Source organism: Lonchura striata, chromosome 6, assembly GCF_046129695.1.
Source record: "Lonchura striata isolate bLonStr1 chromosome 6, bLonStr1.mat, whole genome shotgun sequence".
In the NCBI taxonomy this organism is placed as follows: Eukaryota; Metazoa; Chordata; class Aves; order Passeriformes; family Estrildidae; genus Lonchura; species Lonchura striata.
Window position 1 is genome coordinate 5,070,105 of NC_134608.1, and position 69,910 is coordinate 5,140,014.

The 69,910-nt window shown below is 50.2% G+C and overlaps 6 protein-coding genes across 6 annotated transcripts; all 6 read left to right on the top strand.

Moving 5' to 3' along the window:
- The first annotated feature begins 4,630 nt into the window (after positions 1–4,630).
- LOC144246452 (inositol 1,4,5-trisphosphate receptor-interacting protein-like 1) lies at positions 4,631–6,187 on the top strand. The gene has a single exon (XM_077783847.1). The coding sequence runs from the start codon at positions 4,631–4,633 to the stop codon at positions 6,185–6,187; it is 1,557 nt and encodes a 518-aa protein (XP_077639973.1).
- Positions 6,188–8,854: 2,667 nt separating this feature from the next.
- LOC144246453 (uncharacterized) lies at positions 8,855–13,344 on the top strand. Its single transcript, XM_077783848.1, has 4 exons — positions 8,855–8,879; positions 9,327–9,941; positions 10,008–10,181; positions 13,190–13,344. Exons 1-4 carry the CDS (start codon positions 8,855–8,857, stop codon positions 13,342–13,344), a joined length of 969 nt encoding a protein of 322 aa, XP_077639974.1.
- Positions 13,345–18,973: 5,629 nt separating this feature from the next.
- Positions 18,974–20,530, top strand: LOC144246454 (inositol 1,4,5-trisphosphate receptor-interacting protein-like 1). The gene has a single exon (XM_077783849.1). It carries the CDS (start codon positions 18,974–18,976, stop codon positions 20,528–20,530), a length of 1,557 nt encoding a protein of 518 aa, XP_077639975.1.
- Positions 20,531–27,127: 6,597 nt separating this feature from the next.
- On the top strand, positions 27,128–28,684 carry LOC110479637 (inositol 1,4,5-trisphosphate receptor-interacting protein-like 1). Its single transcript, XM_021547026.3, has one exon. It carries the CDS (start codon positions 27,128–27,130, stop codon positions 28,682–28,684), a length of 1,557 nt encoding a protein of 518 aa, XP_021402701.3.
- Positions 28,685–35,249: 6,565 nt separating this feature from the next.
- LOC144246455 (inositol 1,4,5-trisphosphate receptor-interacting protein-like 1) lies at positions 35,250–36,806 on the top strand. The gene has a single exon (XM_077783851.1). It carries the CDS (start codon positions 35,250–35,252, stop codon positions 36,804–36,806), a length of 1,557 nt encoding a protein of 518 aa, XP_077639977.1.
- Positions 36,807–43,395: 6,589 nt separating this feature from the next.
- LOC144246456 (inositol 1,4,5-trisphosphate receptor-interacting protein-like 1) lies at positions 43,396–44,952 on the top strand. The gene has a single exon (XM_077783852.1). It carries the CDS (start codon positions 43,396–43,398, stop codon positions 44,950–44,952), a length of 1,557 nt encoding a protein of 518 aa, XP_077639978.1.
- The last annotated feature ends 24,958 nt before the right edge of the window (positions 44,953–69,910 follow it).

Consider the following 69,910-nt stretch of genomic DNA (forward strand, 5'->3'; position numbering starts at 1 on the left):
TCACAGCACGGATCCTGAGCGCCCCAATCAGGAGAGAAGACAGAGACTTTAAAAGGCCTGGGGTGTGTGACACCCGGGTCTTTCCTTGGAGCTGGTATCCTTGGAAACGCTCCTAGGTATACAACTACTAAGTTGTTGAAACAGTCTCGGGACTAGCCAGAGGCTTTGGCTTCCAGTTGTTCTGTTTGTAATAAACAGGCTTACTTGTTTTTAATTAACTGGCCTGCTTTTTTTTGTTGTTACTTTGAAGTTTTCATTGTAAACCTGTCCATAACAGTGTTGTCTTGGCAGTCTCCCCAGCACAGCATCCAGTGATGACTACTGTGTGGAGGCCCAGAGAAGATGACTTCCATTGCAGGGTGGATTGTGGTCATGCACTCCCCCTACCCCTGGCCACACTACAATCTGAGAAATCCTCATTAGGCCTTAGCCTTGACAAACTCCATTTATATTAAGCTCCTTTTGAATGTATCAGAAACATTATTTTTTCCCAAGAACTAACAGTTGTCTAACTAATACATTTTTTTTTTAATGAACAGCCTTGGAAAATTATTTTTCTTTGCTGATTTATTTTTCTTTGCTGACTTTTTCTGACTAGGAACCCAAGTGGAATAATATTCTTGTTGACAAACCTTCAAACAAAGTTACAGAGAAAATACCTGAATGATGGAGCATTACTATGACTAAATCCCACTCTGTTGCAACTGTAAAGTGTCCAAAGTGAGACCTTTTGAGCTCTTGATTCTTTATTCAGAATATAAGGGACCAACGAGTGAGTCTCTAACATTGATAATTGTATTGCAGTGGAGCCAACCAGGAACTGTTGGTAATAGCCAAGGACTGCTGGTATTAAAATGCTGTGAGAAGGACCAATATTTGGCTGGAGAAGGGTGGTCAGGAGGAAATAGGGCAGTACTTTTCTGTGAGAAAGAGCCACAGCACAGTACAGCATAAGCACAAGAATAAGACCAAGAAGCGGGCGTGGACTATAGAGTAGGATTAAGACCCTCAAAAACCACCAAACCCCTCTGACCCATGTCCAGGAAGGCCTGAAAGAAAAGACTGTACATGATAATTAATTGACATAGAAAGTGGGAAACCTGTCTTTAGGGTAGAGAAACCTGTTGATAAAAAGGTAACCCCCACGCCTGGAAAGTGCCCTCAGGACCCTGGACATCTCATAGACCACACCAGCACAGCTGGATTGATGCTGAACTAAGGATTATTGCCAGGATTGGCACTGCAGCCAGGATTGACATTCCATTAACTGGATCAACACTGGAACCAGGACTGGTGTTCTTTTTTTCTCTTTCTTTTCTTGTCTTTTTCTTTCTCTTTCTTTAATTGATCTCTCCTTCTTTTTCTTCTCTTCCCTTTAACCCTACCCCTTTATCCAAAACCCACTGCCTTGTGCTCATGTCAGGGGACTAACATATTGATTTCCAAGCCCAGTGTGTAGTTAGGTAATAAAGTTTTCTGATTGTGGAGCCTGACTTTTGTTATTCATTTTGATCATAAGCATTTACAAATCTTCAGTGCTTCCTTCCCCTTAAGGATGGGTCGTCACACTACAGCGGCTACGAAGATGGCTTTCATCCCCCTTTCCTCTAATACTGTCACAGCCAGGGTGACCATTTTAGATGGACCCAGAAATTCTTGCTGGCAGCTGCAGCTGCTCAGGGACCGTGCAAGAGGCATCACTAATATTCTTCTTTGTGTTCACTGGGGTCTGCATGGAGGAGCTACCCATCCTTAGACACTCCCTGGGGAAAATCTGACACAGACCTGAGCATGCAGGACATGGAGAAGGCACTGCTCAATCAGCAGGGGGAATTGCTGCCACACCTTTCCTCTAGAGTAAAAGCACACTTGGACACTTTCTGCCATCCCTTTTCTGAGAGAATCTATTCCCTCTGTGAGCTTCACTCAGTCTATAAGGGATCACTGAGCCAGGATGATGACACTGGTGGATAATGCTATAAGGAATGAAAGGAAATCTCTTGATCAGTCACACAAAGTCATACTCATGGTGTACCTCAACTTCTTAGCTGCAAATGGAGACATCATAGAGAAGTGCTGAACAAGCCCAGAAAATTCTGGAAGTACACACTGAAAGTAGCTTTTTGACATGGGTGCTGTGGGAGCCAACTAGGAAAAGTGCCCTCCTAGACCTGTTGTTTTTCTATAGAGATGCTCTTGTGGGTGAAGTGGGGATTGTTGCTGTCTTGGCCACAGTAATCAAGAAGTGCTTGAGTAAAAAATCTTAGGTGTTATGGGAAAAACTGTCCGCACAGCTACTCCCAAGGGTTGTAGGAGAGCAAGCTCGGGAACTAATTAATAAGGGCCCCTGAGCATGTAGTTTGAAGGGCATTGATGTCAACAAATGCTAGTCCTTTTTGTTAGAAACACTTCTATAAGAGCACAAGTCTGATGAAGAAGGACTGAGGGAAGTGGAGTGTGGAGGCTGGTGGGCCAACAGGGAAAGAATCCACAGCACTCCCCTGGAGGGAAAACCTCTCAAGCCATACCCACTTAGGCTGAGGATAAAGGCTTCTCCCAGCATGCCTTGTTGTGACATGCAGATTTAATGAATTCCATTGGCCCTTCCCCCTCGCTCCACCCCTGTGCCTTCACCCCATTGGCCCTAGTGTTCTGTCCCACCCCTCAAGATCCCTGTGTAAATCCCTGCTTTCCCAGTCTGAGTGGCTCTTCGTCCCTGGAACATCTCAAGTAAGAAGCTCAATAAAGGCTCACCTTGGAACTCCACACAAAGACCTTGTCTCTTCTTCTGCATCGCCCGGATCATAAAAGAGCTGAAATCACCCAGTGTGAGCACAGACGGCGAGGTGTTTTTAGAGGCTTCTTCAGAAGGGTCATGGTACTCAGAACACTGCCCACTGCGATAGTGGGGGTGTTTAGCAGAGAGAAAAAGCATCTCAGAGGGACCTTACAGTTCCAAACAGCTCCCTGAAGGGAGGTTGTAGCCAGGCGGGGATTGATTTATTCTCCCAGGTGTGGCAGGGCATCTCATTCTGCTTAAGAGCTGATCTGTGGTTTGTTACCTGGACAGGTAATTCAAACAGGAATAAGAGTCATGCAGTGAATTCTTTTGGCACTATGGGGCTAACAGTGGGCTGGCATCTCCCAGATGCCAATAAACATCGTACTGTTAAAGTGAGATCTGGAAAGACAAGCTGGATTTCTGACTGACAGGCACCTCACTTTATAACGCTAGAAAGCCATACCAAACTTTCACAAAACAGAAACATTCTAAAAATTTCTCTGGAAATGTGTGGTGTTTCTCTTGTGGACAAGGACACATGTTTTGCAATTACTGCTGAGGACGTTAAGTGAAAGACATCCACATTATTATCATCATCACTGTGGTGTGTAAGATTTGACTCCTGTTTCTTTGACAAGCTTTAAGATAGATACTTTCATGTTGTACATTTTTTGTTATGCTTTAATCTACTTCTAGCTCCTTTTAGTTTTATACTGAGTAGCAAGTAACTCTGAGATCTTTCATCTATTATCTCTACTTTGTTTAATATATAATTCATTTTATAAATAGATTTGATCTTTAAAACTTGCGGGCCACAAAGATTTCTTAAACATGAACTGTTGACAAAATCTTTAGATAACAATGGGAATGTCTGAACATCCCACTTGTGCAGTGACACAAGGAAACAAGCAATAAGAACAATGAAAATGACCTCACGTTGCATCAGGTACAGATATTTATATTGGATCTTAGAAAAACTGCTTTCATCAAAAGTACTATCAAATATTGAAAGTGGTTGCCTAGGGAAATAGCTGATTTCCCGGTCTTGGAGGGATTGAAAATACATGGAATATTTCAGGACTCAATTTATTAAAGGAATAGGCAGTGTTAGGTTTGCAGTCACACTGTGTGATCTCCAGGGACCTTTTCAACCTCACTGACTCTGAGATTTGAGTGTAGCTCAACCCGTGAGGAGTCAAAGCTTACACTCAATGATCCTCAAGGGCACCTTCCAACAGGGATATCTATGAGATTCTCAATGAAGGGCAGATGCAACTAAATCCAAAAGAGAGAACAATGGGAGTTCTTTGGAACAGCTTCACTTGAGGGCAGCCTTAAGCAGTACACCAGGGCCACTCTGAGTTCCTGAGGGAGGAGTTGGCTGAGGGGACAAAGGGTGGCCTTGGCTGGGCTGTGATGCGCTCTGACGCCTGTGACATCACAGGGGACGTGTCACAGAGGGGGAAGCAATAAAAGGCCCCAGCAGGTTAACGCTGGCCCTGTATTGCTTGGGCGAGCGGTGAGTACACACGTGGCAGGGAGGCTGGGCTGGGGACAAGAGCTGGGGCAGAAACGCTGCAGTCGGGGCTGCCTTCTCCCCCTGTGTGCAGGGACAGCCCCTCATGGGAGAGCCTTGGGCAGGCCACAGGGCTGCTGCTGCTGCTGCTGCTGCTGCTGCTGCTGCAGCTCCAGGGGCACTGGCTTAGCCCTTGCTGCCTGCCAGCTGTCTGGGGCCCTGTCCTTCCTGCACCCAGAACCCTGAGCATCCTGTCCTCCCTCCTGCAACCAGTAGTTCCCTCCCTCCCTCCCTTCCCCACTCAAGGCCTTCTCTCCCTCCTCCTGCAGACCATGGATCCAGTCGTGTTCCTGTTCGCGCTCTTGCAAGGTCTCATCCAGTACCCGCCGCCCGTGGGTGACGGTTTGGATGAGGAAACACATTGGCGCATGGAAGCGCGTGCAAAGTACCTGGAACGGGAGAGGCTTCGGCTGGAGCAGGAGGTGGAGCAGCTCTCCCAGAAGAAGATGCAACACCTGCAGCTCTTAGCTGTTGCTGTGCTCCTGGCCCTGGTCTTGGTCCTGCGGATTATTGGGTGGAAAAGCAGCCTGAGGAGAGAGGAGAATGAAGAAGAAAACCATGGTGCAAATGAAGAGGAAGATGGCAATGTTGCTGGAAATGAAGATGACAATGATGGAAATGATGTTGTCAATGGGGCTGCACTTGCAGAAAACAACAATGATGTTGCAAATGTAGCCCAAGAAGAAGACGAGCCTTTTGACGACGGTGATGGACAAGCTATCATGGAGCGCATACAGTGGCCTGTACAGGACCTGCAGAAAGGCTGTGAGTGGACAACTGACCTGATGGACAATTACGCAATTTACTTTGGGCATGTCTTGTCTGACAGTTTCTACCCAGTCCTGCACCGAGCCATCGGGGTGGGCAGTGCCTTTGAAGGTTGGAGTCCCCGTGAGCAGGATGTGGTGTACCGTGTGCTCATACCCATGACTCCTCCTCGAGGCCACAGCTTCCACCTGGAGCTGGACGGTGCAGGGCAGAGGCACGTCAGGAACTTCCGTGTCCGCGTGCAGCTGGAGTGCACCTGCACGGGGCAGCAGCAGGGTGAGAACATGCTGTGCTTCCTGCACCACCCCGAGGAGGAGTTGAGGAGGAATCAGGATCCCAGCCTCCTAGACACCCTGTGCACCGACTCCTACCTGGACGTGCACAAAACTGCCCGCTGGTTCCGGCAACTGGTGAAAGCAATCTGGCCAGCTTTGCCTCAGTCGCACAACTGGCATTTAACGCTGCTGCCCTCCACACGCTCCTGCCAATTCAAGGTGACCAATGGTGAAGAAAGCTTCAGGATTGAGATGCTCTTCGGGGTGCGCAGATGTGACTCAGCCATCTTTGTGAGCAGCCAGCCTAGAGAGGCCTACACACTCAGCACAATCTGGCCTGAGTCCTACGCTGTGGCAGAGGTTGAGTACTTCAAGTACATTGCCAGGCAGGCCCCCCCTGACAGCTTGCACCTCAAATGCCTTCAGTTCTTCGCCCGCCTTGTGCTGGGCTACACCTTCTCCACCTACACCATGAAGACCATTGTCATGCACCTGCTCTCTTTCAAGCCCACATCATCGTGGCGCAGGGGACATCTCCGGGAGCGACTGACGGATATCAGGGACAGCCTGCATATATGCTTGCGAAGGAAATGCCTCGAACACTTCATTGTGGGTAACCGGGAGTTTCCTCAGGACATCAATTTACCCCCAGATGTACAAAGCCGTAGGAGATACAATCTCTTCCATCACATGGCGGAGCAGCCGACTGCCCACACCCAGGCCATGCAGGAATACCGGGTGCTGCACAAGACGTTCAAAAGAATCGCTCTCGGAGAAGATGACTGAAGGAAGGGCAGGAGCCATGGCCATGTGCACAGAGCTGTGCTTGTGCTGCTGGCAGCTGGCAGCAGACAAGCACCTCCTAGCAGAAATTTGGTGCTTTAATGAGAAGAGGAGGCGTGCAAAGGCTCTGGCGAAGGTCCAACGGCCTCTGCTGCCACCTCAGCAGGTGGACGGCAACAGGAGGGTTTATTCTACTTCCTGCTATCATCTCACTTTCCAAAAAAGGCACCCAGTTGTCATTGAGCCCTGCTCTGCGCGCAGGGCCAAAGTCTCCGAACCCCACCTGCAATATGCAGTTCTTCCCAGCCTTTGAGGTGGGCTAAAATGTCCAGCATGAAAGAAGTGGGGATCTGGGACAGAAAAAGAAAAAAAGAAAAAAGGCCTAGAGGAAAAACTGGCGCTGCTGGCCCAGGATGAGTCAATGGATGGAGCCTCTCCTTGTCCCCGGAAGAGACACCTTGATGTCAGCATTCAACCACGTGTGTTGGAGCTGACATGAAATTTTGTCTATAGAGGAATCAAGGTTTTTGTTTCATAGGTGTCATGGTTTGACACTGGCACAAGGCCAGTGCCCCCATGAAAATCTCTCCCTTGAATGCTGTTAAGTGAACTCGAGAACAGAGCAAAGCAGGCCCAAGCTTAATAAGAGGAAAAAAGCTTTATTAAGCTACTACTACAAAAGGAAGAAAAGAAAGAAAAAGGAAACAAAAAAGCACACAAAGATCAAAATGAAAACCTTGCAAAGCATTCCTCCTGTAAGAGGCCGTCTGAAGACCCTCACTCATTTGCCTGCCGATTGCCACAAGCAGGATTTCCCTTCCCCTTCTGCAGTTCCGGCTTGGAGAAGACAATAGTGCCGGTGCAGCCGCTGTACCATTACGTGCTGTTCCCAATGAGGCCCGGCAGGAACTTGGCAAGGGGTTGGCAAGGACTTGGCGAAGACCCAGCGTGGACCCAGCATCGAGCAGCCTACTGCAATTCCTGCTTCACTCTCCACCTTTAAGCCAAATGAACTGTTGGGGTGACTCTGGTGGTCTCTCACTGAAGACCCCTCATCTGCCTCACTACCACCGTGACAGACGGAGATCAAGAACCCTCTCCCCAAGGACTGAGACTGAGACTCCTACCACAAACAGTGGGCGAAGGGAGAGAATGACCTGACCTGTTCTTCTCCAGTAACTTCAATGGACTTATCCTTCATTGTGTTTGTTCAGCCTAGATGATTTTCTGTAAATACACTTGTTCCCCCCAGCAATTTCAATAGACTCTCATTGTTCTGCCTGTTCCCCCCCTTTTTCCCTCTGTGAACTATAACTAGACCCCTGGGTTAGGTAGGACTTTGGAGACTCTCCCCAGCACAACAAGACGGATCCACATTGTCCGGACCAGTGAGGACTCCGCCTGTGTTGGTAGCTATTCCCATCCCCCCTTCTCTCTCTCTCTCTATCCTTCTTATTTCTTTTCTGAACCCACTATCGCATTTATTGTTTTGGCCCTTAATAAAGGTGCATTTGTTGTGATTAAACTGCTGAGTGTCTTTTGCACTTTGGGATCGGCTAACGAACCATCATGACACCCCGCTATAAGCGGATCGTGACATTAAAATTGGCGTCACGGACAGGATTTCTGTCTAGGCAGAAGGGTGCAGGTTCTGTGTAGTCTGTGCAGGGGAAGGACGTTTCTTGCCAGCCGCACCTAGCCTGCCAGTACAAAAGACTGAGCATGGTCTGGAGAGCAAGGGGTAAGATTCAGATTTCCCACAGACTGCACATTGCCTAGGTGAAAAAGCATCCACACTGTCTTCAGAAATTGCAAAATGTGGAGTTGCGTTATTTGTATGTTTTATTATCCCTGTATTATGTATTGGTTTATTCCTTTGTACCCCCGTGTGCAACTTGGTTTATCCCCAGTTTTCCCGCCTTGTCCTCCCTTCCCGCCTTCCCAGTATCTATCCATCACCCTGAAAGAGGCATTTTACCCCCCCCGGGTGCCTTGTCTATCACTCGGTGCCCCTTCCCATCCATCCAGAAGCTTCTACTCAGGGCACCGGGTGATTGGGCAAGGACCTGAGACTCCCCCCATATCCTTCCCCCATTGGACCCCACCATATCCCCCCATCCCGGTGCCACCCCCTATCCCTATCCCCATTGGTCGTTGGATACCCCTCCCTTACAGTTTATAAGCCAGTGCAAGCACCTTGTGCTTGTTCCTGTTGGCTGGCATCGTTCTAGGATATTTGGCCCCGTTGGGCTACAATAAACTCGGACTTAGCCCCCAGCAGGATCCGCTCTTCATTTACCACCGCGAGGCTTGCTAGCGCTGCCTGGAACCCACAAAGGCACTCTCCAAACCCCAGCTGGGAGCGGCGGAGGGTGCCTCCATCACCCGCCCTCGCCCCACAAGAGCTAGCCGGGGCTGAGACAAAGGGAACCGGGGCGGGAGCGCGGCAGCAAAAGATCTCTTAGTGCAAAAGGCGGGACACTGTTGTTTTATGTGTGTGTTTGGACTGTCTGGGAAGGAAGAGACAACTTGAAGAAACTAAGCAGAGCCTCCCAGGCAGATTTTGTCTCTTCACCCACCCAGGGAAGTGAAGGGCGACACAGCGAAGTCTGTGTGCTTTGAGTAACTTAAGTTTGTACCTCCCTGCTGTTGTTTTGGTCCCTTCACAAAATGAGTGATAACCTTAACGATAAGGGTAAAGTTGAATTTTATGCTTTACTAGCTAAATACAATGCCAAACCTTCTCCAGGAGGAGAAGAATGGGCACAAAGTAATTGGTTTAATTTGGATAATGTGGTTGATAGAATATGTTCTTTACAACATGGTACAAAATTCAAACTGGGCAGAAATAAATCTATCTTATGCTCAGTTTTGGGAGCTTGTCTTACGGCAGCTGTAGAAACTCGCTTCCAGCGAAGAGGTGAGCAAGAAACAATAATAGACTCCCTTCAAAATTTGGTTAAAATTTTACAAAAACAATTACATGAAGAAAGGAATGAAAAACATTCATTGAGAAATGAGAACTATGCATTAAGAGCTGCCTTAAAAGAGGAACACGTTAACAAATCATCTAATGCTGATTCCTCTATAAATCCTGAGGGAAAGGAAACTCCTCACATTAACCAAATTTATCCTCACAAAGAACTTGAGGCAGTAAATAATTGTGGGGAACATTGCTGCTCTCACTTAAGACCCTTAATTAAAACAGAATATAACTATCTCAGTGATGATGATCTTGACCCCCACATCACAACCCAACACATACCATACACCGCCACTGAATTGGCTAAGCTTAAAAAAGAATATGGACGCCTTCCATACGAATCAGAAACAGAATATGTTTTCCGGGTGTCCCTCACTGGTGGCGATCAAATTAAACTAACTGAACAAGAAGCCAGTGGGTACTGGGGACATGGTGTCTTCTTAACAACAGGAGATAAACGTGACTCATGGTCCCTGACACAGCGCGCGGCTTTTTGGGCCGGGGGAACGAACCCCTTGGAAAGGGGAGATCCTATAGCTATAATCAGCACCCCCGACCAACTCCTAGAAAGTGTACACAAAGCCGCCTGTTTGCAAATGATTCATGAAAAGAAATTAATTCCTGGCTTTGAATCCCCAATGCAATTACCTGTGAAGCCTGAACTAATGACTCCTTTAATTCGTGGGCTTCCAGAAACCCTCAAACCTACTGCCATAGCCTTACAGAAAACTATCATGACATTAAGCCCTACAGAAAAACTAGACAGATTTCTTGGTAACCCCACTAATCGCACTGGATCTACTGATCCTAGCTTTACTCCATCCTGCTCTCCATTCCAAGCTGTAAATTCACAAGCCAGTTCACCTGGCAGTAATCATAAAATTTGGACATGGGGTGAAGTTGCAGAGGATTTGATCAATTATTGTAGAAAATATGGACCTGTAAAAACCCCGGAAGAGAAACCAGAAAAATCAGAGAAAACAAAAGGGATTCGGTCTATTGGGACTCCTTACAGTAAAAATCCAGAAAAGGGAAAACAGAACCCTAGCCCCCAGCATTGGTGGTCACTGGGAGTCCAAAAGGGGGTCCCCAGAGAAGTGATGGATGGTCTGCCCCTTGATAAATTACAGAAAATAATAACTAATTGGTGCTATCGAAAATCAAATCCATCAGTTCAACCCAGTACACCCACTCTTCCTCAGAACATGGGCAGCGAACCAACTCTCCCTCAGCCTCTCCTTCCTTTCCCGAACACGGGTAAGGAAACAACTTTCTCACTGTCCCTCCTGCAAAACAGGGGCAGTGGACAAAAACTAACCATATCACAGCTTTCCTCTCAGAACTCAGGCTGTGACCCAAAATTAACATTCTCCCAGTTTCTCTCTCAAAATCCAGGCAGTGAGTCATCTCTTTCTCAGCCTTTTCCTCAAAATCTGAGCAGAGATTCCTGTGGTTTCAGAGACGCTGAGAAAAGGTACGCTACCTGGGAGAAGGGATTGTTTGTGGTCAGCCTGGCTCTCATTGAAGTGGAAAGACTTGCACTACAACTACCAATTGTATTGAGAAGCCCTTTCAATGATATTAAGACAGTCACTACTGGGACCCTCCCTCCTGATGGGGTGGCCCAGAGGGCCTCGGTAAGAAAGTGGTATGCTCAGACTGAACATTACTGTCACTTTTGCTCAATAACAGACGGAGTTGTGAAAAATTTGGCAATACAAGAAACTGAGAGCTTGGATAGCAGCCAGGACACACCTGCCTCTGTAATCAAAATGGCCCCTCCTTTTTCCCCCAAACAATTGGCAAGTTCTTGGTTCACTGAACTAATTAATACTGAGGGAGAAAGCAGTGCTCGAGTTGGGGAGCTGATAGCTGTTTGGAGTGCTTTTCAACGTAAGGTACAGAACATCTCTCTTGTCTCTATCTACACTGACTCCTATGCTGTGCACCAAATGATCCTGATAATCCAGCACATTACCCTGGCCAAGCTGTTCTGGTGGATATCCCTTACTACAGGGCTGGTACCACTTGTGCTAAAACCCCCTTGGAATGAATGTGCATGGAAAGCCTCTGGTACTCTAGGGAAAGAGCATTGGATAAATACATGCTGGATAATTCCATCATTCTAACCTTTTCTGCTTCTCGCTGGCAGGAGTCTGTTGTGTTTACTTTTACAGAAGAACTCCGAGGGACATGAAGACCACCTAATCCATGATAAAACTGGTAATACTTTCCTGCATCCTACCACAACCCCAGAGCCAGAAATCAGCTGAGTGTTTGTGGCCTGAAATAATTGTGGTAGCATGCAGAAAAAGTGAAAAGATCTCTTTAAGCACAAAAAGGTTTGTACGCACCAAAGCGTACAGGATTGTTGGCACAATTTAACATTAACACAAACTGCAGAAGTAGTTTGTCTTTGGTCCAAAAATACTGAAGGACTTTCTTTTAAATTTATTCACCACCACCACCACCACTCAAACCCAACCACCAGTTATGCTTACCCTGAAAATTTCTAAAGTTGGACCATATATAATTAGGGAAACTGGCCAACAACAGATATTGTTCAATCCGGCATGGTCTCTTAAACAAGTTAAATTGCTAATGCAAAGCAATGTCTCTGAAATTCAGCCAGCTTGTTCACCTTTCTTGCAAACTTCTTTCCACGGTTGGACGACCTGGTTGCGACAGTGGAACCCTTCTAAAACACGGATGCCAAGAGACATAACTGGTGTTGTGGGAACAGGATTGGGAATTCTAAATAGTATTAAGATTTCCAATCCTGGTGGAATTTGGTGAACTTTACTTATGATCCCACCACAAACTTAGCCACAGCTTTTGTGTTAACCATTCGCAATGCCTCGGTGCATTCAATATTCCCCATTATTGCATTAGGATTAAATCATGATGGAGCCACTCTCTATCCTTCCGAGCATAGAGAATGGGCCCGACAAATTGATGGTAAATGGCAAACTGTTAATTTAGAATCCTGTATTGTCCGAGAACAACAAGGGTTCATCTGTGAAGGCAATGCAATTATAGCTCAAGATATCTGTTTAGACACAGAACAAAATATCTGTCACTTTAAAATCCATCCTAACAAAACTTCTAAAACATTCCTTGTATATATAGGAAATGGATGTGCATGCTTTAGAACTGCTTGTAACACAGTGTATGTAGAAGACACAGTAGTAGATACTAAAAATCATTCAAATTTTTGTGCTTGTAATTTCACTAAAATTTCTGGATGTGATTTTTCTTTTGAAACTCCAGTTACTTCATATCAACTTTTAGAGTCCAATTACACGCTGATCCATAAGCTATTGCCTACCCCCATTGGAATGAATCTTACTCTGGTAAGGCAATTGTTGCTTCACCAGGATTTAATTGAAATCTTAGGAAAAATCAAGGAGAATGGACAGAAAACATTGGTAACTGTTCATCATGATGTACAAGAAATACATCGGGTTATAGAAAGGGTGAAAAGTGATGCTGAACACAGGTGGTGGGATACACTTTTTGGGTGGTCACCTACTGCTACAGGTATCCTGAACAAATTGTGTCATCCCATTGTTGTCCTTTTGATTTTAGTTTTGATTGGTTTTGCTTTATCAGCAATCCTGTTTGTCATAAATTGGAGAATGATAAAACGATTAACAAAATTGACAGCTATAATTAATGCACACCACCTGGCCAATGTGCTTTATACTGTAGACATCCCCAAGACTATAGACACAAAGCAATTATAAAATTAGAAGATGATTTGTTTGAGTCACTTAGAAAACCTGATTTGAATTTCTTAAAGATTATTTTAATTACTAATTATTGTTTTAGTATTTTCCCTGTTCTCTTTTCCTCTCCTTTTCCTTTTTCCCTTCTCTGGGATATGCTGCCAACACTAGACGAGTCCTGAAGACTTCACAACAACACTACGAACATCTCTCGAGGGCAATCGTCAGTCACGGGGTGGTGTAAGAGGCCGTCTGAAGACCCTCACTCATTTGCCTGCCGATTGCCACAAGCAGGATTTCCCTTCCCCCTCTGCAGCTCCGGCTTGGAGAAGACAATAGTGCCGGTGCAGCCGCTGTACCGTTACGCGCTGTTCCTAATGAGGCCCGGCAAGAACTTGGCAAGGAGTTGGCAAGGACTTGGCGAAGACCCAGCGTGGACCCAGCATTGAGCAGCCTACTGCAATTCCTGCTTCACTCTCCACCTTTAAGCCAAATGAACTGTTGGGGTGACTCTGGTGGTCTCTCTCTGAAGACCCCTCATCTGCCTCACTACCACCGTGACAGACGGAGATCAAGAACCCTCTCCCCAAGGACTGAGACTGAGACTCCTACCACAAACAGTGGGCGAAGGGAGAGAATGACCTGACCTGTTCTTCTCCAGTAACTTCAATGGACTTATCCTTCATTGTGTTTGTTCAGCCTAGATGATTTTCTGTAAATACACTTGTTCCCCCCAGCAATTTCAATAGACTCTCATTGTTCTGCCTGTTCCCCCCCTTTTTCCCTCTGTGAACTATAACTAGACCCCTGGGTTAGGTAGGACTTTGGAGACTCTCCCCAACACAACAAGACGGATTCACATCGTCCGGACCAGTGAGGACTCCGCCTGTGTTGGTAGCTATTCCCATCCCCCCTTCTCTCTCTCTCGCTATCTTTCTTATTTCTTTTCTGAACCCACTATCGCATTTATTGTTTTGGCCCTTAATAAAGGTGCATTTGTTGTGATTAAACTGCTGAGTGTCTTTTGCACTTTGGGATCGGCTAACGAACCATCACGACACCCCGCTATAAGCGGATCGTGACACCTCCTCCCACCACCCAACTCCAACAAACCACACTGAGACACAATCTGGACCCCAATCAGGTTGCCACCCTCTAGACGATCGATACTCAGCCCTTCGAGGGAACAGAGTTTCTCCTGTGCCACAGGCCACCCAAGAAAACACAGCTCCACATCCTGTGTTTCCATATCACACATGGCACCACCCAGAGAAAAGTTTGCCATGGTGACCCTTCTCCTTTCCATGCACAGTGCTCTCACCACCAATGCATGGCTGGACAGACTGCTTTTAGGATTTTTCTTTTCAAGGATGCCCTGCCAAGAGGGGAGAAAACAACAGTTCTGTTTTTCATTTCTTGGGACCACAGTCCCCCCCGTTTTCCCATTTTTCCCCTGGGGCTGAGGGTCCAAGAACAGAGATCTTCTTCTCTTCTCCTTCTTTTGAGACAGGGGGCACCACCACAAACCCCCTAACTTTTTCTCTGTTCACTCCACTTCTGTCTTTTCCCAGCTGAAGCAGGTCTCTTGACTTTGCTCTAGCATTTTCCTAAAATACAGTCTCTCTTGGAGGAGAAGATTGGTTCAATTTGTGGCCAACACAGAAAAAGTCCGGCCAAAAGCCACTCCTGGTCCCCCTCCCATCTAGAATTCCTCCTTCTAACATCCCAGGGTACAAGGTGTCCCTCTTCCTCTCTTTCAAACTGAGGAGGGGAAAGGAAAATTCACAAAGCTTTCATTTCTCAAGGAAAGGTTAAAAGTCCAAACTCCCCGGATGGCTCGATGCCCAGACTCCGGCAACTCCCACACGACAGGGCACCTTGCGGCCCCCCAAACTCCTCCTTCACCACGGTGAAATTGCTGACAAAATTGCTGCTGTCTCTTTCTCTCTCCCTCTCGGGAGAGAAACTCTTGGGGGGAACAGAGACATCCCAGATTTCTCCACCCTCCCATCTGCAGGAGGCCAGCCTGGTTCCAGTCTCTCCACACTTGGGCCTACCTCAGTCAGGCCATGGGCCTTCCCCTGCCCACCCAGCCACGGCTGGACAGGGGAGAGGCTGCACTGCGCGCTGACCGGAACCAGAGAGAGCCAGTTCTCCTGGGAATTCTGCTTATAACCCCTCTGTGTTCTCAGAGGCGTGTCCACCTTCCATTGTTCAAGATCCAAATTGACCTCTTCCTTCCGGAAATTTTTTTTTTTCCGTGTCAAACCATGACAATAGGTAGATATATTGTATATGCCAGTTGTATACGATAAAGTTGATGAATTATCATATATACTAGTAAAATACGATAAATCAAAACAATATAGTAATATAAATAATATCAACATATGAAATATGGAGTTATGTCAGGATAAAAAGTAATTTTAAAGAGTTGCATATGTAATTTTGTTTAAATAGTAACAGTAGAAAGCATAGTTATTGTCCGTGTCTGTTGTGATTGTTGCTCATAGTCCCTTTATGTCCGGACGTTTTTAGATAAAATAGATATATTTATTACATATATAGCATACATATGATACAGACTTGCTGTATACATGAAATATGAATATAACTCTGTAATATATATTCTATACCATATGCCTATAATAGATTACATGTATGATATAAATTTTATAGAGATGTAAAGCCATATCTAGTCTTGCTATCTGTTGCAACCCACATTCCTGCTCTAGAGTTAGTGCATTTATAAGTGGCAAAGTGGAAAACGCACTGCTCTGGTGTCAATAAAAGGCAATTTGTGCAGAATCTGGAGTGTGCAAGACTTTATTGATCTCAGCCTGGCCCATAGTAGTGGTAAATGTCACGGGCTGTGAATCTGGCCTCATGAACACGGCTCCTGGAACTCAAGCAAACTCAGGGTGGTGAATTACCTGTAGGCGAAATTAAGCCAAGCCACCCCCAGCCCCTCTGATGACAGAATCCCAGAATGCCTGGGCTTGGAAGGGTGCTTAGAAATTGTCTTGTCCCAGCCCTGCTGCCAAGGGCCGGGCCACCTTGCGCTAGGCCAGGTTGCTGCAAGGCCCACCCAAGCTGGCCTGGAACACTGCCAGGGATGGGGCAGCCACAGCTCCTGTGGGCAGCGTGGGCCAGAGGCTCAGCAGCCTCAGAGAGCAGAAGTCCTTGCACAGCTCCAGCCCAAGGCCGCCCTCTGTCAGTGGGAAGCCAGTGGCCCTGGCGCTGTCCCTCCAGGCCCCAGCCAACAGCCCCTGTGCCGGTCTCTCGTGGCTCCCGTGCAGGGAGCCAAAGGCCGCAGGAGGGTGCCCCTGGAGAAGCCCTTGGGGAGCGCAGGGGCCAGGAATGCCGCCAGGAGGGCAGCAAGCAGGGCCCGGCCTGTCTGTCGCTGCGGGAGGGCACAGGGCGGGCGCTGAGGCCCTGCCAGCTGTAGCTGGGAGCTCTGGAGCGCGGCCGGCAGAGAGCCGTGGGCTCCCGCAGCTCTGCAGCCCTCAGGGCTGAGGCAGCTGCCCGGGCACAGCCGGCCGGGGACACGCGGCCAGCCCGGGGCCACCCGCAGCGGGACCCTGCTCTGGGGCCAGCCCGGCCGCAGCAGGGAGCACCCCATGGGGCAGCGCCCGGGCAGGGAACGGCCCTGCCCGGGGACAGGGCTCCGCCAGCAGGGCAGCTGGGCCGGAGGGGCCGGGCACACAGAAGGGGGAACACACGGCTGCGCTCACAGCCAGGATCACAGAGGAACTTTCTCTCTCACTGCAGCTCCCAGACAGGAGGGCGGGGCTGCTGCGCTGCGGGTCAGCCTCTGCTCCCAGGAAACAAGGGAGAGGACAAGAGGAAATGGCCTCAACTACTGCCAGAGGACGATTAGATTGGCTAGTTGGGACAAATTTCTCCTCTGAAAGCGTTGTCCAGCACTGGCAACAGCTGCCCATGCAATTGGTGGAATTGTCATTGCTTGAGGCACTTCAGGAATGTCTGAATGTAGCACCTGGGGACATGGTATCCAGCCGGACTTGTCAGTATCAGGTCTGTGCCCTGCAACTTGATGGCAGGACTAATGTGGGCCGGGACACAGCCCAGATACTGGCAGCTGTGAGCTGACTCAAGCCACGCAGATGAGCCTTCCACCTTGGCAAGCACCCGTACTGTCAGCTGAGCCACTGGCAACGTGCCGCCTTGACCTACTGTAAAACGCTTTTAGGGTCAAGGTGGCGATGGAGAGGGGGGTGGGCGGCTCTCCCAGCTCCCGAGCACAAGGTGAGAAAACAGAAACGCTGTACCCATCAATCCCGGGAACTGACTCATGGTACCAGGGGAAAGAGAGGGGCAAAGGCACAATTTTGAGTTCCATCTAGGCTGCACCGAGAGAGGACCACACAGAGGCAGGCGTGCACGATGGCAAATGCCAGAGGTTTTCCTGCGGGGGGAAAAGCTCCAAACAATACACAACACAAAGCCCAAACCCAAAGACTAAGGTTTCCATTTTCAGTGATTGCTGCCTGAGAGAAGCAGCTGTGCGGTGCTGCTTGCGGCTTCTCAGCAAAAGAAGAAGTCCTTGCTCATCCTTGCTCGTCCTTGCTCATCTCAGGGCTATCCAAAGCCAGGTGAGGATTTCTTCCTGCTCTTGCCTGTGCTGAGACCAAAGAGCCTTGGGGTGTCCAGGGCTGTTAGCAGGAGAGCTGGTGGAATTCACTGCAAGGCACGCAGCCTTCCCCTCCAAGGCTCCAGAGATACAAGGGCAGAAAGCTGTAGCCTAAGCTGCACTGCACTAGCACCTTCTTGAGCTTGTCTGTCCTCTGGCATCCTTCAGGCTGGGCGGTGTAAATCGGAGCTGCTTTCCCAGGGAATTCAGGCTTTGCCCAAACTGAAGCCTTGCTGAAGGCAAAGGCCACAAAAGGGCTCTCACTTGTGCTGCCCGTGCCATGGATGGCCCCAGAGCCAGGGGGCATTTCTTGGCTGCTGAGATCCCCTCTTCACCATCAGGCCTTGCTGGTGAGCAAAACCCACACGGACATTCCAGCACTGACTTTGACTCCAAACTTTTCCATTTTCTACATGGAAAAACTTGGATTTTTCCTTCTGCTGGGAAGGGGATGGATTCCCTTGGTTGATGTATTTGTCACAAAGGTCCTCCTCACGTGGAAACCTTTCTGGGAAATCTGAAACTCTTCTGTCCATCAAGATCCCATTCTGTCCCACTGAATCATGGCAAATACAGTGCAAAAGCACCACTCTTCTCTCCTCTGCCAGCAGCTGAGTCACCACCCTCAGAAAGGTTTAAAAGTGGCGTGGATGTGGCATTTAGGGACGAGGCTGAGTGGTGCGGTTGGCAGTGTAAAGTTTGCAGTCACACTGTGTGATCTCCAGGGACTTTTTCAACCTCACTGACTCTGAGATTTGAGTGTAGCTCAACCCGTGAGGAGTCAAAGCTTACACTCAATGATCCTCAAGGGTGCCTTCCAACAGGGATATCTATGAGATTGTCAATGAAGGGCAGATGCAAATAAATGCAAAAGAGAGAACAATGGGAGCTCTTTGGAACAGCTTCACTTGAGGGCAGCCTTAAGCAGTACACCAGGGCCACTCTGAGTTCCTGAGGGAGGAGTTGGCTGAGGGGACAAAGGGTGGCCTTGGCTGGGCTGTGATGCGCTCTGACGCCTGTGACATCACAGGGGACGTGTCACAGAGGGGGAAGCAATAAAAGGCCCCAGCAGGTTAACGCTGGCCCTGTATTGCTTGGGCGAGCGGTGAGTACACACGTGGCAGGGAGGCTGGGCTGGGGACAAGAGCTGGGGCAGAAACGCTGCAGTCGGGGCTGCCTTCTCCCACTGCGTGCAGGGACAGCCCCTCATGGGAGAGCCTTGGGCAGGCCACAGGGCTGCTGCTGCTGCTGCTGCTGCTGCTGCAGCTCCAGGGGCACTGGCTTAGCCCTTGCTGCCTGCCAGCTGTCTGGGGCCCTGTCCTTCCTGCACCCAGAACCCTGAGCATCCTGTCCTCCCTCCTGCAACCAGTAGTTCCCTCCCTCCCTTCCCCACTCAAGGCCTTCTCTCCCTCCTCCTGCAGACCATGGATCCAGTCGTGTTCCTGTTCGCGCTCTTGCAAGGTCTCATCCAGTACCCGCCGCCCGTGGGTGACGGTTTGGATGAGGAAACACATTGGCGCATGGAAGCGCGTGCAAAGTACCTGGAACGGGAGAGGCTTCGGCTGGAGGAAGAGGTGGAGCAGCTCTCCCAGAAGAAGATGCAACACCTGCAGCTCTTAGCTGTTGCTGTGCTCCTGGCCCTGGTCTTGGTCCTGCAGATTATTGGGTGGAAAAGCAGCCTGAGGAGAGAGGAGAATGAAGAAGAAAACCATGGTGCAAATGAAGAGGAAGTTGGCAATGTTGCTGGAAATGAAGATGACAATGATGGAAATGATGTTGTCAATGGGGCTGCACTTGCAGAAAACAACAATGATGTTGCAAATGTAGCCCAAGAAGAAGACGACCCTTTTGACGATGGTGATGGACAAGCTATCATGGAGCGCATACAGTGGCCTGTACAGGACCTGCAGAAAGGCTGTGAGTGGACAACTGACCTGATGGACAATTACGCAATTTACTTTGGGCATGTCTTGTCTGACAGTTTCTACCCAGTCCTGCACCGAGCCATCGGGGTGGGCAGTGCCTTTGAAGGTTGGAGTCCCCGTGAGCAGGATGTGGTGTACCGTGTGCTCATACCCATGACTCCTCCTCGAGGCCACAGCTTCCACCTGGAGCTGGACGGCGCAGGGCAGAGGCACGTCAGGAACTTCCGTGTCCGCGTGCACCTGGAGTGCACCTGCACGGGGCAGCAGCAGGGTGAGAACATGCTGTGCTTCCTGCACCACCCCGAGGAGGAGTTGAGGAGGAATCAGGATCCCAGCCTCCTAGACACCCTGTGCACCGACTCCTACCTGGACGTGCACAAAACTGCCCGCTGGTTCCGGCAACTGGTGAAAGCAATCTGGCCAGCTTTGCCTCAGTCGCACAACTGGCGTTTAACGCTGCTGCCCTCCACACGCTCCTGCCAATTCAAGGTGACCAATGGTGAAGAGAGCTTCAGGATTGAGATGCTCTTCGGGGTGCGCAGATGTGACTCAGCCATCTTTGTGAGCAGCCAGCCTAGAGAGGCCTACACACTCAGCACAATCTGGCCTGAGTCCTACGCTGTGGCAGAGGTTGAGTACTTCAAGTACATTGCCAGGCAGGCCCCCCCTGACAGCTTGCACCTCAAATGCCTTCAGTTCTTCGCCCGCCTTGTGCTGGGCTTCACCTTCTCCACCTACACCATGAAGACCATTGTCATGCACCTGCTCTCTTTCAAGCCCACATCATCGTGGCGCAGGGGACATCTCCGGGAGCGACTGACGGATATCAGGGACAGCCTGCATATATGCTTGCGAAGGAAATGCCTCGAACACTTCATTGTGGGTAACCGGGAGTTTCCTCAGGACATCAATTTACCCCCAGATGTACAAAGCCGTAGGAGATACAATCTCTTCCATCACATGGCGGAGCAGCCGACTGCCCACACCCAGGCCATGCAGGAATACCGGGTGCTGCACAAGACGTTCAAAAGAATCGCTCTCGGAGAAGATGACTGAAGGAAGGGCAGGAGCCATGGCCATGTGCACAGAGCTGTGCTTGTGCTGCTGGCAGCTGGCAGCAGACAAGCACCTCCTAGCAGAAATTTGGTGCTTTAATGAGAAGAGGAGGCGTGCAAAGGCTCTGGCGAAGGTCCAACGGCCTCTGCTGCCACCTCAGCAGGTGGACGGCAACGGGAGGGTTTATTCTACTTCCTGCTATCATCTCACTTTCCAAAAAAGGCACCCAGTTGTCATTGAGCCCTGCTCTGCGCGCAGGGCCAAAGTCTCCGAACCCCACCTGCAATATGCAGTTCTTCCCAGCCTTTGAGGTGGGCTAAAATGTCCAGCATGAAAGAAGTGGGGATCTGGGACAGAAAAAGAAAAAAAGAAAAAAGGCCTAGAGGAAAAACTGGCGCTGCTGGCCCAGGATGAGTCAATGGATGGAGCCTCTCCTTGTCCCCGGAAGAGACACCTTGATGTCAGCATTCAACCACGTGTGTTGGAGCTGACATGAAATTTTGTCTATAGAGGAATCAAGGTTTTTGTTTCATAGGTGTCATGGTTTGACACTGGCACAAGGCCAGTGCCCCCATGAAAATCTCTCCCTTGAATGCTGTTAAGTGAACTCGAGAACAGAGCAAAGCAGGCCCAAGCTTAATAAGAGGAAAAAAGCTTTATTAAGCTACTACTACAAAAGGAAGAAAAGAAAGAAAAAGGAAACAAAAAAGCACACAAAGATCAAAATTAAAACCTTGCAAAGCATTCCTCCTGTAAGAGGCCGTCTGAAGACCCTCACTCATTTGCCTGCCGATTGCCACAAGCAGGATTTCCCTTCCCCCTCTGCAGTTCCGGCTTGGAGAAGACAATAGTGCCGGTGCAGCCGCTGTACCATTACGTGCTGTTCCCAATGAGGCCCGGCAGGAACTTGGCAAGGGGTTGGCAAGGACTTGGCGAAGACCCAGCGTGGACCCAGCATCGAGCAGCCTACTGCAATTCCTGCTTCACTCTCCACCTTTAAGCCAAATGAACTGTTGGGGTGACTCTGGTGGTCTCTCACTGAAGACCCCTCATCTGCCTCACTACCACCGTGACAGACGGAGATCAAGAACCCTCTCCCCAAGGACTGAGACTGAGACTCCTACCACAAACACTGGGCGAAGGGAGAGAATGACCTGACCTGTTCTTCTCCAGTAACTTCAATGGACTTATCCTTCATTGTGTTTGTTCAGCCTAGATGATTTTCTGTAAATACACTTGTTCCCCCCAGCAATTTCAATAGACTCTCATTGTTCTGCCTGTTCCCCCCCTTTTTCCCTCTGTGAACTATAACTAGACCCCTGGGTTAGGTACGACTTTGGAGACTCTCCCCAACACAACAAGACGGATCCACATCGTCCGGACCAGTGAGGACTCCGCCTGTGTTGGTAGCTATTCCCATCCCCCCTTCTCTCTCTCTCTCTATCCTTCTTATTTCTTTTCTGAACCCACTATCGCATTTATTGTTTTGGCCCTTAATAAAGGTGCATTTGTTGTGATTAAACTGCTGAGTGTCTTTTGCACTTTGGGATCGGCTAACGAAACATCACGACACCCCGCTATAAGCGGATCGTGACACCTCCTCCCACCACCCAACTCCAACAAACCACACTGAGACACAATCTGGACCCCAATCAGGTTGCCACCCTCTAGACGATCGATACTCAGCCCTTCGAGGCAACAGAGTTTCTCCTGTGCCACAGGCCACCCAAGAAAACACAGCTCCACATCCTGTGTTTCCATATCACACATGGCACCACCCAGAGAAAAGTTTGCCATGGTGACCCTTCTCCTTTCCATGCACAGTGCTCTCACCACCAATGCATGGCTGGACAGACTGCTTTTAGGATTTTTCTTTTCAAGGATGCCCTGCCAAGAGGGGAGAAAACAACAGTTCTGTTTTTCATTTCTTGGGACCACAGTCCCCCCCGTTTTCCCATTTTTCCCCTGGGGCTGAGGGTCCAAGAACAGAGATCTTCTTCTCTTCTCCTTCTTTTGAGACAGGGGGCACCACCACAAACCCCCTAACTTTTTCTCTGTTCACTCCACTTCTGTCTTTTCCCAGCTGAAGCAGGTCTCTTGACTTTGCTCTAGCATTTTCCTAAAATACAGTCTCTCTTGGAGGAGAAGATTGGTTCAGTTTGTGGCCAACACAGAAAAAGTCCGGCCAAAAGCCACTCCTGGTCCCCCTCCCATCTAGAATTCCTCCTTCTAACATCCCAGGGTACAAGGTGTCCCTCTTCCTCTCTTTCAAACTGAGGAGGGGAAAGGAAAATTCACAAAGCTTTCATTTCTCAAGGAAAGGTTAAAAGTCCAAACTCCCCGGATGGCTCGATGCCCAGACTCCGGCAACTCCCACACGACAGGGCACCTTGCGGCCCCCCCAGCTCCTCCTTCACCACGGTGAAATTGCTGACAAAATTGCTGCTGTCTCTTTCTCTCTCCCTCTCGGGAGAGAAACTCTTGGGGGGAACAGAGACATCCCAGATTTCTCCACCCTCCCATCTGCAGGAGGCCAGCCTGGTTCCAGTCTCTCCACACTTGGGCCTACCTCAGTCAGGCCATGGGCCTTCCCCTGCCCACCCAGCCACGGCTGGACAGGGGAGAGGCTGCACTGCGCGCTGACCGGAACCAGAGAGAGCCAGTTCTCCTGGGAATTCTGCTTATAACCCCTCTGTGTTCTCAGAGGCGTGTCCACCTTCCATTGTTCAAGATCCAAATTGACCTCTTCCTTCCGGAAATTTTTTTTTTTCCGTGTCAAACCATGACAATAGGTAGATATATTGTATATGCCAGTTGTATACGATAAAGTTGATGAATTATCATATATACTAGTAAAATACGATAAATCAAAACAATATAGTAATATAAATAATATCAACATATGAAATATGGAGTTATGTCAGGATAAAAAGTAATTTTAAAGAGTTGCATATGTAATTTTGTTTAAATAGTAACAGTAGAAAGCATAGTTATTGTCCGTGTCTGTTGTGATTGTTGCTCATAGTCCCTTTATGTCCGGACGTTTTTAGATAAAATAGATATATTTATTACATATATAGCATACATATGATACAGACTTGCTGTATACATGAAATACGAATATAACTCTGTAATATATATTCTATACCATATGCCTATAATAGATTACATGTATGATATAAATTTTATAGAGATGTAAAGCCATATCTAGTCTTGCTATCTGTTGCAACCCACATTCCTGCTCTAGAGTTAGTGCATTTATAAGTGGCAAAGTGGAAAACGCACTGCTCTGGTGTCAATAAAAGGCAATTTGTGCAGAATCTGGAGTGTGCAAGACTTTATTGATCTCAGCCTGGCCCATAGTAGTGGTAAATGTCACGGGCTGTGAATCTGGCCTCATGAACACGGCTCCTGGAACTCAAGCAAACTCAGGGTGGTGAATTACCTGTAGGCGAAATTAAGCCAAGCCACCCCCAGCCCCTCTGATGACAGAATCCCAGAATGCCTGGGCTTGGAAGGGTGCTTAGAAATTGTCTTGTCCCAGCCCTGCTGCCAAGGGCCGGGCCACCTTGCGCTAGGCCAGGTTGCTGCAAGGCCCACCCAAGCTGGCCTGGAACACTGCCAGGGATGGGGCAGCCACAGCTCCTGTGGGCAGCGTGGGCCAGAGGCTCAGCAGCCTCAGAGAGCAGAAGTCCTTGCACAGCTCCAGCCCAAGGCCGCCCTCTGTCAGTGGGAAGCCAGTGGCCCTGGCGCTGTCCCTCCAGGCCCCAGCCAACAGCCCCTGTGCCGGTCTCTCGTGGCTCCCGTGCAGGGAGCCAAAGGCCGCAGGAGGGTGCCCCTGGAGAAGCCCTTGGGGAGCGCAGGGGCCAGGAATGCCGCCAGGAGGGCAGCAAGCAGGGCCCGGCCTGTCTGTCGCTGCGGGAGGGCACAGGGCGGGCGCTGAGGCCCTGCCAGCTGGAGCTGGGAGCTCTGGAGCGCGGCCGGCAGAGAGCCGTGGGCTCCCGCAGCTCTGCAGCCCTCAGGGCTGAGGCAGCTGCCCGGGCACAGCCGGCCGGGGACACGCGGCCGGCCCGGGGCCACCCGCAGCGGGACCCTGCTCTGGGGCCAGCCCCGGCCGCAGCAGGGAGCACCCCATGGGGCAGCCCCCGGGCAGGGAACGGCCCTGCCCGGGGACAGGGCTCCGCCAGCAGGGCAGCAGGGCCGGAGGGGCCGGGCACACAGAAGGGGGAACACACGGCTGCGCTCACAGCCAGGATCACAGAGGAACTTTCTCTCTCACTGCAGCTCCCAGACAGGAGGGCGGGGCTGCTGCGCTGCGGGTCAGCCTCTGCTCCCAGGAAACAAGGGAGAGGACAAGAGGAAATGGCCTCAACTACTGCCAGAGGACGATTAGATTGGCTAGTTGGGACAAATTTCTCCTCTGAAAGCGTTGTCCAGCACTGGCAACAGCTGCCCATGCAATTGGTGGAATTGTCATTGCTTGAGGCACTTCAGGAATGTCTGAATGTAGCACCTGGGGACATGGTATCCAGCCGGACTTGTCAGTATCAGGTCTGTGCCCTGCAACTTGATGGCAGGACTAATGTGGGCCGGGACACAGCCCAGATACTGGCAGCTGTGAGCTGACTCAAGCCACGCAGATGAGCCTTCCACCTTGGCAAGCACCCGTACTGTCAGCTGAGCCACTGGCAACGTGCCGCCTTGACCTACTGTAAAACGCTTTTAGGGTCAAGGTGGCGATGGAGAGGGGTGTGGGCGGCTCTCCCAGCTCCCGAGCACAAGGTGAGAAAACAGAAACGCTGTACCCATCAATCCCGGGAACTGACTCATGGTACCAGGGGAAAGAGAGGGGCAAAGGCACAATTTTGAGTTCCATCTAGGCTGCACCGAGAGAGGATCACTCAGAGGCAGGCGTGCACGATGGCAAATGCCAGAGGTTTTCCTGCAGGTGGAAAAGCTCCAAACAATACACAACACAAAGCCCAAACCCAAAGACTAAGGTTTCCATTTTCAGTGATTGCTGCCTGAGAGAAGCAGCTGTGCGGTGCTGCTTGCGGCTTCTCAGCAAAAGAAGAAGTCCTTGCTCGTCCTTGCTCGTCCTTGCTCATCTCAGGGCTATCCAAAGCCAGGTGAGGATTTCTTCCTGCTCTTGCCTGTGCTGAGACCAAAGAGCCTTGGGGTGTCCAGGGCTGTTAGCAGGAGAGCTGGTGGAATTCACTGCAAGGCACGCAGCCTTCCCCTCCAAGGCTCCAGAGATACAAGGGCAGAAAGCTGTAGCCTAAGCTGCACTGCACTAGCACCTTCTTGAGCTTGTCTGTCCTCTGGCATCCTTCAGGCTGGGCGGTGTAAATCGGAGCTGCTTTCCCAGGGAATTCAGGCTTTGCCCAAACTGAAGCCTTGCTGAAGGCAAAGGCCACAAAAGGGCTCTCACTTGTGCTGCCCGTGCCATGGATGGCCCCAGAGCCAGGGGGCATTTCTTGGCTGCTGAGATCCCCTCTTCACCATCAGGCCTTGCTGGTGAGCAAAACCCACACGGACATTCCAGCACTGACTTTGACTCCAAACTTTTCCATTTTCTACATGGAAAAACTTGGATTTTTCCTTCTGCTGGAAAGGGGATGGATTCCCTTGGTTGATGTATTTGGCACAAAGGTTCTCCTCACGTGGAAACCTTTCTGGGAAATCTGAAACTCTTCTGTCCATCTAGATCCCATTCTGTCCCACTGAATCATGGCAAATACAGTGCAAAAGCACCACTCTTCTCTCCTCTGCCAGCAGCTGAGTCACCACCCTCAGAAAGGTTTAAAAGTGGCGTGGATGTGGCATTTGGGGACGAGGCTGAGTGGTGCGGTTGGCAGTGTTAAGTTTGCAGTCACACTGTGTGATCTCCAGGGACTTTTTCAACCTCACTGACTCTGAGATTTGAGTGTAGCTCAACCCGTGAGGAGTCAAAGCTTACACTCAATGATCCTCAAGGGCGCCTTCCAACAGGGATATCTATGAGATTGTCAATGAAGGGCAGATGCAAATAAATGCAAAAGAGAGAACAATGGGAGCTCTTTGGAACAGCTTCACTTGAGGGCAGCCTTAAGCAGTACACCAGGGCCACTCTGAGTTCCTGAGGGAGGAGTTGGCTGAGGGGACAAAAGGTGGCCTTGGCTGGGCTGTGATGCGCTCTGACGCCTGTGACATCACAGGGGACGTGTCACAGAGGGGGAAGCAATAAAAGGCCCCAGCAGGTTAACGCTGGCCCTGTATTGCTTGGGCGAGCGGTGAGTACACACGTGGCAGGGAGGCTGGGCTGGGGACAAGAGCTGGGGCAGAAACGCTGCAGTCGGGGCTGCCTTCTCCCCCTGCGTGCAGGGACAGCCCCTCATGGGAGAGCCTTGGGCAGGCCACAGGGCTGCTGCTGCTGCTGCTGCTGCTGCTGCTGCTGCAGCTCCAGGGGCACTGGCTTAGCCCTTGCTGCCTGCCAGCTGTCTGGGGCCCTGTCCTTCCTGCACCCAGAACCCTGAGCATCCTGTCCTCCCTCCTGCAACCAGTAGTTCCCTCCCTCCCTTCCCCACTCAAGGCCTTCTCTCCCTCCTCCTGCAGACCATGGATCCAGTTGTGTTCCTGTTCGCGCTCTTGCAAGGTCTCATCCAGTACCCGCTGCCCGTGGGTGACGGTTTGGATGAGGAAACACATTGGCTCATGGAAGCGCGTGCAAAGTACCTGGAACGGGAGAGGCTTCGGCTGGAGCAGGAGGTGGAGCAGCTCTCCCAGAAGAAGATGCAACACCTGCAGCTCTTAGCTGTTGCTGTGCTCCTGGCCCTGGTCTTGGTCCTGCGGATTATTGGGTGGAAAAGCAGCCTGAGGAGAGAGGAGAATGAAGAAGAAAACCATGGTGCAAATGAAGAGGAAGTTGGCAATGTTGCTGGAAATGAAGATGACAATGATGGAAATGATGTTGTCAATGGGGCTGCACTTGCAGAAAACAACAATGATGTTGCAAATGTAGCCCAAGAAGAAGACGAGCCTTTTGACGACGGTGATGGACAAGCTATCATGGAGCGCATACAGTGGCCTGTACAGGACCTGCAGAAAGGCTGTGAGTGGACAACTGACCTGATGGACAATTACGCAATTTACTTTGGGCATGTCTTGTCTGACAGTTTCTACCCAGTCCTGCACCGAGCCATCGGGGTGGGCAGTGCCTTTGAAGGTTGGAGTCCCCGTGAGCAGGATGTGGTGTACCGTGTGCTCATACCCATGACTCCTCCTCGAGGCCACAGCTTCCACCTGGAGCTGGACGGCGCAGGGCAGAGGCACGTCAGGAACTTCCGTGTCCGCGTGCAGCTGGAGTGCACCTGCACGGGGCAGCAGCAGGGTGAGAACATGCTGTGCTTCCTGCACCACCCCGAGGAGGAGTTGAGGAGGAATCAGGATCCCAGCCTCCTAGACACCCTGTGCACCGACTCCTACCTGGACGTGCACAAAACTGCCCGCTGGTTCCGGCAACTGGTGAAAGCAATCTGGCCAGCTTTGCCTCAGTCGCACAACTGGCATTTAACGCTGCTGCCCTCCACACGCTCCTGCCAATTCAAGGTGACCAATGGTGAAGAAAGCTTCAGGATTGAGATGCTCTTCGGGGTGCGCAGATGTGACTCAGCCATCTTTGTGAGTAGCCAGCCTAGAGAGGCCTACACACTCAGCACAATCTGGCCTGAGTCCTACGCTGTGGCAGAGGTTGAGTACTTCAAGTACATTGCCAGGCAGGCCCCCCCTGACAGCTTGCACCTCAAATGCCTTCAGTTCTTCGCCCGCCTTGTGCTGGGCTACACCTTCTCCACCTACACCATGAAGACCATTGTCATGCACCTGCTCTCTTTCAAGCCCACATCATCGTGGCGCAGGGGACATCTCCGGGAGCGACTGACGGATATCAGGGACAGCCTGCATATATGCTTGCGAAGGAAATGCCTCGAACACTTCATTGTGGGTAACCGGGAGTTTCCTCAGGACATCAATTTACCCCCAGATGTACAAAGCCGTAGGAGATACAATCTCTTCCATCACATGGCGGAGCAGCCGACTGCCCACACCCAGGCCATGCAGGAATACCGGGTGCTGCACAAGACGTTCAAAAGAATCGCTCTCGGAGAAGATGACTGAAGGAAGGGCAGGAGCCATGGCCATGTGCACAGAGCTGTGCTTGTGCTGCTGGCAGCTGGCAGCAGACAAGCACCTCCTAGCAGAAATTTGGTGCTTTAATGAGAAGAGGAGGCGTGCAAAGGCTCTGGCGAAGGTCCAACGGCCTCTGCTGCCACCTCAGCAGGTGGACGGCAACGGGAGGGTTTATTCTACTTCCTGCTATCATCTCACTTTCCAAAAAAGGCACCCAGTTGTCATTGAGCCCTGCTCTGCGCGCAGGGCCAAAGTCTCCGAACCCCACCTGCAATATGCAGTTCTTCCCAGCCTTTGAGGTGGGCTAAAATGTCCAGCATGAAAGAAGTGGGGATCTGGGACAGAAAAAGAAAAAAAGAAAAAAGGCCTAGAGGAAAAACTGGCGCTGCTGGCCCAGGATGAGTCAATGGATGGAGCCTCTCCTTGTCCCCGGAAGAGACACCTTGATGTCAGCATTCAACCACGTGTGTTGGAGCTGACATGAAATTTTGTCTATAGAGGAATCAAGGTTTTTGTTTCATAGGTGTCATGGTTTGACACTGGCACAAGGCCAGTGCCCCCATGAAAATCTCTCCCTTGAATGCTGTTAAGTGAACTCGAGAACAGAGCAAAGCAGGCCCAAGCTTAATAAGAGGAAAAAAGCTTTATTAAGCTACTACTACAAAAGGAAGAAAAGAAAGAAAAAGGAAACAAAAAAGCACACAAAGATCAAAATGAAAACCTTGCAAAGCATTCCTCCTGTAAGAGGCCGTCTGAAGACCCTCACTCATTTGCCTGCCGATTGCCACAAGCAGGATTTCCCTTCCCCCTCTGCAGTTCCGGCTTGGAGAAGACAATAGTGCCGGTGCAGCCGCTGTACCATTACGTGCTGTTCCCAATGAGGCCCGGCAGGAACTTGGCAAGGGGTTGGCAAGGACTTGGCGAAGACCCAGCGTGGACCCAGCATCGAGCAGCCTACTGCAATTCCTGCTTCACTCTCCACCTTTAAGCCAAATGAACTGTTGGGGTGACTCTGGTGGTCTCTCACTGAAGACCCCTCATCTGCCTCACTACCACCGTGACAGACGGAGATCAAGAACCCTCTCCCCAAGGACTGAGACTGAGACTCCTACCACAAACACTGGGCGAAGGGAGAGAATGACCTGACCTGTTCTTCTCCAGTAACTTCAATGGACTTATCCTTCATTGTGTTTGTTCAGCCTAGATGATTTTCTGTAAATACACTTGTTCCCCCCAGCAATTTCAATAGACTCTCATTGTTCTGCCTGTTCCCCCCCTTTTTCCCTCTGTGAACTATAACTAGACCCCTGGGTTAGGTACGACTTTGGAGACTCTCCCCAACACAACAAGACGGATCCACATCGTCCGGACCAGTGAGGACTCCGCCTGTGTTGGTAGCTATTCCCATCCCCCCTTCTCTCTCTCTCTCTATCCTTCTTATTTCTTTTCTGAACCCACTATCGCATTTATTGTTTTGGCCCTTAATAAAGGTGCATTTGTTGTGATTAAACTGCTGAGTGTCTTTTGCACTTTGGGATCGGCTAACAAACCATCACGACACCCCGCTATAAGCGGATCGTGACACCTCCTCCCACCACCCAACTCCAACAAACCACACTGAGACACAATCTGGACCCCAATCAGGTTGCCACCCTCTAGACGATCGATACTCAGCCCTTCGAGGGAACAGAGTTTCTCCTGTGCCACAGGCCACCCAAGAAAACACAGCTCCACATCCTGTGTTTCCATATCACACATGGCACCACCCAGAGAAAAGTTTGCCATGGTGACCCTTCTCCTTTCCATGCACAGTGCTCTCACCACCAATGCATGGCTGGACAGACTGCTTTTAGGATTTTTCTTTTCAAGGATGCCCTGCCAAGAGGGGAGAAAACAACAGTTCTGTTTTTCATTTCTTGGGACCACAGTCCCCCCCGTTTTCCCATTTTTCCCCTGGGGCTGAGGGTCCAAGAACAGAGATCTTCTTCTCTTCTCCTTCTTTTGAGACAGGGGGCACCACCACAAACCCCCTAACTTTTTCTCTGTTCACTCCACTTCTGTCTTTTCCCAGCTGAAGCAGGTCTCTTGACTTTGCTCTAGCATTTTCCTAAAATACAGTCTCTCTTGGAGGAGAAGATTGGTTCAGTTTGTGGCCAACACAGAAAAAGTCCGGCCAAAAGCCACTCCTGGTCCCCCTCCCATCTAGAATTCCTCCTTCTAACATCCCAGGGTACAAGGTGTCCCTCTTCCTCTCTTTCAAACTGAGGAGGGGAAAGGAAAATTCACAAAGCTTTCATTTCTCAAGGAAAGGTTAAAAGTCCAAACTCCCCGGATGGCTCGATGCCCAGACTCCGGCAACTCCCACACGACAGGGCACCTTGCGGCCCCCCCAGCTCCTCCTTCACCACGGTGAAATTGCTGACAAAATTGCTGCTGTCTCTTTCTCTCTCCCTCTCGGGAGAGAAACTCTTGGGGGGAACAGAGACATCCCAGATTTCTCCACCCTCCCATCTGCAGGAGGCCAGCCTGGTTCCAGTCTCTCCACACTTGGGCCTACCTCAGTCAGGCCATGGGCCTTCCCCTGCCCACCCAGCCACGGCTGGACAGGGGACTGACCGGAACCAGAGAGAGCCAGTTCTCCTGGGAATTCTGCTTATAACCCCTCTGTGTTCTCAGAGGCGTGTCCACCTTCCATTGTTCAAGATCCAAATTGACCTCTTCCTTCCGGAAAATTTTTTTTTTTCCGTGTCAAACCATGACAATAGGTAGATATATTGTGTATGCCTGTTATATACGATAAAGTTGATGAATTATCATATATACTAGTAAAATACGATAAATCAAAACAATATAGTAATATAAATAATATCAACATATGAAATATGGAGTTATGTCAGGATAAAAAGTAATTTTAAAGAGTTGCATATGTAATTTTGTTTAAATAGTAACAGTAGAAAGCATAGTTATTGTCCGTGTCTGTTGTGATTGTTGCTCATAGTCCCTTTATGTCCGGACGTTTTTAGATAAAATAGATATATTTATTACATATATAGCATACATATGATACAGACTTGCTGTATACATGAAATATGAATATAACTCTGTAATATATATTCTATACCATATGCCTATAATAGATTACATGTATGATATAAATTTTATAGAGATGTAAAGCCATATCTAGTCTTGCTATCTGTTGCAACCCACATTCCTGCTCTAGAGTTAGTGCATTTATAAGTGGCAAAGTGGAAAACGCACTGCTCTGGTGTCAATAAAAGGCAATTTGTGCAGAATCTGGAGTGCGCAAGACTTTATTGATCTCAGCCTGGCCCATAGTAGTGGTAAATGTCACGGGCTGTGAATCTGGCCTCATGAACACGGCTCCTGGAACTCAAGCAAACTCAGAGTGGTGAATTACCTGTAGGCGAAATTAAGCCAAGCCACCCCCAGCCCCTCTGATGACAGAATCCCAGAATGCCTTGGCTTGGAAGGGTGCTTAGAAATTGTCTTGTCCCATCCCTGCTGCCAAGGGCCGGGCCACCTTGCGCTAGGCCAGGTTGCTGCAAGGCCCACCCAAGCTGGCCTGGAACACTGCCAGGGATGGGGCAGCCACAGCTCCTGTGGGCAGCGTGGGCCAGAGGCTCAGCAGCCTCAGAGAGCAGAAGTCCTTGCACAGCTCCAGCCCAAGGCCGCCGTCTGTCAGTGGGAAGCCAGTGGCCCTGGCGCTGTCCCTCCAGGCCCCAGCCAACAGCCCCTGTGCCGGTCTCTCGTGGCTCCCGTGCAGGGAGCCAAAGGCCGCAGGAGGGTGCCCCTGGAGAAGCCCTTGGGGAGCGCAGGGGCCAGGAATGCCGCCAGGAGGGCAGCAAGCAGGGCCCGGCCTGTCTGTCGCTGTGGGAGGGCACAGGGCGGGCGCTGAGGCCCTGCCAGCTGGAGCTGGGAGCTCTGGAGCGCGGCCGGCAGAGAGCCGTGGGCTCCCGCAGCTCTGCAGCCCTCAGGGCTGAGGCAGCTGCCCGGGCACAGCCGGCCGGGGACACGCGGCCGGCCCGGGGCCACCCGCAGCGGGACCCTGCTCTGGGGCCAGCCCCGGCCGCAGCAGGGAGCACCCCATGGGGCAGCGCCCGGGCAGGGAACGGCCCTGCCCAGGGACAGGGCTCCGCGAGCAGGGCAGCAGGGCCGGAGGGGCCGGGCACACAGAAGGGGGAACACACGACTGCGCTCACAGCCAGGATCACAGAGGAACTTTCTCTCTCACTGCAGCTCCCAGACAGGAGGGCGGGGCTGCTGCGCTGCGGGTCAGCCTCTGCTCCCAGGAAACAAGGGAGAGGACAAGAGGAAATGGCCTCAACTACTGCCAGAGGACGATTAGATTGGCTAGTTGGGACAAATTTCTCCTCTGAAAGCGTTGTCCAGCACTGGCAACAGCTGCCCATGCAATTGGTGGAATTGTCATTGCTTGAGGCACTTCAGGAATGTCTGAATATAGCACCTGGGGACATGGTATCCAGCCGGACTTGTCAGTATCAGGTCTGTGCCCTGCAACTTGATGGCAGGACTAATGTGGGCCGGGACACAGCCCAGATACTGGCAGCTGTGAGCTGACTCAAGCCACGCAGATGAGCCTTCCACCTTGGCAAGCACCCGTGCTGTCAGCTGAGCCACTGGCAACGTGCTGCCTTGACCTACTGTAAAATGCTTTTAGGGTCAAGGTGGCGATGGAGAGGGGGGTGGGCGGCTCTCCCAGCTCCCGAGCACAAGGTGAGAAAACAGAAACGCTGTACCCATCAATCCCGGGAACTGACTCATGGTACCAGGGGAAAGAGAGGGGCAAAGGCACAATTTTGAGTTCCATCTAGGCTGCACCGAGAGAGGACCACACAGAGGCAGGCGTGCACGATGGCAAATGCCAGAGGTTTTCCTGCAGGGGGAAAAGCTCCAAACAATACACAACACAAAGCCCAAACCCAAAGACTAACGTTTCCATTTTCAGTGATTGCTGGCTGAGAGAAGCAGCTGTGCGGTGCTGCTTGCGGCTTCTCGGCAAAAGAAGTCCTTGCTCGTCCTTGCTCGTCTCAGGGCTCTCCAAAGCCAGGTGAGGATTTCTTCCTGCTCTTGCCTGTGCTGAGACCAAAGAGCCTTGGGGTGTCCAGGGCTGTTAGCAAGAGAGCTGGTGGAATTCACTGCAAGGCACGCAGCCTTCCCCTCCAAGGCTCCAGAGATACAAGGGCAGAAAGCTGTAGCCTAAGCTGCACTGCACTAGCACCTTCTTGAGCTTATCTGTCCTCTGGCATCCTTCAGGCTGGGCGGTGTAAATCGGAGCTGCTTTCCCAGGGAATTCAGGCTTTGCCCAAACTGGAGCCTTGCTGAAGGCAAAGGCCACAAAAGGGCTCTCACTTGTGCTGCCCGTGCCATGGATGGCCCCAGAGCCAGGGGGCATTTCTTGGCTGCTGAGATCCCCTCTTCACCGTCAGGCCTTGCTGGTGAGCAAAACCCACACGGACATTCCAGCACCGACTTTGACTCCAAACTTTTCCGTTTTCTACATGGAAAAACTTGGATTTTTCCTTCTGCTGGAAAGGGGATGGATTCCCTTGGTTGATGTATTTGGCACAAAGGTCCTCCTCACGTGGAAACCTTTCTGGGAAATCTGAAACTCTTCTGTCCATCAAGATCCCATTCTGTCCCACTGAATCATGGCAAATATAGTGCAAAAGCACCACTCTTCTCTCCTCTGCCAGCAGCTGAGTCACCACCCTCAGAAAGGTTTAAAAGTGGCGTGGATGTGGCATTTGGGGACGAGGCTGAGTGGTGTGGTTGGCAGTGTTAAGTTTGCAGTCACACTGTGTGATCTCCAGGGACTTTTTCAACCTCACTGACTCTGAGATTTGAGTGTAGCTCAACCCGTGAGGAGTCAAAGCTTACACTCAATGATCCTCAAGGGCGCCTTCCAACAGGGATATCTATGAGATTGTCAATGAAGGGCAGATGCAAATAAATGCAAAAGAGAGAACAATGGGAGCTCTTTGGAACAGCTTCACTTGAGGGCAGCCTTAAGCAGTACACCAGGGCCACTCTGAGTTCCTGAGGGAGGAGTTGGCTGAGGGGACAAAAGGTGGCCTTGGCTGGGCTGTGATGCGCTCTGACGCCTGTGACATCACAGGGGACGTGTCACAGAGGGGGAAGCAATAAAAGGCCCCAGCAGGTTAACACTGGCCCTGTATTGCTTGGGCGAGCGGTGAGTACACACGTGGCGGGGAGGCTGGGCTGGGGACAAGAGCTGGGGCAGAAACGCTGCAGTCAGGGCTGCCTTCTCCCCCTGTGTGCAGGGACAGCCCATCATGGGAGAGCCTTGGGCAGGCCACAGGGCTGCTGCTGCTGCTGCTGCTGCAGCTCCAGGGGCACTGGCTTAGCCCTTGCTGCCTGCCAGCTGTCTGGGGCCCTGTCCTTCCTGCACCCAGAACCCTGAGCATCCTGTCCTCCCTCCTGCAACCAGTAGTTCCCTCCCTCCCTACCTCCCTTCCCCACTCAAGGCCTTCTCTCCCTCCTCCTGCAGACCATGGATCCAGTCGTGTTCCTGTTCGCGCTCTTGCAAGGTCTCATCCAGTACCCGCCGCCCGTGGGTGACGGTTTGGATGAGGAAACACATTGGCTCATGGAAGCGCGTGCAAAGTACCTGGAACGGGAGAGGCTTCGGCTGGAGCAGGAGGTGGAGCAGCTCTCCCAGAAGAAGATGCAACACCTGCAGCTCTTAGCTGTTGCTGTGCTCCTGGCCCTGGTCTTGGTCCTGCGGATTATTGGGTGGAAAAGCAGCCTGAGGAGAGAGGAGAATGAAGAAGAAAACCATGGTGCAAATGAAGAGGAAGTTGGCAATGTTGCTGGAAATGAAGATGACAATGATGGAAATGATGTTGTCAATGGGGCTGCACTTGCAGAAAACAACAATGATGTTGCAAATGTAGCCCAAGAAGAAGACGAGCCTTTTGACGACGGTGATGGACAAGCTATCATGGAGCGCATACAGTGGCCTGTACAGGACCTGCAGAAAGGCTGTGAGTGGACAACTGACCTGATGGACAATTACGCAATTTACTTTGGGCATGTCTTGTCTGACAGTTTCTACCCAGTCCTGCACCGAGCCATCGGGGTGGGCAGTGCCTTTGAAGGTTGGAGTCCCCGTGAGCAGGATGTGGTGTACCGTGTGCTCATACCCATGACTCCTCCTCGAGGCCACAGCTTCCACCTGGAGCTGGACGGCGCAGGGCAGAGGCACGTCAGGAACTTCCGTGTCCGCGTGCAGCTGGAGTGCACCTGCACGGGGCAGCAGCAGGGTGAGAACATGCTGTGCTTCCTGCACCACCCCGAGGAGGAGTTGAGGAGGAATCAGGATCCCAGCCTCCTAGACACCCTGTGCACCGACTCCTACCTGGACGTGCACAAAACTGCCCGCTGGTTCCGGCAACTGGTGAAAGCAATCTGGCCAGCTTTGCCTCAGTCGCACAACTGGCATTTAACGCTGCTGCCCTCCACACGCTCCTGCCAATTCAAGGTGACCAATGGTGAAGAAAGCTTCAGGATTGAGATGCTCTTCGGGGTGCGCAGATGTGACTCAGCCATCTTTGTGAGCAGCCAGCCTAGAGAGGCCTACACACTCAGCACAATCTGGCCTGAGTCCTACGCTGTGGCAGAGGTTGAGTACTTCAAGTACATTGCCAGGCAGGCCCCCCCTGACAGCTTGCACCTCAAATGCCTTCAGTTCTTTGCCCGCCTTGTGCTGGGCTACACCTTCTCCACCTACACCATGAAGACCATTGTCATGCACCTGCTCTCTTTCAAGCCCACATCATCGTGGCGCAGGGGACATCTCCGGGAGCGACTGACGGATATCAGGGACAGCCTGCATATATGCTTGCGAAGGAAATGCCTCGAACACTTCATTGTGGGTAACCGGGAGTTTCCTCAGGACATCAATTTACCCCCAGATGTACAAAGCCGTAGGAGATACAATCTCTTCCATCACATGGCGGAGCAGCCGACTGCCCACACCCAGGCCATGCAGGAATACCGGGTGCTGCACAAGACATTCAAAAGAATCGCTCTCGGAGAAGATGACTGAAGGAAGGGCAGGAGCCATGGCCATGTGCACAGAGCTGTGCTTGTGCTGCTGGCAGCTGGCAGCAGACAAGCACCTCCTAGCAGAAATTTGGTGCTTTAATGAGAAGAGGAGGCGTGCAAAGGCTCTGGCGAAGGTCCAACGGCCTCTGCTGCCACCTCAGCAGGTGGACGGCAACGGGAGGGTTTATTCTACTTCCTGCTATCATCTCACTTTCCAAAAAAGGCACCCAGTTGTCATTGAGCCCTGCTCTGCGCGCAGGGCCAAAGTCTCCGAACCCCACCTGCAATATGCAGTTCTTCCCAGCCTTTGAGGTGGGCTAAAATGTCCAGCATGAAAGAAGTGGGGATCTGGGACAGAAAAAGAAAAAAAGAAAAAAGGCCTAGAGGAAAAACTGGCGCTGCTGGCCCAGGATGAGTCAATGGATGGAGCCTCTCCTTGTCCCCGGAAGAGACACCTTGATGTCAGCATTCAACCACGTGTGTTGGAGCTGACATGAAATTTTGTCTATAGAGGAATCAAGGTTTTTGTTTCATAGGTGTCATGGTTTGACACTGGCACAAGGCCAGTGCCCCCATGAAAATCTCTCCCTTGAATGCTGTTAAATGAACTCGAGAACAGAGCAAAGCAGGCCCAAGCATAATAAGAGGAAAAAAGCTTTATTAAGCTACTACTACAAAAGGAAGAAAAGAAAGAAAAAGGAAACAAAAAAGCACACAAAGATCAAAATGAAAACCTTGCAAAGCATTCCTCCTGTAAGAGGCCGTCTGAAGACCCTCACTCATTTGCCTGCCGATTGCCACAAGCAGGATTTCCCTTCCCCCTCTGCAGTTCCGGCTTGGAGAAGACAATAGTGCCGGTGCAGCCGCTGTACCATTACGTGCTGTTCCCAATGAGGCCCGGCAGGAACTTGGCAAGGGGTTGGCAAGGACTTGGCGAAGACCCAGCGTGGACCCAGCATCGAGCAGCCTACTGCAATTCCTGCTTCACTCTCCACCTTTAAGCCAAATGAACTGTTGGGGTGACTCTGGTGGTCTCTCACTGAAGACCCCTCATCTGCCTCACTACCACCGTGACAGACGGAGATCAAGAACCCTCTCCCCAAGGACTGAGACTGAGACTCCTACCACAAACAGTGGGCGAAGGGAGAGAATGACCTGACCTGTTCTTCTCCAGTAACTTCAATGGACTTATCCTTCATTGTGTTTGTTCAGCCTAGATGATTTTCTGTAAATACACTTGTTCCCCCCAGCAATTTCAATAGACTCTCATTGTTCTGCCTGTTCCCCCCCTTTTTCCCTCTGTGAACTATAACTAGACCCCTGGGTTAGGTAGGACTTTGGAGACTCTCCCCAACACAACAAGACGGATCCACATCGTCCGGACCAGTGAGGACTCCGCCTGTGTTGGTAGCTATTCCCATCCCCCCTTCTCTCTCTCTCTCTATCCTTCTTATTTCTTTTCTGAACCCACTATCGCATTTATTGTTTTGGCCCTTAATAAAGGTGCATTTGTTGTGATTAAACTGCTGAGTGTCTTTTGCACTTTGGGATCGGCTAACGAACCATCACGACACCCCGCTATAAGCGGATCGTGACACCTCCTCCCACCACCCAACTCCAACAAACCACACTGAGACACAATCTGGACCCCAATCAGGTTGCCACCCTCTAGACGATCGATACTCAGCCCTTCGAGGGAACAGAGTTTCTCCTGTGCCACAGGCCACCCAAGAAAACACAGCTCCACATCCTGTGTTTCCATATCACACATGGCACCACCCAGAGAAAAGTTTGCCATGGTGACCCTTCTCCTTTCCATGCACAGTGCTCTCACCACCAATGCATGGCTGGACAGACTGCTTTTAGGATTTTTCTTTTCAAGGATGCCCTGCCAAGAGGGGAGAAAACAACAGTTCTGTTTTTCATTTCTTGGGACCAGAGTCCCCCCCGTTTTCCCATTTTTCCCCTGGGGCTGAGGGTCCAAGAACAGAGATCTTCTTCTCTTCTCCTTCTTTTGAGACAGGGGGCACCACCACAAACCCCCTAACTTTTTCTCTGTTCACTCCACTTCTGTCTTTTCCCAGCTGAAGCAGGTCTCTTGACTTTGCTCTAGCATCCTCCTAAAATACAGTCTCTCTTGGAGGAGAAGATTGGTTCAGTTTGTGGCCAACACAGAAAAAGTCCGGCCAAAAGCCACTCCTGGTCCCCCTCCCATCTAGAATTCCTCCTTCTAACATCCCAGGGTACAAGGTGTCCCTCTTCCTCTCTTTCAAACTGAGGAGGGGAAAGGAAAATTCACAAAGCTTTCATTTCTCAAGGAAAGGTTAAAAGTCCAAACTCCCCGGATGGCTCGATGCCCAGACTCCGGCAACTCCCACACGACAGGGCACCTTGCGGCCCCCCCAACTCCTCCTTCACCACGGTGAAATTGCTGACAAAATTGCTGCTGTCTCTTTCTCTCTCCCTCTCGGGAGAGAAACTCTTGGGGGGAACAGAGACATCCCAGATTTCTCCACCCTCCCATCTGCACGGGGCCAGCCTGGCTCCAGTCTCTCTACCCTCGGGCCTACCTCAGTCAGGCCATGGGCCTTCCCCTGCCCACCCAGCCACGGCTGGACAGGGGAGAGGCTGCACTGCGCGCTGACCGGAACCAGAGAGAGCCAGTTCTCCTGGGAATTCTGCTTATAACCCCTCTGTGTTCTCAGAGGCGTGTCCACCTTCCATTGTTCAAGATCCAAATTGACCTCTTCCTTCCGGAAATTTTTTTTTTTCCGTGTCAAACCATGACAATAGGTAGATATATTGTATATGCCAGTTGTATACGATAAAGTTGATGAATTATCATATATACTAGTAAAATACGATAAATCAAAACAATATAGTAATATAAATAATATCAACATATGAAATATGGAGTTATGTCAGGATAAAAAGTAATTTTAAAGAGTTGCATATGTAATTTTGTTTAAATAGTAACAGTAGAAAGCATAGTTATTGTCCGTGTCTGTTGTGATTGTTGCTCATAGTCCCTTTATGTCCGGACGTTTTTAGATAAAATAGATATATTTATTACATATATAGCATACATATGATACAGACTTGCTGTATACATGAAATATGAATATAACTCTTTAACATATATTCTATACCATATGCCTATAATAGATTACATGTATGATATAAATTTTATAGAGATGTAAAGCCATATCTAGTCTTGCTATCTGTTGCAACCCACATTCCTGCTCTAGAGTTAGTGCATTTATAAGTGGCAAAGTGGAAAACGCACTGCTCTGGTGTCAATAAAAGGCAATTTGTGCAGAATCTGGAGTGTGCAAGACTTTATTGATCTCAGCCTGGCCCATAGTAGTGGTAAATGTCACGGGCTGTGAATCTGGCCTCATGAACACGGCTCCTGGAACTCAAGCAAACTCAGAGTGGTGAATTACCTGTAGGCGAAATTAAGCCAAGCCACCCCCAGCCCCTCTGATGACAGAATCCCAGAATGCCTGGGCTTGGAAGGGTGCTTAGAAATTGTCTTGTCCCAGCCCTGCTGCCAAGGGCCGGGCCACCTTGCGCTAGGCCAGGTTGCTGCAAGGCCCATCCAAGCTGGCCTGGAACACTGCCAGGGATGGGGCAGCCACAGCTCCTGTGGGCAGCGTGGGCCAGAGGCTCAGCAGCCTCAGAGAGCAGAAGTCCTTGCACAGCTCCAGCCCAAGGCCGCCCTCTGTCAGTGGGAAGCCAGTGGCCCTGGCGCTGTCCCTCCAGGCCCCAGCCAACAGCCCCTGTGCCGGTCTCTCGTGGCTCCCGTGCAGGGAGCCAAAGGCCGCAGGAGGGTGCCCCTGGAGAAGCCCTTGGGGAGCGCAGGGGCCAGGAATGCCGCCAGGAGGGCAGCAAGCAGGGCCCGGCCTGTCTGTCGCTGCGGGAGGGCACAGGGCGGGCGCTGAGGCCCTGCCAGCTGGAGCTGGGAGCTCTGGAGCGCGGCCGGCAGAGAGCCGTGGGCTCCCGCAGCTCTGCAGCCCTCAGGGCTGAGGCAGCTGCCCGGGCACAGCCGGCCGGGGACACGCGGCCGGCCCGGGGCCACCCGCAGCGGGACCCTGCTCTGGGGCCAGCCCCGGCCGCAGCAGGGAGCACCCCATGGGGCAGCACCCGGGCAGGGAACGGCCCTGCCCGGGGACAGGGCTCCGCCAGCAGGGCAGCAGGGCCGGAGGGGCCGGGCACACAGAAGGGGGAACACACGGCTGCGCTCACAGCCAGGATCGCAGAGGAACTTTCTCTCTCACTGCAGCTCCCAGACAGGAGGGCGGGGCTGCTGCGCTGCAGGTCAGCCTCTGCTCCCAGGAAACAAGGGAGAGGACAAGAGGAAATGGCCTCAACTACTGCCAGAGGACGATTAGATTGGGTAGTTGGGACAAATTTCTCCTCTGAAAGGGTTGTCCAGCACTGGCAACAGCTGCCCATGCAATTGGTGGAATTGTCATTGCTTGAGGCACTTCAGGAATGTCTGAATGTAGCACCTGGGGACATGGTATCCAGCCGGACTTTTCAGTATCAGGTCTGTGCCCTGCAACTTGATGGCAGGACTCATGTGGGCCGGGACACAGCCCAGATACTGGCAGCTGTGAGCTGACTCAAGCCACGCAGATGAGCCTTCCACCTTGGCAAGCACCCGTGCTGTCAGCTGAGCCACTGGCAACGTGCCGCCTTGACCTACTGTAAAACGCTTTTAGGGTCAAGGTGGCGATGGAGAGGGGGGTGGGCGGCTCTCCCAGCTCCCGAGCACAAGGTGAGAAAACAGAAACGCTGTACCCATCAATCCCGGGAACTGACTCATGGTACCAGGGGAAAGAGAGGGGCAAAGGCACAATTTTGAGTTCCATCTAGGCTGCACCGAGAGAGGACCACACAGAGGCAGGCATGCACGATGGCAAATGCCAGAGGTTTTCCTGCGGGGGGAAAAGCTCCAAACAATACACAACACAAAGCCCAAACCCAAAGACTAACGTTTCCATTTTCAGTGATTGCTGGCTGAGAGAAGCAGCTGTGCGGTGCTGCTTGCGGCTTCTCGGCAAAAGAAGAAGTCCTTGCTCGTCCTTGCTCGTCTCAGGGCTCTCCAAAGCCAGGTGAGGATTTCTTCCTGCTCTTGCCTGTGCTGAGACCAAAGAGCCTTGGGGTGTCCAGGGCTGTTAGCAGGAGAGCTGGTGGAATTCACTGCAAGGCACGCAGCCTTCCCCTCCAAGGCTCCAGAGATACAAGGGCAGAAAGCTGTAGCCTAAGCTGCACTGCACTAGCACCTTCTTGAGCTTATCTGTCCTCTGGCATCCTTCAGGCTGGGCGGTGTAAATCTGAGCTGCTTTCCCAGGGAATTCAGGCTTTGCCCAAACTGGAGCCTTGCTGAAGGCAAAGGCCACAAAAGGGCTCTCACTTGTGCTGCCTGTGCCATGGATGGCCCCAGAGCCAGGGGGCATTTCTTGGCTGCTGAGATCCCCTCTTCACCGTCAGGCCTTGCTGGTGAGCAAAACCCACACGGACATTCCAGCACTGACTTTGACTCCAAACTTTTCCATTTTCTACATGGAAAACCTTGGATTTTTCCTTCTGCTGGAAAGGGGATGGATTCCCTTGGTTGATGTATTTGGCACAAAGGTCCTCCTCACGTGGAAACCTTTCTGGGAAATCTGAAACTCTTCTGTCCATCGAGATCCCATTCTGTCCCACTGAATCATGGCAAATACAGTGCAAAAGCACCACTCTTCTCTCCTCTGCCAGCAGCTGAGTCACCACCCTCAGAAAGGTTTAAAAGTGGCGTGGATGTGGCATTTGGGGACGAGGCTGAGTGGTGCGGTTGGCAGTGTTAAGTTTGCAGTCACACTGTGTGATCTCCAGGGACTTTTTCAACCTCACTGACTCTGAGATTTGAGTGTAGCTCAACCCGTGAGGAGTCAAAGCTTACACTCAATGATCCTCAAGGGCGCCTTCCAACAGGGATATCTATGAGATTGTCAATGAAGGGCAGATGCAAATAAATGCAAAAGAGAGAACAATGGGAGCTCTTTGGAACAGCTTCACTTGAGGGCAGCCTTAAGCAGTACACCAGGGCCACTCTGAGTTCCTGAGGGAGGAGTTGGCTGAGGGGACAAAGGGTGGCCTTGGCTGGGCTGTGATGCGCTCTGACGCCTGTGACATCACAGGGGACGTGTCACAGAGGGGGAAGCAATAAAAGGCCCCAGCAGGTTAACGCTGGCCCTGTATTGCTTGGGCGAGCGGTGAGTACACACGTGGCAGGGAGGCTGGGCTGGGGACAAGAGCTGGGGCAGAAACGCTGCAGTCAGGGCTGCCTTCTCCCCCTGTGTGCCGGGACAGCCCCTCATGGGAGAGCCTTGGGCAGGCCACAGGGCTGCTGCTGCTGCTGCTGCTGCTGCTGCAGCTCCAGGGGCACTGGCTTAGCCCTTGCTGCCTGCCAGCTGTCTGGGGCCCTGTCCTTCCTGCACCCAGAACCCTAAGCATCCTGTCCTCCCTCCTGCAACCAGTAGTTCCCTCCCTCCCTACCTCCCTTCCCCACTCAAGGCCTTCTCTCCCTCCTCCTGCAGACCATGGATCCAGTTGTGTTCCTGTTCGCGCTCTTGCAAGGTCTCATCCAGTACCCGCTGCCCGTGGGTGACGGTTTGGATGAGGAAACACATTGGCGCATGGAAGCGCGTGCAAAGTACCTGGAACGGGAGAGGCTTCGGCTGGAGCAGGAGGTGGAGCAGCTCTCCCAGAAGAAGATGCAACACCTGCAGCTCTTAGCTGTTGCTGTGCTCCTGGCCCTGGTCTTGGTCCTGCGGATTATAGGGTGGAAAAGCAGCCTGAGGAGAGAGGAGAATGAAGAAGAAAACCATGGTGCAAATGAAGAGGAAGTTGGCAATGTTGCTGGAAATGAAGATGACAATGATGGAAATGATGTTGTCAATGGGGCTGCACTTGCAGAAAACAACAATGATGTTGCAAATGTAGCCCAAGAAGAAGACGACCCTTTTGACGATGGTGATGGACAAGCTATCATGGAGCGCATACAGTGGCCTGTACAGGACCTGCAGAAAGGCTGTGAGTGGACAACTGACCTGATGGACAATTACGCAATTTACTTTGGGCATGTCTTGTCTGACAGTTTCTACCCAGTCCTGCACCGAGCCATCGGGGTGGGCAGTGCCTTTGAAGGTTGGAGTCCCCGTGAGCAGGATGTGGTGTACCGTGTGCTCATACCCATGACTCCTCCTCGAGGCCACAGCTTCCACCTGGAGCTGGACGGCGCAGGGCAGAGGCACGTCAGGAACTTCCGTGTCCGCGTGCAGCTGGAGTGCACCTGCACGGGGCAGCAGCAGGGTGAGAACATGCTGTGCTTCCTGCACCACCCCGAGGAGGAGTTGAGGAGGAATCAGGATCCCAGCCTCCTAGACACCCTGTGCACCGACTCCTACCTGGACGTGCACAAAACTGCCCGCTGGTTCCGGCAACTGGTGAAAGCAATCTGGCCAGCTTTGCCTCAGTCGCACAACTGGCATTTAACGCTGCTGCCCTCCACACGCTCCTGCCAATTCAAGGTGACCAATGGTGAAGAAAGCTTCAGGATTGAGATGCTCTTCGGGGTGCGCAGATGTGACTCAGCCATCTTTGTGAGCAGCCAGCCTAGAGAGGCCTACACACTCAGCACAATCTGGCCTGAGTCCTACGCTGTGGCAGAGGTTGAGTACTTCAAGTACATTGCCAGGCAGGCCCCCCCTGACAGCTTGCACCTCAAATGCCTTCAGTTCTTCGCCCGCCTTGTGCTGGGCTACACCTTCTCCACCTACACCATGAAGACCATTGTCATGCACCTGCTCTCTTTCAAGCCCACATCATCGTGGCGCAGGGGACATCTCCGGGAGCGACTGACGGATATCAGGGACAGCCTGCATATATGCTTGCGAAGGAAATGCCTCGAACACTTCATTGTGGGTAACCGGGAGTTTCCTCAGGACATCAATTTACCCCCAGATGTACAAAGCTGTAGGAGATACAATCTCTTCCATCACATGGCGCAGCAGCCGACTGCCCACACCCAGGCCATGCAGGAATACCGGGTGCTGCACAAGACGTTCAAAAGAATCGCTCTCGGAGAAGATGACTGAAGGAAGGGCAGGAGCCATGGCCATGTGCACAGAGCTGTGCTTGTGCTGCTGGCAGCTGGCAGCAGACAAGCACCTCCTAGCAGAAATTTGTTGCTTTAAGGAGAAGAGGAGGCATGCAAAGGCTCTGGCGAAGGTCCAACGGCCTCTGCTGCCACCTCAGCAGGTGGACGGCAACGGGAGGGTTTATTCTACTTCCTGCTATCATCTCACTTTCCAAAAAAGGCACCCAGTTGTCATTGAGCCCTGCTCTGCGCGCAGGGCCAAAGTCTCCGAACCCCACCTGCAATATGCAGTTCTTCCCAGCCTTTGAGGTGGGCTAAAATGTCCAGCATGAAAGAAGTGGGGATCTGGGACAGAAAAAAGAAAAAAAGAAAAAAGGCCTAGAGGAAAAACTGGCGCTGCTGGCCCAGGATGAGTCAATGGATGGAGCCTCTCCTTGTCCCCGGAAGAGACACCTTGATGTCAGCATTGAACCACGTGTGTTGGAGCTGATATAAAATTTTGTTTATAGAGGAATCAAGGTTTTTGTTTCATAGGTGTCATGGGTTGACACTGGCACAAGGCCAGTGCCCCCATGAAAATCTCTCCCTTGAATGCTGTTAAGTGGAACTGAGAACAGAGCAAAGCAGGCCCAAGCTTAATAAGAGGAAAAAAGCTTTATTAAGCTACTACTACAAAAGGAAGAAAAGAAAGAAAAAGGAAACAAAAAAGCACACAAAGATCAAAATGAAAACCTTGCAAAGCATTCCTCCTGTAAGAGGCCGTCTGAAGACCCTCACTCATTTGCCTGCCGATTGCCACAAGCAGGATTTCCCTTCCCCCTCTGCAGTTCCGGCTTGGAGAAGACAATAGTGCCGGTGCAGCCGCTGTACCATTACGTGCTGTTCCCAATGAGGCCCGGCAGGAACTTGGCAAGGGGTTGGCAAGGACTTGGCGAAGACCCAGCGTGGACCCAGCATCGAGCAGCCTACTGCAATTCCTGCTTCACTCTCCACCTTTATGCCAAATGAACTGTTGGGGTGACTCTGGTGGTCTCTCACTGAAGACCCCTCATCTGCCTCACTACCACCGTGACAGACGGAGATCAAGAACCCTCTCCCCAAGGACTGAGACTGAGACTCATACCACAAACAGTGGGCGAAGGGAGAGAATACCTGACCTGTTCTTCTCCAGTAACTTCAATGGACTTATCCTTCATTGTGTTTGTTCAGCCTAGATGATTTTCTGTAAATACACTTGTTCCCCCCAGCAATTTCAATAGACTCTCATTGTTCTGCCTGTTCCCCCCCTTTTTCCCTCTGTGAACTATAACTAGACCCCTGGGTTAGGTACGACTTTGGAGACTCTCCCCAACACAACAAGACGGATCCACATCGTCCGGACCAGTGAGGACTCCGCCTGTGTTGGTAGCTATTCCCATCCCCCCTTCTCTCTCTCTCTCTATCCTTCTTATTTCTTTTCTGAACCCACTATCGCATTTATTGTTTTGGCCCTTAATAAAGGTGCATTTGTTGTGATTAAACTGCTGAGTGTCTTTTGCACTTTGGGATCGGCTAACGAACCATCACGACACCCCGCTATAAGCGGATCGTGACACCTCCTCCCACCACCCAACTCCAACAAACCACACTGAGACACAATCTGGACCCCAGTCAGGTTGCCACCCTCTAGACGATCGATACTCAACCCTTCGAGGGAACAGAGTTTCTCCTGTGCCACAGGCCACCCAAGAAAACACAGCTCCACATCCTGTGTTTCCATATCACACATGGCACCACCCAGAGAAAAGTTTGCCATGGTGACCCTTCTCCTTTCCATGCACAGTGCTCTCACCACCAATGCATGGCTGGACAGACTGCTTTTAGGATTTTTCTTTTCAAGGATGCCCTGCCAAGAGGGGAGAAAACAACAGTTCTGTTTTTCATTTCTTGGGACCAGAGTCCCCCCCGTTTTCCCATTTTTCCCCTGGGGCTGAGGGTCCAAGAACAGAGATCTTCTTCTCTTCTCCTTCTTTTGAGACAGGGGGCACCACCACAAACCCCCTAACTTTTTCTCTGTTCACTCCACTTCTGTCTTTTCCCAGCTGAAGCAGGTCTCTTGACTTTGCTCTAGCATCCTCCTAAAATACAGTCTCTCTTGGAGGAGAAGATTGGTTCAGTTTGTGGCCAACACAGAAAAAGTCCGGCCAAAAGCCACTCCTGGTCCCCCTCCCATCTAGAATTCCTCCTTCTAACATCCCAGGGTACAAGGTGTCCCTCTTCCTCTCTTTCAAACTGAGGAGGGGAAAGGAAAATTCACAAAGCTTTCATTTCTCAAGGAAAGGTTAAAAGTCCAAACTCCCCGGATGGCTCGATGCCCAGACTCCGGCAACTCCCACACGACAGGGCACCTTGCGGCCCCCCCAACTCCTCCTTCACCACGGTGAAATTGCTGACAAAATTGCTGCTGTCTCTTTCTCTCTCCCTCTCGGGAGAGAAACTCTTGGGGGGAACAGAGACATCCCAGATTTCTCCACCCTCCCATCTGCACGGGGCCAGCCTGGCTCCAGTCTCTCTACCCTCGGGCCTACCTCAGTCAGGCCATGGGCCTTCCCCTGCCCACCCAGCCACGGCTGGACAGGGGAGAGGCTGCACTGCGCGCTGACCGGAACCAGAGAGAGCCAGTTCTCCTGGGAATTCTGCTTATAACCCCTCTGTGTTCTCAGAGGCGTGTCCACCTTCCATTGTTCAAGATCCAAATTGACCTCTTCCTTCTGGAAATTTTTTTTTTTCCGTGTCAAACCACGACAATAGGTAGATATATTGTATATGCCAGTTGTATACGATAAAGTTGATGAATTATCATATATACTAGTAAAATACGATAAATCAAAACAATATAGTAATATAAATAATATCAACATATGAAATATGGAGTTATGTCAGGATAAAAAGTAATTTTAAAGAGTTGCATATGTAATTTTGTTTAAATAGTAACAGTAGAAAGCATAGTTATTGTCCGTGTCTGTTGTGATTGTTGCTCATAGTCCCTTTATGTCCGGACGTTTTTAGATAAAATAGATATATTTATTACATATATAGCATACATATGATACAGACTTGCTGTATACATGAAATATGAATATAACTCTTTAATATATATTCTATACCATATGCCTATAATAGATTACATGTATGATATAAATTTTATAGAGATGTAAAGCCATATCTAGTCTTGCTATCTGTTGCAACCCACATTCCTGCTCTAGAGTTAGTGCATTTATAAGTGGCAAAGTGGAAAACGCACTGCTCTGGTGTCAATAAAAGGCAATTTGTGCAGAATCTGGAGTGTGCAAGACTTTATTGATCTCAGCCTGGCCCATAGTAGTGGTAAATGTCACGGGCTGTGAATCTGGCCTCATGAACACGGCTCCTGGAACTCAAGCAAACTCAGAGTGGTGAATTACCTGTAGGCGAAATTAAGCCAAGCCACCCCCAGCCCCTCTGATGACAGAATCCCAGAATGCCTGGGCTTGGAAGGGTGCTTAGAAATTGTCTTGTCCCAGCCCTGCTGCCAAGGGCCGGGCCACCTTGCGCTAGGCCAGGTTGCTGCAAGGCCCATCCAAGCTGGCCTGGAACACTGCCAGGGATGGGGCAGCCACAGCTCCTGTGGGCAGCGTGGGCCAGAGGCTCAGCAGCCTCAGAGAGCAGAAGTCCTTGCACAGCTCCAGCCCAAGGCCGCCCTCTGTCAGTGGGAAGCCAGTGGCCCTGGCGCTGTCCCTCCAGGCCCCAGCCAACAGCCCCTGTGCCGGTCTCTCGTGGCTCCCGTGCAGGGAGCCAAAGGCCGCAGGAGGGTGCCCCTGGAGAAGCCCTTGGGGAGCGCAGGGGCCAGGAATGCCGCCAGGAGGGCAGCAAGCAGGGCCCGGCCTGTCTGTCGCTGCGGGAGGGCACAGGGCGGGCGCTGAGGCCCTGCCAGCTGGAGCTGGGAGCTCTGGAGCGCGGCCGGCAGAGAGCCGTGGGCTCCCGCAGCTCTGCAGCCCTCAGGGCTGAGGCAGCTGCCCGGGCACAGCCGGCCGGGGACACGCGGCCGGCCCGGGGCCACCCGCAGCGGGACCCTGCTCTGGGGCCAGCCCCGGCCGCAGCAGGGAGCACCCCATGGGGCAGCCCCCGGGCAGGGAACGGCCCTGCCCGGGGACAGGGCTCCGCGAGCAGGGCAGCAGGGCCGGAGGAGCCGGGCACACAGAAAGTGAGGGAGACATTGGTGTAGTAACAGCCTGGCTGCCTTGGGGCATACACAACAGCCTGACGGGGCACAGACAGGCAGGAGCTCCCATCCTCTTTGCATCCTGGTGCCAGACTGTGCCTGGATCTATCCTGAGACCTACCCTTACTCAGGTGCAGCACCTCATACTTGTTCTTTTTAAACTACATGAGACTGCTATGGTTCCACTCCTCAAGCACATCCACATCTCTTTGGTAGTCATTCCATTCTTCAGGTGTGTCAGTTGCTGCTTGTTGACATCAGCAAACCTGCTGAGGATACCTCTGTGTACAGGATTAATTAAGATATTAATAGACATTGCTCAGAGAACAGAACTTTGAGGGACACTACTGATCTCCCATGTCCAACCTGACTCTCAGCTGTTGATCTCTGGAAGCACAATTCCTGCAATTTCTTATCCATCCAACAGTCCAGGCACCAAATCCATCTCTCTCAAATTTAGGGAGAATGTTTTGGGGATCATGTCAAAGGCTTTAAAGTAGTCCAGATAAATGACACCTGTAGCCTTTCCCTTGTCCCTTCATGTACTCCATCCATCATTGAAGGCCACTGGGTAGGTCAGGCAAGACTCACCCTAGGCTGTCCCAAATCACCTCCCTGTTCTCCATTTGCCTTAGCATAACTTCAAGGAGGATGTGTTCCGTTATCTTCCGAGGCACTGACATGAGGCTGACATTGGTCATTTCCAGAGTGTTGCTTTCTACCCTTTTTTAAAATGGGTGTAGCGGGTTCACACTAAGCCACTCCATCACTCCCCTTCCTAGTGTGACAGGGGAGAGAACATAAAATGGAAAACAAGTAGTCAGTTGAGATAAGGCTGTTAATTAAAGTGAAAAAAATTGAGAATTTGTGCATGCAAAAACAAAGGAGAAAAAACATTTATTCTCTACTTCTTATAGACGAGCAATGTTCAGCCACTTCCTGGGAAGCATTAATTTCTCTATTCTCTTGTCTTCTCGTTCCCTATGAGATATTGGGCGGGCCTATTGTACCACACACCTTAACAGAGCAGAGTGATACTTCGTAAAGAGAGATCTGTTCTGTTTAGAAACCCAGCCGTGAGTGGCCTCTAGCTGGAGCCAGAGGTTTATGTATTCCACTCTGGTCCTGGAGAATCATAACAAGTGAATGGCTGCAGACATACCTCCCCTCTCCAGAACATCAGTCTTCCCTTGTTAAAGCACCCTGAGCAGGGGAAGAGGGAAACAACCATTTCCAGTTGTTTGGCTAGCCCAAATCATATGCACTGATGAATAAAGGATGGGAATTGCTCACTAAGTACTTGCTGACTTTCTCTACTCCCCTCTAGCAGCAGTTTCTTTAGTATGGTGACTTTTTCTTTTGTGAGGGTGATGCAAAAGGGAAGAAAACAAGCAGAGCCAGCAATCAGACTGCAAGTTAGGTCACTGCAAAGAAAAGGGGTTAATCTTTCACTCAGAGCAAGAAAGGGTTAGATAAAAACATGCCTGTGTGGAGTGTGGAATGCTGCAACAGGTCCCAAAGCAGTGGTGGCAAAGGCCTGAACACAGGAAAGGGTCTGGTGATCAAGTCTGATGAGGAACAGCTGAGGGAACTGGAGGGGCTGAGAATGGAGAAGAGGAGGCTCAGGGGGGCTTTCTTGTTCTCTATAACTCCCTGACAGAAGTGTGGAGCCACACCCCAGGTGGGGGTCAGGCTCTGCTCCCAAGAAACTAGGGAGAGGACAAGAGGAAATGGCCTCAACTTCTGCCAGGGGGGACTTAGATTGGGTATTAAGGACAAATTTCTCCTCTGAAAAGGTTTTTAACGGTTGTCATGGCTGCCTGTGGAATTAATGATATTGTCATGTCTGGAGGCTCTTAAGGAATGTGTGGATGTGGCACCTGGGGACATGGTTTCAAGGTCAACTTGTCAGTGTCAGGTTTGGGGGTGGACTCTCTACAATCTTAGAGATCTTTTTCAACCTAAACAAGTCCATACTACTGCGATGGGGAGCCAGTTTTAACCCAAAGAGTATTTGGCAATGTCATTTCATAAAGTCATTAATAGGAACTTCACTCTAGTGCTCAAACTTATGCAGCTGCTTTTCTCTTTGCTCTCTTCATCTTCACTTCTACCTTCAGCCTTGGGACAGGAGAATTGGCTTTGGTGGGACCAGTGGTAGTGAGAAAGCCTCATGCCAGGGGGTTGTATGTTGGTTTATTTCTGCCAAGGTTGGAGCTTCCTCCAGAAAAGGCTGTGATCCCTCCAGTCTTTATTGACGGTTTTTGACTGCTCTAAGGTGTGTTGCAGGCTGCAAGAGATGTTGGTCAAGCTGAAGGCAGATCACAAGATGCACTGATCTGAAACCCAGCTGAACCAAGCAATAGGTAAAGTCTCTTAGCCACATCAATCCCAGGCTGTGTTTGCCAAGAAGATGAAAATGACGTGAACACAAAACATGTAGGAAGTGGTGGGAAAGTCACTGATTTCCAAACAGCCTGCTTCTAGAATAAGGCATGTTCCATGTAACAATGAATGGAAGAAGCTGATGTGCCACTGATATGACCCTGTGTTGTTTCAATGTAACTTATCATACCATAGAGTTATTACAGTATTATTATAGTGTGATTTATATCTATTTAAAATTATTGCAGTATTTTTCAGTGCTTTATTACATTCAGGCAAGGCTTTGCCCAACAGCCTGTGGGAGCAGACAATGACAGAAACAGCCCACGCATGAAAGAGACTTGATTTGCTGAAGTCCTTTTGGTTTTCTCTCCTGCAATCCTGCTGCAGCCCCTCACCTGATGGCAGGAAGAATGTGGGGTGGGACACAGCCCAGATACTGGCAGCTGTGAGCTGACTCAAGCCACGCAGATGAGCCTTCCACCTTGGCAAGCACCAGTGCTGTCAGCTGAGCCACTGGCAACGTGCCGCCTTGTTAGGGGCTCTCCCTAACAGAAATGTGAAATATTTTAGCAAAAGAAAGATTTTTGGTTTTGAGAACTATGTCTTCCAGAGAGGACATTTTGTGATATATCCCTCGCTCAATTCCAACTTGCTTTGATTTTTTTCTCCCTTCTCCCTGCTTCTGTGACATGATAGTAACAGAGCTGCTGGCTTGGGATGGGAATTGCTTTGTAGCATCAGTGCTCCTGGTGAAATGCTTCCCTGAGGGTAGAAGGACCTTTGCACTACTGCAGTGGTCCAGAGCATCAGCACATGAGTTTAGCATTCTGCTCTGACTGTGGTCTTTGTAAAAAATCTCACTCCTGATCACTTGAGGCTCATCCTCAGCTAGCCTGAGCTGATGGCTTCTGAGGGTGGCTGCCCAGCTCTGCCAGCTGTCAGTTTGTGTTGAGGCGCGGCATGCGCTCCTCGCCGCGGCACTCCGAGCCGTGCTGGGCGGTGAGGGAAGAGAACGGGCGGCCGCTTTCCCCCGCAAGCTCTGCAGTTTCAGTTCGTGGCGCGCGGGGACAGACGAAGGCGACACGGGACTTGGGGGGGAACGAGATGGTTTTATTCCATGAGCCCCAAGACCCCGGCGGGCGGGGGGGCAAAGGTTTTATACAGAACTCAGGAGGACGGGTGTAGGAACAGTAACCAATGAGGGAATAGCAGGGGAGGAGTTTAGGGCAGAACTAACATCTGGAAGCTGAGGAGGGGGCTAGAATGAATGACAGGGAAGGTTCTAGGGAAAGGGGCAGGGAAAGGGGGGTTGGGGGGGGGAAACAGATATTAAACAAATATCAAATGAAAGAAAAACACACCACCGCATCTCCCTCTTTTACTTTACAAAAAGAAGGAGAATTTTGTGGTTTAAGCAAATTAATAAAACATGCAAATAATATAAAATCATATGATAACATTGTAAATTACTTAAAGGACATGAAAGACATATTATTGCATTTATAGGGCAGGAAGAGTAGTAACAGCTTAAATTAGACACAAGACTGCACAAAACTTGCTGTTTTGCTGTTCTGAGTAACAATTTAAAATAATGTAAATAATGTAAATAATTGAAATAGAATGAAATAATTGACAGAAATTAAACTAAAAAATTTAATTAGAATGATTAAAATTATAACTATCTAATTTGAATAAAATAATTAAATGGAATTATTGGAATTAAATATAATAAAAGATCAACTAAATATAACTAATAAATTTTTAAATTTCGCAGCAATGCAGCAAGCCTGAAGCGATATAGTAGCTGAGTGATTCCTGTAGCAATAATGGTTAAACACAGCCTTTAAGTTAAAAAATATCAGAAAAGACTGAATTAATTATAATTATAACAAAACAACTTAATATAAAATCAAATTGTAACATTACATATTATTAAAAAAACATAAATTGAAAGACATTAAAAAATGATAAACTAATTGTGATTATAACATATGAAACATATAAAAATTTCATCTGGAGTATATAAAATTGTCTTAAATGAGAGTCCAAATTAAGGGTACAAAGCACAGCAGGATTTGTGACTTCATCTGATTTAGAATTTGCTGCGTCGCGGCGTTTGCGATGTTCAGCTTCTTAAATTCTTAAAGCAGAGTCAGCGGATAACGGCGCTTGTTTTAAAGCAGAGTCAGCGGATAGCGATGTGGTTTGTTCAATTTGAATGTCCGTTTGAGAGGTGGGCATAATATCTTGAGTAATAATTAACTGGGATGATTTTTTTTTTTTTTCTATAAAATATAACTCAACAAACAGATTATTCAAAAATAATCAAAAGCAAAAAGAGGAATTCGTAGTTAAATAAAAAGGAGTATTGGGTAGGGTACATTAAGGAATAGGATAGGGGAATCAGACAATCACTTAATTAGTGATTGCCATGATTAACAGGGGGTATCGGTAAGGGGTGGACCGGGGCGCCGCCATTTCAGGGGGAAGACAAAATGACGGATCCTCAGTCCCGGGTTTCGGCTCCATTTCCTCGGGAGAAGATCCCTCCCGACCCTCCCCCCGGAGGACGAGCCCGAAGAAGGATGGGGGAATATCCAACCCCGCCTCCCCCAACAGGGACTAGCCTCGTGCAGGGACGGTGCAGGGCTATTGGGGGAGAGATGGGACTGGCGGGAAGCCAGGGGCGGAAAAGAAGGGTCAAGGCGGGAAATGGGTCCCGAGCGGCGTGGCCAGCGCCATCTTGAGAGGGGTGCCGGGCACACTGCACTTGGCCTGAGCAGTGTCCGGCAGGGCACTTGGGGCGGCTCGGCCACAGCAATCCCCAAGGGAGGATAGGAAAGGGTTTTAGGAAAGTCCGAGGGGATGGGGGCATAGGGAGCTTCACAGAAGCAAAAAGGGGAAATTTATAGGAGGGGGGGGGGGCCGCCCGACGCAGCTGGATGTCGGCGCAATGCGTGGGTGTAAAGGGCCCCTTTTAACAACTCTCCTATAGCTAACGTGTCGTCTTCTTAGCTGATCCCTACTGGTGTCTTTTCTACCCCCTCCGTCCAGCCCAGAATGGGGAGGGGAGGATAGAGAAGACAACTTTTTCGAGGAGAAGAAAAAGCGATCTAATCTAGGTCCCCACAGAAGACTAGGCGAAGGATAGCACTCAGTGCTAGCTTCTCCCAGAAAAAGAAAACCCACCCGCTTGCCAGGGACATGCACGGCTACAGCCCCAGTCTGGGCGCAGACGGGGGTTAAAACGCGAGAAAAAAAAAGTGACAGACCCAGCCGCCCGTCGGGGCGACCCCCACCCCGTGTAGCCTACCTTACCTTGCAGGCTCGGACGGAGATGGCTTGAATCTTCTCCTCGACTCGATGGAAAAGTCGCGCTAAAAACTGGGGATGTTCCTTCTCTTTCGGTTTGGCCCTTCCGGAAGCCTGGGTGTTCCCGTTAAACCAAGACTCGTCCCCGAAGCCTTGGTTTCGGCCACTATCAGCCTCCGGTGGTCTCGCTGCAGATGCTGACCGAGGAATGAACCTCTTCTCGGTCAGCCCCTCTTCAGGCTCCCCCGAGCCGCTGCCAAAACCGCCCTCTGTGTTCTCGGGTAAGTCTGCCCGCCAAAAAGCTCTGCAGCCCGGCTGCCCGTGCAGCGCGGCTGCTCCCGGGCGGGAAGATGGCGAGAACAAAGAGGTCCCGGAGCCTCAATCTTTTTCGCTCGGCGCTCAGCTCCTCATAGCATCAGGCAGAGCTTTTACGGCCGTAGATGTTCCTCTTCCTTCCTTCTTCTTCTGTGAGGCGGGCGCCCCCACAAATTTGCCCGTTTTTTTTACAAGACGAAGGAGGGAACCATCCTCTCGCTACCATATGTTGAGGCGCGGCATGCGCTCCTCGCCGCGGCACTCCGAGCCGTGCTGGGCGGTGAGGGAAGAGAACGGGCGGCCGCTTTCCCCCGCAAGCTCTGCAGTTTCAGTTCGTGGCGCGCGGGGACAGACGAAGGCGACACGGGACTTGGGGGGGAACGAGATGGTTTTATTCCATGAGCCCCAAGACCCCGGCGGGCGGGGGGGCAAAGGTTTTATACAGAACTCAGGAGGACGGGTGTAGGAACAGTAACCAATGAGGGAATAGCAGGGGAGGAGTTTAGGGCAGAACTAACATCTGGAAGCTGAGGAGGGGGCTAGAATGAATGACAGGGAAGGTTCTAGGGAAAGGGGCAGGGAAAGGGGGGTTGGGGGGGGGAAACAGATATTAAACAAATATCAAATGAAAGAAAAACACACCACCGCAAGTTTGCTCCTCTGAGCCTACATGTTTCTCCATGTCTCACAGGCATGAGTGTTTCCAGACACACTCCAAAAGCAGCTCTGAGCTGGACACAGAGCCTACTATGGTATTCACCACGAAGCAAACACTGAGTGCAGGGCTGTAAAGCACTTAACTTTCAGTAAGACAGACATTAGGTTTATGAAATCTGGGCTGTGAAAACACTAGTGGTTTTCTAACAAAATGTGACGTTCATTGCCCAAGACTCCACACTCTAAATCAGGATCTCTGCAGACCCAGTCCCAACTTTCCCATTGCCTCCACACACAGTGGTTTTGGCTGAACAAATGCAGAATTTTTCCCCAGAGTGGTAAGAGAGCAGCACCCCTCCTCCTTTCAGCTAAATTCCCACTGCCAAACAGGTTTTCAGCCCCCTCCTTTGGCCCAAAGCATCCACGTGTATTTGTCTTTTGTGGCTTTGAAGAAAATGTAAAAGGCCTTATTTTATTAACAGCCAACAGAGACTTCAAAGTAAAAATGTAGTTGAGAAATAAATCATTCTGCACTTTCAAAGTGAGATTTATTATGATTCCTAAAATAAGTTTAAAATGAACCAAAAGCTAAATGAATTAATCACTCTTGAAATAAAGTCAGAATGTCAATGGAAGGTATGTGTACTGGCAAAATTAAATGCAAGGACATCTAATTCTCTTCATTTAAGATAATAAAGTAATGTGTTGTCCCTTAGCATCTCAATGGCTTGGGGAGAGTGTTTCTCTTTAGCAGAAAAGGTTTTGTGTGAAAATGATTTCCCAGATTATTGAAAAGGTTTTGTTTCCCACTTTTTTTTTTTTTTTTTTTTTTTTTTTTTTTTTTTGGTGTGTGTAGAGGGCTTTTCTAAACAACCAAATTAACTTCCTCTGAGAAAATGCCCACTTTTTGTGTTTACTAGGGCAAAGAATGCCACTGTCTGGGGAAAATGGCTCTGATGGGAATTTGAATTCAGGGCCAGGACATTAACATTTGCTGAGCTGGGTAACAAGTGGGACATAGTTTAACCTAAGAGGTTATATTCACAGATTCTTAGTGGATTTTTTCCCATAGTTCTTCCAAGTGCACAATTTGCCGAAAATTGGCAGGATAGTGTGGCCAGCTTTAGGTGCAGCTTCAAGAGTGCATTGTTTAATAACCATCACTCCCAGTTGCTGCTTTGGGAGCTGGTTCCCAGAAGCTCATGGGAAGATAGGGAGTTACCCTGCTTGAGCAGACAGAACACATTTCACAGGTAGGATTGTGACCAGAGGAGCGCCCTTAATAACCCTGCCATGTTTCCTCAGCCTATTTTCTTGGTTGTGTGCCTGGTGAGCAAGGATGCTGCTTTCCCAGCTGTGGCCATGCATTCTGCATTTGCCTCTGACCCCATCAGCTCCCTCTAAGTTATTCTCACTGTGTTATAACTCTGTTTCTACTGATGAGTATATTCTATGTTTTCCTCAAACCATATAGAACCAAAAATCTCCCTAAGCAGAACAGCTTTGCCTTTTTCAGAATTATTTGTACGCAAGATATGCTTTGCCCCAAGGGCTGGAAAGACTCAGCTTCCCCTAATTAACACTTGTTTAATGCACTAAAGTGTCTTGGAATACTTTTATTTTCTGTCTGCCTTGGCTTTCATTTCAAAAGCACGAAATCTCTGACTACAAATAAATGACAGCTTTGCGCTGCAGGGATAATGCGCCTGGACAAAAATGCTGCAGCGATATGAAAGGGAAATTCAAACGTCAACATCAAGTCTTTAGACACCTTTGAAAGAGTTTCCTGTTTTGCCAATCCTTTAGGGCCAGGCAGTGAGTTCATGCAGAGCTTGCTCAGAGCTTACTGACATGACCAGGCCAGCCCACGGTGGGGACAGCACGTATGCCAGTGGCACCTCACTGCTCCAGACAACCAGCTGAATTTACAGCAGAAACCCACCCCAAAACAAACTTCTTGCTTTGAATCTCTTGCCAAAATTGGGTAGGAGCTTCAATCACCTCAGGTTCCAGAAGATGGGGCTGTCCTTCCTCTCAGTATTGTCCTGCCTAGTGGCATACTCATCTCACTCATTTTCACTCATAGTGCTCAGCAAAAAACTTAGAATCACATTATTGTTTAGGTTGGAAAATACCTCTGAGATCATTGAGTCCAACTGTTGCCCCAGTGCTGCTAAGCCCACCACTAAACCATGTCCCAAAATGCCACACACCTTCTGAACACTTCCAGGGATAGTGACTCAATCATGCCCTGGACAGCGTGTTTCAATGCATTACTATCCTTTCAGTGAAGAAATTTCACCTAATACCCAATCTACACCTCCTGCTATACAACTTCAGGCCATTTCCTGTTACTTGTTACCTGGGAGAAGATACTCACCCCACCTGGCTCCACCCTCTTGTCAGGGAATTGTGGAGAGTGAGAAAGTTCCCCTTTCAGGCTGAATCCCCCCAGCTCCTTCAGCTGCTCCTTACCAGACTTATTCTCCAGACCCTTCCCCAGCTCCTTTGCCCTTCCCTGGACACTCTTCAGCCCGTTAATGTCTTTCTTGCAGTGAGAGATTCAAAATTGAGTGCAGGACTTGAGGGGTACTTTGGTACAGAGATTGTTTGCACATGACTGTCCTTCCCTAGCCCACAAATCACTGTGTGGTGTTTGCATGTGTTGCTGATCTGGAGCTGGGCTGAGCAAAGATGGTGGTGTCAGCCCAAAGAGAGATTAAACGATTGTGGAGGAATGTCTTTATCACCATCCTGTGTAAATAGAGATAATAGACAGAAATTTTTCTTTACAGCTGTGCTTCTGCAAACAGGAGGGAATATGGGGCCAGGCAGTATTACAGAGCCAGCTTCAAGTGTGTTGTTGCAAATCCAAGAGGACATGGATTCATAGTTTCCAAGTAAAGTGAGAGTGGCAGTGCCACTCTGCCACTCTCCATTGGCAGTGCCTTGGGCAACAGCAAAGCACCAAATTCACATTGCCAGGTTTGTGCCAGTCCCAGCTGAGCCTCAGTGACCTGCTCCTTGCAGGCAGGTCACTGGTGTTTGTCCTCCAGGGGAAGGTGTCTGTAGGCAGTGGAATTGCAGGATCCCTGAGGAGGTCCCTGTAACACTTCCATCCCTGGCAGTGTCCCAGGCCAGGCTGGATAGGGCTCTGATCCTCCTGGTCTAATGGAAGGTGTCCCTGCTTATGGCAGTGGGGCTTCAACAAAAAGGTCTCTCCCAAACAATTCTATGATTCTGTGACATACAGATGAGAGCAAGCAGAAGCTTGAGTTGGAAGTTCAGTATTTGAAGCGTTAGTTCTGATTGCTTTATCAGATAAATTGCTTTCCTTTGGGGTGGGTGGCTAATTTGGTGCACTGAGCAGTAAATTCTGATTGGAGGAGGTGATCTGTGTGTGATATAGCAGAGTATATAATGTAGCTTTCTATGTTTCAGTGGCTGCCTCCTTCCTTGCAAGCTGGCCTTGGAAAGCATACAGAACACAGTAAAAATAAAGCAGTATTCATCACTGGTAATGAAAAGTACTCCTATCCCAAAACAAAGAGAAGTAACATTTTTTGCAGTTTGAAGTGTGGGCAGTCACTGGAGCAGATCCTGCTGTGTGCTTGGATGGCACCCAGCCCATGTCTCATTGCTGTTTACTCTGTAAATATTGATTTCCCAATGGGAACAACTGTTGTACAGTACAGCCAGAGTTAAACAACAGCTTTGAAAAAAAGAAGCCAGCCACCCGCATGCCTCACTTCTGCAGCATTCCTGAGACAAGGCTGTATTTTTATCATCTGCAAAACCAGCTACATCTGCTGTGCTGAGCTATAACTGGAATCCCAACTCCCTCATTATGACCTCTGTCAGAGAAGTGAGCTAACTTCTCTGGGGTATAATTTAAATTCTACCCAGTTCCATGGCTTTCCCGAGAAAAAGATAACACCCTGGTGCATGGAATCTGCTGAGAGACTAGCATGGCTCAGTTGCTGTAAGAGGACATACAGTATGGGCAACTTTATCTTTCCTAAAAGTGCTTCCAGGCCACAGGTGTCCATTGCTGCTGTGGATGAACCTTACCGAAAAGCATCTCCCACGTTTTAGCCTTCTCCTGCACACCACAGCTTTGAATTATGGAGCTTTCTCCCTCCACCTGCCTCCAGTGGCCTTGGCTGTGCTGCTCTCTTGGGTGCTGAGCAAACACTGCCCCTGTGCAGCACTGCAGCCACCCAGGGTCTCCTGCAGTGCTCCCAGTGCCTGCAGGCCTGTCAGAATGCCTGCATTCCTCCCTTGCATGTGCCAGAGCTCTTGTGTTGCAGAGCTGTTCCCAGAACACCTCGCAGGCCAGGGCTGGATGCCCTGGCTGTCACAGTTATCTGAGGTTTTGCTCAACTGGTCTGAAAGGCTTCAAAACCCCCAAGAAGAGGGAAAGGCTCCAAGTTGGACCTAAGCCCAAGTCTTCTGCGTGCTGAATCAGGGATGCCTCACTCCTCAGGGAAAAACTGCAGCAACTCTCCAAGGTTCCCTTCTTACCACCCATCTTGGGAGGTTGTTCTCCTGCCAAGGTGTCCTAAAATCAAATATGAAGATAACATACTACTTTGGTGGCATTTTCTTTTTAGGAAGATCATTTCTGCACCCTCTGACTTCAAAGAAGAATTCCTGAAAACAGGGAAGTAATGCCAACATGATCTTTGCTTTGCTCTGATGAGGACTCCTAGGAGGAGAAATGTTTCTCAGTTTTGTTGCATCTGTTAACGGGATTCAATTAAGCTGCCAGAAATGATAAGCATTTAGAGGGACATCAGCCATCACTCCTCACTACCAGACAAAATCTTTGTCATGTCAGCAGTCATAAATCACTGTGATTGTACTTGGGAAGTGTTAGACACTGTAACTCATCACCAGGGCCTATTCAGCTTCCCTCAGGGCACTGTTTTACCTGGTCTGCCAAGGTAAATGCCTTGTGTTGTTGGTACACAAGAAACGAGTAATTGGAGTGATGTAGAAATTATGTCTGTTTGCACAGAAAAAAAAAAAAAAAAAAAAAAAAAAGAGGTTAAAAAAAGGTTCCTTCTAAAACAGATTTAAGATTGCAAGAGGTAGGTTGGTCAAAAATTGAATGTTGTATCCCTGGAGAAAAGTCAGGCCTTTTTAAACACTTAGTTTGATACCAAATCAGGGCAATAAAAAGGCAGAATATTCCTATTTTTCACAGAACAGTATTTGTTGTAAAGTTCTGGGACACTTAAGCCTTCCATCCCTGCCTAGTTTGCAGCATACAGATCACTGTGATGTTGGTGCCAAGGGGCTTTGGCCCCTGTTTTTCACCCAGGCTTAGGCAATATCTCTCATAATGCACCCACGACAGCATCAAAACTGATGGCAGATAAATAGAGACCACAGGGGCATCTCTCTGCACCCAGAGTGCCAGAAGATTTAGGAGCAGAGGCAATAGTGGTTGGAGATGAACAGACAGGAAAACACAAGAATACAGGAGTCTACTCCCCGTGAGGGTACAGCCTCAAAGCCTTGGGTGTCAGTCCCAGCTTCAATCTCTGCAACCATCACCAGGCAGGACTCAAAGAGGGTGATGAGGTGTGAATGGGAAGAGTAGAAGGCAGCACAGGAGGAAACATGGAAGTGTTGGGATTGAAAGTAGAGCAGGATGGTTATGAGTGACCAAATCCATGCTTGGCCAGGACAGCATATACCAGGAGAGGAAGCTGTGGAGAGGCAGAAGACAGCTGCAGAGAGATAAGATGGGTGGTAAATTGGTGGGCTGGGAGACATCATCTCTCCATGCCACTTTTGAGAATTTGTGCTCACGATGAGGACAACACAGGCTCGGGCGTCAGCTTTGCTGCATGGATGTGTTGGCAAACAGATGCTAAGAGGAGGGGAGACAGGGGCTTGGGCCAAGATGGAAAGCCTCACCAAGAGCTCTCTGGTGTGGCAAGCCTCAGATTTCCTCAGCATCCTCCTGGTGGGACTTGTCCATCACCTCTTGAATTTCCCAAATTGCCAGGGAGTTTTCAAACTTCTGTCAGGAGAGGCCAAGCTATGACCCACTCACAGGTGCTTTTTTTCCCCCTTAGTCTCCTAAGGGGCTGGCTGCAAATTGCTTCCTGAAACCAGGCTCCTTCCTTGCACCATGGCAGAGCAAACCAGCCCCCTGAGCTGATGGAGGCTCTGGAAAATGTTGTTTCACGCTTGGCTCTTTCAGCGCCCTGCACCAGGCACAGGAGGCAGCTCGGTCCTTGTGCTTCATTTCAACACCACCAATATTGACCTTTTCTTTCCTTAATGAGAAGGATTCAGGGAGGTAGGAGGGACAGGAAAGGAGGTTTGTTCTTTGCTCCTGCTTTGTGAGCCAAGCAGAGGAAAGAGACACTCGGGGTTCACTTGGGGGGCTTTTCACCTTGACATTGTTTGAAAATAGAAGTGCTGGGCAAGGGGGTTTTACTGCTTTCCACACTCTGGGAAGGGGTTTTGCCACAAGGAAGAGGAGAGGACACATTGCAAATCAGCTGATTTTTGGGGTTCTTTTCCTCCTCAGTCTGCAGATCAAATAATGGGTGCTGAGCAATGGCAGGTTCAGGTTCCACTGCTCAGAAATCAGGGTAGAAAGAACTCAGTCCCTGTGAACCAAAATGTCTGCTCCCACCTATGCTGCCCATGTCCAAAGGTCTCAGTTGGGTCTTTCGAAAGGGGATGTTTCTAAATTCCTGTTTCTGGGGTCAGGAAGCTGCAATAGAGGTTTTAATTTTTGGGGTTGTTTCTGCTGCTGCATGTGGGGGGGAAAAAATGATGTCATGTCCTGAAAGCACAAAACTTCAATAAAAAGAGACAACTTCTTCTACTTAAAAATAAACAAATATGAATCTCATGATTTTGGGAACCTTAATTTACAATTTAAGAAGTCTGTGATTAACAACACTGCACATCCATGAGACTTGAGCAGCAGTAAGTGATTTCCCTGGCTTCATTCAGTACCCAAAAAAGCAACAAGACTTTAAAAAAATTAAATAACTATTTGGCCTCCTGTTCACGTAAGTTCAGTCTATGGTGGAATTCCCAGCGAGGATTTCTAAAGGAATTGCCAGTGAGGCAGGTAGGAAAGCCAAAGCAGACATCCAGCCTTGAGCCAGTGATTTCTAGTTTGTCTCACCAGTCATGTGTGCCACAGGCAGTGCAGGATCAGGCTCTCAGCAGGTTCTGGTCCCTGCCCCGTGGCAGCTGGTGGCTCTGGTGCCATCCTTCCACCCTGCTCCTAATGGAAGTGATGACTCAGGCTAAATTAAGGAGCACACCTTCCTCAGTGTGCGAGCAAGCTCCGTGTCATCTTTGCTTTACCATGGCTGGTGATGCATCAGCCTCCAGGCTCAACCAAAAAAATCTCCATTCTCTTATTTTGTAAGCAGAATACACAAAATAATTTGCTTGGAAATCACCAACAGATTAACAACCTCCTGCTGTAACTTTGATGACTAACTCAGCCTGATCTAACTCAGCAGTGCCAAAGTTCTCATTTGTTTAATTTGACATTTTCCTACAGGTTCTCCACAAGGAGGATGGAGAGGAGATGGGTTTTCAGATGGAGCTGAGGTTTGTTTGAGGTTTATTTTGAAGCTGTGCACTCAATGGTGTTTAAAGATTGTGCAGATCATGTTAGGATAACCTGCTGCAGACCTGTCTGAAAGGAGAAGTAGAAAGGGCTGATCTAGAAATCGGAGAGACATTTTTGCAAAGCTGGAGGCCTGCTTTTGAAAAGCACTGAATTCAGTTTCTCACTCACAAAAAGGAGTCTCCAAGTTAAACACTTTCAATATCTAAGTCAATTCCAGCCTGTTTTCAGCATGAAGGCATGTATAAGCTTTTGTATCAGAAAAAAAGCAGGATAAAAAATTGAAATGTGGACGTGTGTTTCTCATGGCCTTCAGATTCTTTGTTTCTCTTCCAGGCTGATATACTGTGTTACTGTGGATTTTTTCAAACTAAGAGGGGCAGCACTTCAAGAAGAACAGATAGATAAACCAAATATGCCCAATCCATTGCCATCCATTTTCAGCATTAATTCAGAGCAGCTTGCAGGTTGGGCATGAGTGAGTAGATCCTGGATGAAGTTAAAAGCAGCTAATTCACTGTGTGAGCTCAAGGTACCTTTCACCACGCTTCCCTCTGTATCACAAAAAGCTGTACTATTCAGGAAAATATGCCCTCTGCCTTTCTCATGGCTGACTTAATATCTAAGATCAAGTTGTAAAGGTACTTTTTGACCATGCAGAGTGTGTCTCTTTGCAGGAAGGGAGAGAGGAGGCTGAGGAACAGCCCAGACACATGAACAAAGGGAACAATAGGAACTATTCTGCAGGCAGAGGCTGCTGCATTCTTGAACACAGTCACATGGATAAAGGAGATCAAATAAGAACTTCCAAAGCTGCACGATGATAAGAGAAAAATATTACAGTGCTGTTGTGCAGGCTGGACTGTGCAGTGATTATCCAGCAGTTTGTCCAACACAGCTCCCCAGGGCCAAAATGCAATCAGTAACCCTTCCCTTAGAATCCTGGCTTCTCTGCAGAGCCACAGGAGCATCTGATAATTCCCTGGCAGCCCCAGCCGTGGCCGGCCTTGTGCAAAGACTTGGTAAGTTGAATGTCCGGTTTGTGCGCTTTTCACACACAGCGGGGCTGGGAGGGAGGCACAGCACAGGCAGGGATGTCCACATCCTCCTCTGACACTGATCCACTCCTTGGGCTTGGGAAAGACATCTGCCTGCACTCCAAGTCCCAGCAGCTGCTGGAGGCATAGAGGGCACCAGGACTTGGTGCTGGACATCTGCACCCAGGGAAGGTATGTCCCAAAGGAAGGGATGGGTATGGGAAAGAGGTGGAGCAGATGGAGCTGGGCTGGTGGTGGCACTGGCTGTTCAGTAGAAAAGCCCAAGGTGTACCACAGGTGGGGAGAGGGATGGAGAGTCCCCTTCTGTGGTTCAAAAGAAGGAACAAATTCATTCTCTCTTGGCTGACAAGAGCTTCAGTTAGAGGCAGTGCCAGGGCAGTACATTCCTAGCAGCTCCAGAAAGCTGGAGCTGGGATTTTGAAGAGGAACACACAAGCAAATATTACCCAGAGCTACTTCCAGACAGCTCTAGTTGATGCAGAGTGCAAACAGCAAGCAAAGGAGCAGTTTGTGTTGTAGCTCCATGAGGGCTTCATGCCTGTGCTCTGGGGCTGGCAGGCTGCCTCTGGGCTGGGCTTGGAATGGAGAGGTGTGTCTCCCAGATCCCCTGTTTCTCTGCCAGGGCGTTTCCAAGCAGCTACAAATTGCACCAGGTCTGACGCAGGACATCTCGTAACTGCACCGCCTGCCCCGCTCTGTCTCACTGACTGTGAGCTCCAGTGTTTATACCAGACCCCAGAGATGTGGCAGTGCTGTGAGAGCCCTGAAAGATGGATGATGTTAAACAACTCTAAAAGGAGTCCTGGATGTGGAGATGATTTCTGAGCACATCCCAAGGAGCCCCTTCACCTCCACTTCCTGCCAGCAGAATCACTCAGGGCATCTGTGTTATAAACACATGGATGGTAGCCCAATAAAAACAATGGCAGCTTTTATACATAGCCTCAAGCTCAAGCCCTTCCAGGAGAGACTGTTTCAAATAGAAAAGAAATACACATTAAAGATGGCCCCCAGCATCTGCCAGGATTGCTGGGGAGCCACAGCATCTGTGTGGTGGGTACATCACAAGCAGTCACTCCCCAAGTGGGAATCCTTCTTCCAGGAGTGAAGTGGGGACAGGAGGGACATTTGGGGCTATCAAGAATGTGCATGTTCATCTCTGCTGGACTCAGGTGGGTGATATGACATTCCTAGAGCATCCTCCCCAGGGAGTGTGTGTGTCATGTGGGGCTGTGTTCAGCTCTGGAGGCAATAGGTACCAAGATCATAGGGAGAATGTGGGCCAAAGAAAACCCCAGCATCATGTGGGTCCCTTTAATCCAGACTGGGCAGTGTGCTAATAGGATGGTTAGCAGCTTTGATTGCAAACAGAATAACTTGGAAAGAAATGGAGAAAGTAGATTACCCAGAAAAGGTCCTTTGCATCTCAGGGAGGAGCTGGTTGTCTGGAGGGTCGAGCTGTCAGCTCCTGTTTTCCATGACAAGGTCATTAAGGATAGGGCAAAGGTGAATGGATACTCAGCTGCTGTCATCCCCCACAGTCATCCTCTGCAGTGACACCAAGTCAGAGGAAAATCTGGACTTGGTTACATCACCAGCACACAGTGCAGGACCTCCCAGACAGCCTTTCTTGGAGCCAGCTCCTTGTACCCTGGACTTGTTCTCTGGGCTACCACAGCTTTGCAGTGGCCCATGTGCTGTCTTGGCTGATGAGCAAGGCCAAAGCTAAGAGCCCACACATTTATTATTAAATCAGTCTAATTCCTTTCTCAGGGGACAGGGAGGGAGAATTCAATCTTGTTCCAGCCGAAAGAGGGTTGGTGCCAGCCAGTGCTGGGACAGGATGGATGGCTGGAGGCAGAGAGGTCATGGGAGCTCAAGAAAAAGGCCCTGGTGAGCTGTGCCATGAGTGTCAGCTGTCCCTGGGCCAGGAGCAGCCCTAGCAGAGCCAGCACAGCAGATAACAGGACACAATGGTCTATTGCCTGTGCTGAAATTCTAGAAAATTACCTTTCCACACTATTAGCATCTTGTGGGGCACCCATAACACCTACAGCTTCCTTGAGCCAAAAAGACCTCACTGGCAAGAGTACTTTTGTCCTGGGGTAGCTCCTTCTATGCAGGATCTTTGCTCCTGTAAAAAGCACAGCGTAAAATGTTTTCTGATGAACTGGTGTTACTGTTTCAGTGAAAGCTTTGAGGGTTCTTGACTCAGTGTAAATAAATAATGTTGAAAGAATAATTCAGAGCTAATAAAGCTATTATCTGGGAATATTGAAGCCTAATCTCCAGCTCAATGAAGATAATGAGTGCTGAATCATGCCTGGAGCATCCTAAGTAAGCAGCAGTGGTTTTGATAAAGGATAGGAGCGGATTTTTGGTCTCAGCCTGTTGCTTGCCTGGAGATTCCTGGAGTGATCTGTGTGGGGCCCTAAGCTGGCTATGGGTCCACATTCCTCCTGGTGGCAGAGCTGGCTCAGCCTCCCATCGCCTTCATCCTGGAGTGGCCCAGGGCACTGGCTGGCTTGGCCACAGCAGTGTGGCCCTGGAGCAGGATGGGAATGCCATCCCCAAAGACAATGCCATGTCACAGCAGCCTCTGCTAGACCCATGTGGTGGCTGTGTGTCAGCAAAGGGGATCAGCCTTCCCCAGATAACTGATTCCCATGAGGAAGGGACTCCAGCTGAACCCCACAGCTGTGTGGGCTGCAATTTCAGCTTGGGAAGTACACTGGCCTTGGCTGTTCAGCCACAGTGAAACACCTTTCCCTGGGGCTCCTGTCATGGAGAGCCCCTGGCCTGAACAAATTCCTGCTTGAAAAATCGTTTATCCTCAAAGAAAGGCAGGCACAGTGCAGAGGGTTTGCAGGGGCAGAACTCAGGGGTGCTTTGGAGTTTCCACTGTCACTGGCAAGGAGCAGAATGTGGCAGGAATGAGCTGCTAAATGGACAGCTTTGCAGCAAGCAGCCATCCCAAAATAAAACACCCCCGGACAAGTTGAGGATACACAAAGGAACTGACAGCCTCTGAATCTGGCTTCACATCAAGGAGTCCTAAATTGAATGCTTTATTTAGACTACTAAGAAAAACAGCTGCAGAAGAGTACTGATGACGTGCTTTAAGGGGGATTTCTGCAAGAAGAGAAGTGCTGGACTCCTGCTGGAAGTGGAGCACCAGCCCCTTCAAAAACCCCAGCATTAGACTGGAGAGCATTGCAGAAGGGCAGGATTTGTATTACCTGAAGAAAATAAAAATACTTCTGGGAAGAAAAATAAAAAACCAAAACAAAAAACTGCACAACAATTAAAAAAATAATAAAAGCCAACCTGGAGGTGAGCTTAGGGCAGTCACGAGCAAGGGAGAGGAGTCAAGGAGTGGATGGATAATAAAAACCTACCTGGAGGTCAGCTTAGGGGAGTCGTGAGGAAAGGATAGGAGTCAGGGAATGGATGCAAGCTTTTGGCAAGCTTTTGGTTTGCATCTCCCCCACGCCAGGTCGAGCTTCCCGGTGCTGGGTGGCGGCGATGCTGGCGAGAGCAGCACTTGGAGAAAAATATTTGGAAGTGTCAAACAGAGCGAGCTTGTTACGGTACCCAGCAGGGCTCAATCGCCCAATCCCTTTCTGCAGAGCCATAAAAAGAGGGGAGGGGGAGATAACTCCAAGGCGAGATTCCTGTGAGCTCATAAATCTCGCCGAGCTGGGTCCCAGGACTGGTGAAATCACCGGGAAGCTCCGTGGCCTGGTTTCCGCAGCGCTGCCCGCCCTGCCTCCGCTAGCGACAGAATCCCTGGGACAAAAACGGAGCCGAGCTTTTGGGAGAGGGGTGGCTTTTTCCGAGCAACAGGGAAGCTGTCACAGCCCAAGGTTTTCTTAGGATGAAATGATTTAAGCACCTCTTCGGCATCCTGCTGATCTTTCGGAGGCGGGGAGCCTGATAGCTGAGACTCCTCGGGATGATAATTGTGGTGTATTCGTAGAATCAAAGGTTTCCCCTTGGAGCGGGGCCAGCAAGCTTTGGGAAGAAGAATGGATCCAATACAAAGGGGTTTTTTAAAAGCCCATTAAGTCGCCTAGGGGCTGAGCTCACATTCCCACCGCCTCGGCAGGCAGGGCTGAGGAAGCGAGGTTTTATTCCCATCGGCTTTGCCCGAGTGGGAATGTCCTTCTTCCACATTCCTCCTTTTCCCAGGTCTCCACAGAGATGGGGATCACGCTGAGCTCTGGGTGCAGCCCCAGCTCCTGGAGGGAGCTGGGGGCTGCCAATTCCCTCTCCTGTATCCCAACAGCCCAGCCAGCCATGGGGAGGCCGAGTCAGGCTCTTGAGGCTCCTAGGATACCCATGGCTGGGAGCTGCAGGAGACCTGTGAGACGTGGTGCGTGTTTGAGTCCTATGCTCATCATTTGTACTGCCCCTTGTGCATAAACCAGCATCTGGGAGATATTGAGAGACTCCCAAGATCTGATCTCACTCCCAACTCGCCTTTGATCAAAACAGGGAGAGCCATGGACAGAGCTGGAGGGGCTGGGGGATCATCTGCAAGGCAAGTCTGTACCCCAAATATAATCTCTGGAGGGGCTGAGGTGTTGCAGATACTGTGGAAAAGACTGAACCGTGCATGCCCATCCCCTGCCAGTGACACTGCCTTGGGGGATGCTTGGGGCAGTCCTCAATATCCTGGCCCCCTGGGCTGGCTCTGTCCTCTACCTGAGTCACCATCCCAGTCCTTGCACAACCACTCAACATCCCACATAAGGGGATGAAAAACCAAGCCTGATAGTCCCATTAGCATTTTTCTCCTTAAGGGTTTCTGGAGGCAACAGACATCCCTAGGAGTCAGCTCTTACTCATGCCGCCCCCATGGAAAAATATAAGGATGGGGTTGGTAATCCAGCTGTGACTAAGGAGGTTGCAACTGGGGAAGTCCCTCTTGCTGTTGTTGTGACTGTGATTTTCCTCTCTGCCAGTTTAGAAATATCCTTTTGTCACCAGTAATCCGAAGCAGTGAGGGCATTTACGGGGCTCCATTTACCACAGTGATACAGGGAGGCTGCTCTTACTGCCACACCTCCTAATGCCCCAGCTGCTCATCCCTGCACTCCCAGGGGCTCCTCCTGTGCCAGGGAGGTGCTGCTCTCCCAGGGCTGCAACCTGAGTCTGAGACCTCTGAGCATCACCAGCCATGGCCAGCATTTAGGAAAGGCTGAGCAAAGGAAAGAGAAGATCTTTCCTGCAGAGTTCAACCCCATGGCAAGCCAGGAAAACTTTCCAGTAGGGCTATTGCTGTGGGTACAGCCTGGATCATCCAGAGGTGGCTGCAACACCTCCCCATCACAAACATTCCCAACACAGTGGCTCTGACAGCTGC

Coding starts and splice junctions, on each gene's coding strand:
- LOC144246452 (XM_077783847.1), top strand. CDS start 4,631: ATGGATCCAGTCGTGTTCCTGTTCGCGCTCTTGCAAGGTCTCATCCAG.
- LOC144246453 (XM_077783848.1), top strand. CDS start 8,855: ATGAGTGATAACCTTAACGATAAGG. Junction 8,880..9,326: donor TGATAACCTTAACGATAAGG/GTAAAGTTGAAT, acceptor ATCCTCACAAAG/AACTTGAGGCAGTAAATAAT. Junction 10,182..13,189: donor GTCTATTGGGACTCCTTACA/GTAAAAATCCAG, acceptor TGCCACAAGCAG/GATTTCCCTTCCCCCTCTGC.
- LOC144246454 (XM_077783849.1), top strand. CDS start 18,974: ATGGATCCAGTCGTGTTCCTGTTCGCGCTCTTGCAAGGTCTCATCCAG.
- LOC110479637 (XM_021547026.3), top strand. CDS start 27,128: ATGGATCCAGTTGTGTTCCTGTTCGCGCTCTTGCAAGGTCTCATCCAG.
- LOC144246455 (XM_077783851.1), top strand. CDS start 35,250: ATGGATCCAGTCGTGTTCCTGTTCGCGCTCTTGCAAGGTCTCATCCAG.
- LOC144246456 (XM_077783852.1), top strand. CDS start 43,396: ATGGATCCAGTTGTGTTCCTGTTCGCGCTCTTGCAAGGTCTCATCCAG.